The 72,089-nt window shown below is 32.5% G+C and overlaps 2 protein-coding genes across 2 annotated transcripts in view; one reads left to right on the plus strand and one right to left on the minus strand.

The window, feature by feature from the left end:
* Positions 1-19,680: 19,680 nt before the first annotated feature.
* On the minus strand, positions 19,681-39,669 carry LOC106465380 (sorting nexin-3-like). The gene is made up of 4 exons (XM_013925606.2): positions 39,473-39,669; positions 24,255-24,350; positions 21,198-21,322; positions 19,681-20,669 (listed from the first exon to the last, which is right to left on the minus strand). Exons 1-4 carry the CDS (start codon positions 39,644-39,646, stop codon positions 20,564-20,566), a joined length of 501 nt encoding a protein of 166 aa, XP_013781060.1. The 5' UTR covers positions 39,647-39,669; the 3' UTR covers positions 19,681-20,563.
* A 29,349-nt stretch (positions 39,670-69,018) lies between these two features.
* The window catches only part of LOC106465389 (myophilin-like), a 9,394-nt gene continuing 6,323 nt past the window's right edge, over positions 69,019-72,089 (plus strand). Inside the window, exon 1 of the mRNA XM_013925616.2 lies at positions 69,019-69,183. Within this exon, the coding sequence (XP_013781070.1) occupies positions 69,130-69,183 (54 nt within the window). The 5' untranslated portion in view covers positions 69,019-69,129. The remainder of the gene's footprint in view (positions 69,184-72,089) is intronic.

The following is a 72,089-nucleotide window of genomic DNA, read 5'->3' on the forward strand; positions in this document are numbered from 1 at the left end:
AAAATGCGAGCAATATTTTAATTCATCTCATCAAGTGCTTCTACTTCCCCTATGTATTGTTACGACAGCGGAAGTCACGTGACTCTGGTAACACGTGATGAGTTTCTAGAGGGAACATCACGAATAATCCAGTATTTGCTAGGCGCCCTCTATTTTAGTATATAAGTCGGCAAATAAAGTGACGGCAATTAATTGAATTGCAGACAGAGAGATACAGAGACAGATAATTGAGTCAAGCCGTAAGTAAACTGCGTGAAACGTTGTGAATTCTAGCGTGTGTTTAAGTTAAAGTGACTGTGGAAATTAAGTGTATTGCAAAGTTGTATTGAGAAAGAATAAACTAGTTTTATTTAAGAAAGGACTTGTATCGCTGAAGTTTCTCGGGAAGAATTTCTACGGGAAAGTAACAAACGAATAGAGACGTAACAGTATTTTACATAAAAAATGGGTGATTTAACTTTTGTTTGAGCAATTTTTACTAAGTTTTTAATTGAGAATTAATAATTATATTATAGATGTATAAAACTATAGCTTAACATTTTAAATGTGTAAATTATAATATACTAGCGTATAGCCTGTCAAAAATGATGGGGCAAATACTACCACCCCCACCCCATAGTATACCCTAACCTAACATTTCATCGCTAAGTAAAATAAATAAATTTTGCAAAATCAAGCTTAACCAACAAAGAGGCAGAAAAGTGCAGTCGAGGCAGTTACACGTCGGTAAATTCCTTTGTGAGCCAATCAATATTAAGATCATTTATGAATTGAATTCGTGGCGTATTCATAGAATAATTATTGGCAAAAATAAGTTAGATGAACAACTTCTAACATATAGAAAAGCCAGTGCATTTTGGTAACACAACATTTCAACATTGGTTTTTATGTCATGTTGCTTAGCAACAAACGTATAACCTTATATTGTTGTTAGTCTATGTACCGAAAGTATAAAATTAAATGTATAGACAACAAAGGTGGAAAAATGTTTGTTGATTTCTTAATTTAGAGTCTCCATTGATTAAAGAGGTTTGTTTTGTATTAAAAACGTTGGGGATATAACAGAAAATAGCCTAAGTCAGAAACGATTTAAGTTTGAAATTGAATCGATATTTTTACTTTCATGAAAAATTTTATGCACTTGGCTCTAGACTAGGTGATCCCACATTATATCTTTACTTTAGCAACACTCACTACACTTTAAAGGTTTCACGGCATCTCACTCCCCCTAATTGCCCCCTTGCACCCCCGTCACTAGCATCGTAATGGGTAGACAGTAATAGAACTATTCGATCTGGATAAATGCATTTTGGCTTTTATGACTTTTATTTCGAGCCCCCTCCCCCAGTAGCACAGCGGTATGTTTGCGGACTTAAAACGCTAGAAACCGGGTTTCGATACCCGTGGTGGGCATAGCACAGAGAGCTCATTTTGTAGCTTTGTGCTTAACTTCAATACAAACAAACAAACCTATTTCGAGAAATCAAGCGTGACGTGACACACACTGCCTTTCAAATAGGTTAGATTGTAAGGTTAAATAACGAAGAATCGACTGAGTATTTTGGTTTAATCAAAAGCAATCAACTAATATAAACGTAAATAACTTCTCACCGTTTGAACTTCGGACATATTTAACATTAATTAATGCTCACACCTTAATTCAATAACGGAAAAATTAGCTTTCGAGTTGAGGATAACAGTCCACCGGTGGGACTTTCAACACTAAAATGCACGGTGGACACCAATGGCAGATAAGCCAATGTGGGTTTGTTCTAATAGAACAAAAAACATATTGATAATAATCAGTATTAATACATAAATGAATATTTGTATATAGTAATGATAACGTGAAGATATATCCGTTGTTTATGTACAACACATTCAATTTTATAACTTAGGTTTCTGCTTCTTTGAATGTGTAATTTTTATCATTGTGAAGTTTATAAAAGAGTATACTGCGAAACAATGAAAGGTAATTCATTATATACCAGTAAATATTGTTTATCATATCGACGATCTCCATACAAAGAAACAAATATATTTATATATTTTCATTCAATGACTTTGTATATTCATTTAATATGTAATTATATGTTGAAATTGGTCCTTGTTCATAAGATTGAATCTAACTTTGCACATGTGTACATTACTTGGGTTGTGCTATACTTCATACTGCAACTAACTATTAGTGTCTTACTATCTGAAAATTAAATCTATAAGCATTATAATTTGTGCGATACATCAGACATGTTACTGAGTTTTGTTGAAAATGTTTTTTACTTTGTGCTATACGATGTACAAAAGTTTAAGCATTTAGTTTTGGTAATAATTAGGAAGTGCAAAATTTAGTGAATTGATCTTTAGTAACATCATGGGTATCTACAGCAGCTCACTATGACAACACAAAGCTGCTATGACAACAAACACATGGCATCACTGAATATCAAACTTTCACACATTCCTTGTTAATCCCTGAAAAATGAAGGTCTATCTTTATTTTATTTGTTTTGTTATCGGGATTTATTTTTAAGTGAGATTAATTAATTCTTTCTATTCATTTTATGTTATTATTCGCAAAGTACTAAATAAAATATTAAAGTTATAAAGAAAATCCTGCTTATACTAATATATATATATATATATATATATATATTGTTCTCCCTGTTCACTAAATTTGTGATTGGTTATATTCAAACAGTATATGATTCTACTGACACTCTATAGCAGTATATAAGAGAAAAAAAATTCATTTTACAGTAATTTGATTTCAAAAATATTCCACTTTATTGGAATTGCAATTTTTTATTATAACTAATATTTAGTACTTAAAGTAAATTGATGTAAACATTATTTTCATTCTAATAGAATTGATAAATTGAGGCAACACACAGTATAATTCCTCTATGGAGAAAAAAAAACGTATGTTGTAATTAATTTTGTTTTCTGCACATTCCTGGCAAGTCGTTATTTTGATCTCATAAATATCAATTTGTTATTTAATTGTATTGCTAATAATTAGGAATTGTATAGTGCGAAATTTAGTGAATTGCGCACCTTAGCAACATGATGGGTGTATATAAGCAGCTTACCAAGACGACACAAAGCTGCTGTGGCAACAAACGCAGGGTCACATATATGACATCACTCAAGATCACTTCCCTAACTTTCACACTTAATATTTCTTCTCATTCCTTATTAATTCATGAAAAATGGAGGTCTAAATCTTGTTGTTTGCTAAATTATTCCAGGCTAGTAAATATACAAACTGTTATTAAATTTATTAATTATCCAGCATGACACACACACACAAAAGTATAAAATTACATACATATTATAAAACATAATTTGGAATCTGCTTTAGCGTTACACACTTCTACATAATAACGGTAGGAATAACATTTTAAAGTTAATTTTTCAATAGTTACTTATTGTACAAACTACTTATAACATTTTTAGATCGCATATACGTTTTTCAAGATAATCTTTGGGAAGCATTGTTAGATCTCTTGAAGAAGTGGGGAAGAAGATCATTGAACTGATTACCATAATGGTGTTTTGAACATAATTCATAACAATAAAACGAAGTTATAAGCAAATATTTCCAGAATAATGTTTTCTATTTTATTTTATTTTCTTAAGGTATTTATTGTCTGATATTAAATAAAAAGTACATGGATGTCTTTATTCAAAACTGTTTCCTTCAAGTATACAACAACAATCTGTATAATTAATAATAGATTGTTGTAATTATGTATTAAGCAAAAACTCTAAAAAAAGAAATATATATGAAGCAAGTCAGAAACGACATAAAACTGTGTAATTGTTTATATTGACATGTAAAATTAATGTTTATACTTAACGTTGTAAAATGACAAAATTATATATATATATATTCATTTTCACTGGGTTGGAAAGGGTACAAACACTTCAATGATTTCACTTTCAGCGTCTGCGGGAGAGGCCTTACTTTTTTCTGAAGGAATCTGGTTGTTTACATGTTTTGCAATAAGCTTATCTAGAACAAGTTTCCTAAAAATGTTCATCTTCTGAAGTACGTCTTGCGAGGGAAATGGTTTGACGATTGTTTGATCTTGTGGTACCATGAAACGTGAAGGTGATGGATCTTGAAGTCTATATGTTGAAGATTGCTCGGTTCTTTGGTCTTTGTCGCTTTCATCGTATACCAACATGATTCCTTGTCCTTCATCCCTTTGATGGTTGTCATCAGGATATGGGCCTTCATGGTAAAGTAATTGCTTTCGTTCATCTGGCGAAGAAGGCGTGCTTTCCACAACTACTGGAACTGGGACAGGGACAAAAATTGGTACTATTTGCTGTTTTGGTTGATCTTGGGTTGTAGTATACCTATTATATTGTACTGGTTGACCTGCTGTAGGTAATGGTGTGGGTAAATACTGAGATTCAGCAGGGACAAACTGGTGCTTCATCAACATTCGCATTGGTCCTGGTGCACCAAAAAATCGAGACTGTTTATGGTCATAACTATTGTCTTGTATCAAATTAGTATATAAATCTGAGGCTATGGAAGGTTGAGCATGATAAATGGGAGAAATAGGAAGGCTTCTGTAGCCAAGAGACTGTTCATAAACTGACTGAACAACAGGTAACATAGCTGATGAAGGGTATGTTCTTGTCTGAGACATAAAGTCTGGATGAGGTCTTGGAAACTGGTTAACTAAAGAAGAATGCTGAGGGTAGCTCAAAAGTACGACCGTATGTTGAAGAGGTAGCAGTGCTGGTCGACCGTAAGGATGTTGACTATAGTAGGGAACTGAAGAGTAAGCCTGTTGTTTGTGAGAGATAAAAGGGGCTATGGGAGAAAATGGTACAACAGGAAGACCAGTGTTAACAACCTTGGGATGATTTTGTGAACGAGTAAAAACTGGATCTGGTTTTAACTCGACATCTGGTCTTCGGATTGGTCTGGGATAAAACTGAGGCCCGGAAAAGCCTGGGTTTGATGTAATTCTGTTTACAGAACCTCGGAATGGTCTTTGCTGATAAGTTGAGGGGAAAAATTTAGGGTTTAGTTTCCTGTCATTCATCGATTTTAGGAATGGTCTTGGCTGAAATGGTGGATGCGAAATGCCTGGTTTTGAATTCATTTCATTTTCTGGTTTTTGAAATGGCCTTGGCTGAAATGTTGAATAAGGAACGTTTGGATTTGAGTTACTTTCGATATCTGGTCTTCGGTTAGGTCCTATTTGAACAGGAGAGGAGAGTCTATCATTTTTATTTTCCACAGCTTTTTCGTCTGATTCTTCGGCGAGAATTTCCTCTTTGTCGTTCAAGGGTTGTTCCTCCACTTCCTTGTCAATACCATTACCGAGGATCAAAGCACGCCTAATCAGTATAGATTCTGACATTTGTGGAACTGGCAAGGGAAAAAATGGATCTGATCTAGATTCTGGTTTTAGCGAAAAGGGAATGGAAGGTCTATCCTGTTTAGGGCTTGATTTTGGATAAGCAGGTGGAAAACGAAATGGTTCTGGTTTATCTTCTGGAATTGGTTTTGCTTTCCTAAGAAAAGGATGAGACGGAGATTCCAAGTTCAGAATTTTTTGCAAGTCTTCTTGTTTCGGTCGTCGTTCTTCTGGAATTTGAGTCTGGTTTACAGTTTCACTTTCTTCGGGGAGTTGTGGTATATTGTAGGTAATAGCTTTTATATTTTCTACCCCACCAGCTACAATTGCACCTTCTTCTTCAGCTGGTGCAACCTTCTCGGTATCCTCTTCTTTTTCTTCACTTTTCTCTTCAGGGACAATCAGAAGTAAGGTTTGGTCGATTTTGTCATTATCTTCATCTTTGTCGTCATCATCTTGATTCGCTTCTTCTGGTACCTGTTCTTTTTGGTGTTCAGCGGTTCTTGAAGAACCTTCCAACGATTCTGCTGTCACGTACTGGTCCTCTTGTATCTTTTCTGATGCTTCATCTAAAGGATAAGCGATCATGTAACCGGAACTTTGAGTATCTGGAACAAAGGTGGATAAGATGCCTGATTCGCTGGCACTTTTGACCTACGGTAAAATTCATATAAAACATATATTCAATTATTGCGATAACATAACACATGTAGCACACACACGAATACAAGATACACATAAATCACTATCAGTGCGATGTTTTTTAGCTTTCTGGAGTACTTTATAATTAAAATCAATCTATGAGTTGTATCACAGCTTATAATAAGAGGGTTGAAGATTATGTATGAAACTGTAATTATTTAATCAGAAGTAAAAGGATACTACTGATCACAAAACAACAACATAAAACTTGAGAAATATGGAAATATTAAAAAAAAATGTGATTATGAATCCCCGAAATAAATCATAAGCGACGTCATTGGCGAGTTGACCTTACAATAAACAATTATAAAACGTTTGTTGTAAAAACTTCATTACTATTTTGGGCATAATACATGTTATGCATCAAAGTAGGAATTTAAATTATTTTTTGCGTACGTATACAATACAACTGTTCCTTATGTTTAGCATTTGCAGCAAATTTAATTCTAACTTGATTTATAACAGCTTTTAGAAGATATTTATTTGTAGTTTATCTTAAGAAAAAAGTAACTTTATACATCATACACTTGATACCTATTGCATTAAAGCAAGTTCGAGAATGAAGTATTAAACACACAAATGTCAAATTAAGTTATTATTATCATTATCTTACTGACTTCATGGAAAAATACGAACATACCAGTGTTTCCTCAGCGTCATCCTTCTCGTCTGCCTTCACTACTGCTATGGAACCTGGAAGACAATCGTTATATCATTCCTCTAGTTCATTCTCTCTCTCTCTCTCTCTCTCTTTATTTTTTCTATTCATCTCCATGTTTTATTACTCTACTGTCTGTTAATAAAATAATAATTCTTGTATCTAACGGGACTTCACCTCTATGTATTTCCCTGTCTCCTACTTTTAAGGTAGACGAAAACTCAATTTGTGAAAATTATTAGAGGAAAGAAAAAATAATTCATCTCAATGGTATTTTCTATTGTCATATGACTCTATAACCTGCATTTTCCCTAGCTGTGAATTATTGAATTTTATACTTACACCAGCTTTCGTGTTAATGGCTAAATAAACCGTAGGTTATCTATTTATTTATTTATAATCCAGTAATATGCTATGTACGAATTGATACGGTCCTTTACACAAGTTGACTTCTACAAGTGGTATTTTTATCTAGAAGTTCATCACAACTACCGTAATTTGGCCTTTTTCTTTTCTTTTTTTAACTAGATGCCTTTTAGGATATGGATGATACATACATATGTACACTGAAAACACCTGCCTCAAAGCTGATAGGCCAATGCCCTCTGTTAACCTAGAATCACCACATCATTTCGTTTAATGGTAAGAAAGAGAAAAGTAAAAAAGTTTTTGTTGTTGTTGTTGTTGTTAATTCTGTATAGAGGTGACACTGTTGTATTCTTAAAACTGTTCCTCGACCTACCTGTCTATTCATCCGTCCTTTTTCTTCAATTATATGTTTGTTTAGTTGTCTTTACCCGTCATTTTACCCACTAGATAGTCTAATTTACGATAACAATTCATGTAACTTCCGTTAACAATGTTTCAATCTGTTTATCTTGAAAGATCCCAGAATGGCTGTTACTGAGTATATTTTTCCATCATATATTTTTTGCAATAAACATGAATCTTTATTTGACGTACTTAGTTTAATTAATTACATACAATGCGTTTACTTAAAAAATGTAACACACTAAATAGAAGTAAAACATACCAGAAACTAACAATCCAATAAAAACCCACGCTGTCTTCATTTTCGCAGGCTGGAAGCACAAAGGTCGTGCTGTATTTTGCTAGAGAAATTAATTTGTTTTTAATTAGGTAAGTAGAATACAGGAGTATAGAACGTGCTGAAAACAAAGTTAAACTGCATTAAAAGTGAGTAACTTTAACAAAGATAAACGAATTAACTACGAGTAGAATAATACTTCTTTGACAGTAAATCTCAGTTTGTTTTTTTTATTCAGATCATAAACCAACAAAACTAATTAAGAAAAAATACTGATTTTAAACTATTTAGAGCTTGGCTCTAAACTAAATTTTTCTATAATTGATTTTATTGTTAGAAAAAAATAACTTTTAAAGATTGTTAAACAATATCTTTTGACGATTTCACAAATTTACGAACTATTTTTGCATTAGAATAAAACAAACAAAAAAAACCGCCCAATTTTTATTTTAACACTCTTGACAAATTTTTTTGTAGTCTTGTTTCTGAGAAACATACTATAATACGTGATGCGTGTGTGACCAAATAAGATTCAACTTCCTGTGAAGCTATTAAGGTTGCTTGTAACTACTCGTCAGAAAGGAAGCATGGGTAGATAGAATATTATTATAAACCGTTACTGAGTTATTATATGAAGGCATTAAAACAGGAAGACATTATTCTAATCTATGACAACTAAATGAAACCTACAAGAATATTACGCCAAAAGAAGATCAAGACACTTTTTTTCTTCTAAAAACGTGTAAGACAATTTCAGTTCAACTATCACTACGCGAAGTTCTAGTAGTCAGAGACTTTATAGGCAGACAAATCAGAGACATGTAATGTTATAATTTGGCTCAGTGATGGTTAATTTGGTATGTTATATACAAACTCGGGAAAAAAGGTTTACACCTTCGTAGTGAAGGTATGGATTTTGGAACGACCTACTTTTCTTATCATGCATTAAGCTGCTGATACAGAGCGTTAAGTATTATTAAGATTACTCAACCACGTGTAATATTTTCCCTGCATCTTTTACTTACCTTTCTATTTTTTGTAATAACCAACACAAAATTACTCAACGAAATATGATAATTTCTCAGACCCTTGAGTAACTTGCAATTTTCCGTTTGTTGTGCTAACGACTTTGAAAAGTTTATAGTTCCTGTATTCTAAACTGCCTGTTATTAAAGCCCTCATCGATTTAAAAGATTTTGTCTCTAAACCGCTTTCACATCAACTTAAAGACCACACTGGGAAAGGCTTGATGTAACAAAGCAAAATAATTGGTCGAACACACTTATTTCAGCTTCATAATTCACTCTCATTTCTACGCTATTTCAGCCATCATAGTGATGACGAAAAGACTTTTTCACACTTTCAAAGAAAGCAGAGGTGAGAAATGTAGACATAATTTTACTTGTTTATACATTTAGCTCACTTGTGTGAATATTTTCACAGAAATCGTGCCTGAGTTTATTCGTTTTGCACTGTTTGCGTACTCACAAAACCAATGAACAGAGAAACACAAGCCTACATCAAATCGTGTGTGTGCTAATCATAAACAAATCATATTATTTTAAAGTTGGAATTATGTAATGGACTTAACGGAACTCAGTACCGGTTCGTTTTGAAATACCGTTTCTTTTTTTTTTTTAGAAGCCAGTACCTAGTTCAGTTCCGTTATTTTTTTATATTTCTTGACAGTTCAGTTTAACTAGTGCATGAAGAGGTACTGCTAACTTACAGAAAACCTGAAACTCCAGGTCCAAACGAGGGTTAGTACCTATACTTATATACGAAGAATTTCACGACTGAATAAGAATAAGTATTCACGAATTACACGACGAAGTCAAACTTGAGCGAACAAAAAATATATACAATTTCTTCCATCTTTTACAGTGTAATGTTATGTAACTTTATACCTAAAAGTATTTAAATTTTAGATAAAATGGACTGTGGACAACAACTGTATGAATGTGAAATTGTATTCATCTAAAAAGTCCACAACAAGCAGATTGAGGTTCAAAGATTGGATAGCTAGCGCGTATTTTCTTGGACAACAAAATCTGAGTTTTGAACGTTGGGTGATGGAGGTATTTTGCCATGAAATGTATCTGGAAGACATGGTTATATTTTTTTATTATTATTGAAAAGACATTGGATTATTTCGCTGAGTAATAAAGCACTGTAGAAAGACCAAATTGTCTTGAAATATTACAAAAAAAAAGAATTGTATGTGGTTTGACCAGAAATATAACATTCTGCTATATACTTTGAACGTCAACGTAATAACATTGAGTTATCGGTACCCAGTAACAAAGCGGTATATCCACGAACTTACAAACCGAGTTTAAATACCCGTGGTGGGCAGAGCATAAATAGCCCATTGTGTAGCTTGGTGCTTAATAACAAACAAACAAACTAATGTATAGTTGTTTCATCAGGGAAACATTTATTCGCGTTTTAACACGTATTGTTATAGTTTTACCACTTTATAAATGATATCAAAACTGATTGAAAAAGTAAGTAATACAAAATTTTAGCTTCAAAAATGAAAATGTGTGACATATTAGCTAACTATATTTAAAACTTAATATCCAATGAATAGTAATGGTGATGAACATTATAATACAATTCACGTGTATGAAGTTATACATAAGATTATACAAAATACAGAAAAAGAAATGTTCATGTCGAGAGAACTATTTTCTTACCTTTCTTGACAAATCAACAAGTATAAATTAGTTTTGTAGCCGGAGCGAGCAGAGTCTTCTATACTTATTATTCCCAAAAGAAACTTGCTGACGGATCGTATAAAGTATTTCCTTTATATATATAAATAATTTTTAGTTACCTTTTCTTTGTATAATACCGTCTTGTATTCGTCTTCTACGACGGCTGCCTTTAAGGTATATATTCCTTGAAGCTTAGCTCCCAAATGAAGCCAGTTTCAGTAAGACAGGTATAAAACGAGCCCAACTAAACCCAGATCTGTCAATACGGCTTCGCAAGGTCGTTTACACCTCAGCTGAAGCTTGGAATCTAACGGTTAAAAACCGCCACAGTTCAGTATCCCACAACAACCTGGGTGGCTATTCGTGCCTGGCGTGGTGTACCTCAATACTGTTCCAAACTTTGGTATCTCTAGAGACGAATGTGTTACATAGATTCCTTCGTCGACAACGAAATAATGTCTTGGAATATAATACAACCAAACATCACAATTATACTTCTATAAATAAAGCCTCCTTCCTGAAACGGGGAGGTGACAAGTCTACCTGGAGTGCAATACCTGCATTACTAAGTGTGACCTCATTCCAATTGACTGAACTATTTACGTTAAACAACTCGCGTCTTGAGAAAATTCGCTGCTTGGCAATACGTCTCCTACACGAAGCTTAACAGAAGCAACAAAAAATTAAAAAAGGAAACCAGATCAATGTTTATTATTTTAAGAGTTTGTGCTTTATAACTAGGCTCTTTACGTTGGGATTTCCGTTGATTGTCATAAAAATAAAAGTTTTTTACAGTTTATGAATGCTGTGCATGTTTGAAAAACCCGGAAAATGAAAGAAAAACGCGATAAAAGCATTGTTAACGAATTATTCAATTTATTATTTTAAATATAATGATTTAGCTGTATTTTTAGTTTTATTCGTAATTGTAGACCCTAACATGAGATATATATATAGAGTTTTCAAATATAAAAGAGTGAATTTGTTTCCTCTTAAAACGAATGTTTCGAACTCAGTTTAAGATGAATTATTATCTCCATTCTTTAAAAACTTAAGAGCCACAACATGCCTTGATAATATACATAGAAAATGTTAGTGCGTTAGGTAAATAATACATTTCAAAATATGAGCTTTGTTAGAAAAAATATATAGAAGCATACATATATATCAACACAAAAGTGGCACATTGTCTTAAATATTTTTTCCAGTTTCTTTTTTTTTTCAAATATGAATTTAGGGTGTAAATTCGAATAAAAATATACTTGTATGTTTGTACCAATAGTAAAACGTGACATTATCCATGTGCAGTCATTTTGTATGGTTTAATTTACCTATATGAGCATAAAACAGAGTACAGTTTATAATATTTATTAAACTACCCTCTGTGGAGTTGGTTTCGTAAAAGTATAATACTTAGATATAAAAAGTAAGTACATGGGGGGTTGAGGTGGGGGCTATATTAAGTCCAAAGAGTCCTAATTGATACGGCTCTTTCTGAAATGTGCATCGACGCAGTGGAAGAAATTACGTGGCCAAAAAAGCATATAAATGTTTACAATTGTGATTTAACAGAAACAAACCAAAAGCTCTATCACAAAGATCTCGAAAAGACTGCGCGTCTGATGCTGCTTTTACTGTAAGAAAAAGAGAAAAAATAACGCTGAAACGTTTAAATATCAAAAACTGAAGAAACAAAAGCTATAAGCACAAAGAAATGTTGATCATTTTTATCATACTTTAATTTACCTTTAGCTAAAGAACGGCATTTCTGCCAGAATCTTCGTTTTGAATTTAAAAACTTTTTTGTTGTTGTTGTTAAGCCAAGCTGAGCCCCCAGGGGGCTTGTTTTTTTGTTGTTGTTGTTTTTCTATGGTGGTAGTTTCTATTAATTTTGATACATGAAGTAATTGGTTTTAGTGATCTATGATGGCTGATAGCTGTCCAACTCCTTGCTTTTAATTATTTTATAACAGATACCAGAAGAACTGCTAAAAATTCTACAATAATAATCAAAATTATGAATGAATAGTCTGAATTATAAGTAACAGGCAAACTACAAAAACAAGGCTTCTATAACCACTCTGCCCTATTTCATTAATTGAGTATACTTGCTGCTAACGGTGTTTTCGGCCCCCCAAGAACTTCTAAGGAGGTTGGGCTTGCTTAGCACTGAAGCAGAAATGTAATATGTAAACATTCATGTACCATGTCTATCACAGTTGGCGAATATAGTTAATAATGAGAAATCTAATGTTATACATATTAATCTAGCTAATATTATAAACAGCTAAAATGCATATTAAATTGTTTAAATTTAATAATGTAAATTACTATAAATTACAGAAACATACAAACTTACGTCTTATCTAGTACGCGGTAAGTTCCAGCTAGATGCCCATGGAACAATAACACAGCCTCTGTGTTTGTTTTTTTTAATTTCGCGCAAAGCTACACAAGGGCTATTTGCGCTAGCCGTCCCTAATTTAGCAGTGTAAGACTAGAGGTAAGGCAGCTAGTCATCACCACCCACCGCCAACTCTTGGGCTACTCTTTTACTAACGAATAGTGGAATTGACCGTCACATTTGTTATTTTCAGTAAATTTGGTTTGTTTGGAAATTCGCGCAAACTACACGTGGGCTATCTGCGCATTTTCAGAAAGAAGCAGGCCATAATCACTCCTATAAACCCTTGCAAACTTCATTTTGTTTTTCTGTCCTGTCATGAAAGGGAAGACTATGATAGTAAGCATTGTAATGTTTGAAAACTTTTTGTTTCAAAGAAACTGATTCTACCATTACTATAAACAAAAAGTGAATGAGAATGATACTCATGGTGACATTAAGTTTAAAACTAAATAAGTTGTGAAAAAATCCCCAAAGAGATAGTAAAATATAGAAATCTCATTAATTAAAAATTGTTTTGACAAACGTTTAGTATGTTCGTGTGATGAAGTTTATAGGATTGTTTGTAGTTAAGCACAAAGCTATACAAAGGGCAATCTGTGCTCTGCTCATCACAGGTATCGAAACCCGGTTTCTAGCGTTGTATGTCTGCAGACATACCGCTGTGCCACTAGTGAGCGGTTTATAAGATAGGAAAGGTTATGGTCTGTTCTATCGATTAAGGCCCCCAAGTGGCTCAGTGGTAAGTCTGGAAAATTATAATGCTAAAAACTGGGTTTCGATACCCTTAGATGAGCACAGTACAGATAGCTTATTGTGCAGCATTGTGCTTAACACCAAACAATGAAAAGATGTAAGTTTATAAGCGATCACAGTAATAGTTATATGGTTTCTTTCTTTCATAAAAGTAAAAAATTGCGACATTTTATGGGATTGGTTATTGTACAAAAAGAAGAAAATTACAAAAGTTTACAGTAATAATTATAACCTGTGCATTTAATTTCACGAAAAGAAGGAAGTTTATGGGATTGATTGCGGTTTGCTCTTTTCATAAAAAAAATAAGATGTTTACAGTAATGGTTGGAAACTTTTACCCGAGGAAGGGCAACTGCCCGAAACGTTGAATGTCAACTGGATGAAAATATAAGCTTCATCACACAAACATACTAAACTTCTGTCAAAGCACTCTTTTGAATTAATGACATTTTTATTTACATACCACAGAAAAGCCATGTTCAATAAAACAACTGATTTAGGCAACACGATCTAATAAGTGAAAGCTTTATCCAACATTTAAGATGTAAAGAATGCTGAAATGCTATTATAAATTATTTTTAATCTTCAAGATAGGAATATTCAACAAAATAGGTCTGAGCAGGGTAATATCGGATTAGTTAACTCTTTGTGGAAAAATGCATATATTTATAGGATGTAGTTAGTTGCCTGGTGACACCATCCTTTGATCATGTTATTTATTCTTGGCACACCAAGCGTGCAGGTAAACTATGTTATACGCTTGGATTCATATCAGTTTGTTATTCCTAAATAAAAAAGAAAATAACGTTTATGATGCCTGCTCAGGTTTAGAAATCACTCATTTATATAAACGTAACTTTAGACATAGAATTTCATGATTCTTTTATATTTTATAAAACCTGCTTTCGTGAACAGCAAAAATTAGAGCGATTCGTATATATATATATAAACACTGCGGATTGAACAAGCTTTACATAATTATAAACGTATATAATAAAGCAAACTGGAATATCTGCATTCAGCTAAATAGTGCTTAATATAAACATTTGACCTTTAAACATGTTCCATAATAGTGCTTAATGTGTACATAACCTTTACACTTGTTCTATAATATTGCTTACTGTGCACACAACTTTTAAACTTGCTCCATAATAACGCTTAATGTGTACATAACCTTTACACTTGTTCCATAATATTGCTTAATGTGTACATAACTTTTAAACTTACTCCATAATAACGCTTAATATTTGTAAACCATTTAAGCATGTTAAATAGCGACTAGTATGTGAACGAACTTTAAGCATATTAATTATCACTTAATGTTACTACTGTTGTTGTTTAAGCAAACCCACATTGGGCTATCTGCTGTGTCCACCGTGGGGAATCAAACCCCGGTTTTTAGCGTTGTAAGTCTATAGACTTACCGCTGTCCCACCAGGGAACCACTTAAGGCTAACCCATAAAAATTATAAATAGCACTTATGATATATGTAAATTTAGAAACTGGTAAATAGTGCTTACTGCATTTATACCTTTTAAACGTTTCGAATAGTACATATTGCATATCTGGCCTTTAAACATTTTTTGTTGTTGTTATATACACAACATTTAAATATTGGTATTTGTGTGATATTATCTTAAATATTATGAATAACAATCATCTTCTACGTAGCCTCTAAACATCATGGTCTTTTTCAATACAGGGAAATCGTATAAGGAACTCGAGGTTCCTAAAAATAGTTAAAGCTTTACCAGAACATTTATACTTAATCCAACCATTTCATTAACAACATGAATCCTCTTTGTGCAACAAAGTTTAAATTGTGCTGTTTATTTGAATTATATTGTTTTAAATTAGGTATTGTGAATACCAATTGTACAAATAAGTTATTAATGTACTGCTATTTTATATTTTGTGTGTCTTACATACGTGTGCATCTGTCAGCAGGATACGCTTCGTAACCGTACAGTGTGGAAGGTTACGAGAACATTATTTATTTATTTTTTTAAATTCATCCATCTAAGTCCGAACGTTGACTGACGTCCTAAATTAATGAATCGAGTCTTCCTGGTTTAAAAACAGTAGTACTGATAGTAATTTTAATGTTGCTATATAAAATACTATATATATATTTCAAAGGCACGTGTTAGGCTTTTGGGTTAGATCCTTCTTTATGACTCAAGTTTATTGGTTCAATATACTATTGTTATATTTTACCCTTATTTCTTGATATATATATATTGGTTTTATTAGTTTAGTCTTAGAATCAGTGCAGTAACCGATAATATTGATACATGATACCATATTTAACAATTATGGTATAAAATATGCAGTTTAAAAACAATATTCCATATTCTCTATACCTATGACAAAGTTCCGGTAATTATTTATATTGCATACCGTTAAAACAGGTTTACGGCTGCATAGTGGAACAAGTGAACTAACAGACTGTACGATCATCTACTACAACTGACGCCACAGTGACATTCAAGAAGTTTGTAAACAATGACGTTCGATTGTACTGTAATCTCATCACGACAGCATTATCAGATTCAGGGTTATTACAAACATTTCTCCCGACATAAATTATGAAAAAAATATATATATAATTGTTTATAACTTAAATCCAGGGCATTCATATCTTTACTTTTTAAATTTAATTAAGAGACTAGTCCATCTTGTTTGATATTATCCATTATAAAGATAAGTTCGGTTCGATAAAATAATAATAGTAATAATAAACGTTTTTTTCAAACAATTACATATAACTATATTTATTTATATTCGTATATAAGTACACAGTGAACCTCAGGCATACCAAAATTAAAATGATAGGGTTGGAATCATCATCCAAGTATTAATAAATAAAAGTTGATTTAATCTCCACATTTTATAACAAAATAACGCTCGAGACATCTCACATATTTGCCAAAAATTCTTGGAAGATATTTGAAACATCAACTACAATAAATGTTATTATTTCATTCACACAATAAATATTTTGCATACTCCGATTATTGTATTATACAAGTTCTCCAGCTCTTGAAATGTTCTTACACTTTTCGCCATCTATTGTTCACATTTGTAATAACTTTTAAAATGACGTATGGTCAAGATATGTATTTAATGAATGCTATCTGTTAACACTTTTTCTCTGAAAAATAAAAATATTTTAACAATTTTATTCACTTTTTGTTTTTTTATAATTCTATAAGTTTTGGCTTTATGTATACAACTTGGAAAAATGTTTGAGAAACGTATTTTGTGTTATCTTTTTAGAAAATGTTAAGTAATAATAAAGTAATATAATTGTTTGATTATTTTACATAAAAAAAAATCTGCAATGAAAATACAAGAATTGATTATATTGTGGTAGTTTATTTCAAACGAAAAAATTACACACACACACACATATATATATATATGTGTGTGTGTGTGTGTGTGTGTGATAAATGACAAGTCACAAAATTAGTTATCTCATGAAAATATTGAAAAAAAAATACTATTAGAATGAACCACATTTCAACTGTATTATACACTTCTTTGTAGTAACTAAAAATTTATTATTTTGGTATATGATGTGGGTTGGTGAGTATTCTTAACCATTGTTTAAAGTATAATATAAAACACGTATATTTAATACCTGCTATCAAACACAATAAAAATATGTTAAACTCTTGTGAATAACGTTTTTGGCAATGGGCCTGCATCAGATGATGGACTCTTGAAATAGATTAGGTGTGTACCAATGACTGAAGTACAACAGTCCAAAATACAATAGTGCAAGGCACATTTGTCATGCTTGCAGGTGCATAAGTGTTGTCTTAGTTAAGTTGTGAAGCAGTTATTAAATACAGTTTATTTTTCCTACTTTGAATTATGTCATAGGTACATCCTCTGATCAAAACAATCTGCTAAACCTTTTGGGAATTTCACAATAAAGTGCTTATTTTTAAAGATAGTGTTATAATTTCCAGTTTAATGTATACACATTACTGTCATTGTGTCAAGAAAGGCCTAGAAGAAACTTCCATTTAAAAGATGGAAATCCCTTTTCGGATACAACAGCAGTTTCATGAAAGTCTTACTTTATTACAACATTTTTAGACTACTGCATGATATCTCATTTACTGCAGAATTTCACAACTACTCTCATACATCAACTTGGGTACTTTTTGAAACATTCGCATCTCTAAGAGTGCTTCTGGTCCACATACGTTACAGAAAAAAAAAAGTGCAAAAATAACTTATAATAAATAAATTTGGTTACAACTGTAGAAATGTATTCCATGTTGTATGTTTATCAGGATAAAACTGAATTAGATCAGTTGAGATTGATGTATGAAATATCCTGTGAGTTCCATGAAGCAAAAAAGTACTGCCACATTCTACACAGATTTTGTTTTTTGTTAAGTTCAGAACACACCACTATATTTACAACACAACTACACTATCAGATAAAAACATCAGACATACAGAATATGAGATCACCAGAATGTGCAAATAAGAAAGCACATGAAAAAGAATAAAAGAACTGATCAGGTGTGAAATAAAATATAATTCATTTAAAATAGAACTACTGTCTGCAAAAGGGACCTAATGTTCATAAAACATACTGAAATAATAACTAAAATATGTAAAAGTAAGCAGTGACAGAAGAAATATATGAAGTCTAACAGAGGAAATTTGACATTTTAGTATACTAATCTTATAAAATGTTATGTAATACTTAAAAATACTATAATTCATGTTCAGTACGTTTCATGGAAACATAAATGAAACTCAGTAAAAAATTACCTTGTATCAATTTGTTATATTTTCATTTATATATCCAATTTTAAGCCTAACTCAAAACTATAAACTTTAGTAATAACACACAATTTATGCATTTTGTACTTATGTATTTGAAAACAATTTTGGGTAAATGAAAACATAAACCTAGAATTCATCATTAAGGCAAGTTTTTATTAAACTTCTGTAACATCTATCAGCTTTCCATGCCTGTGCCTTAAAAACAATTTAAAGCTATTAAAATTTTCCATTAAAGAACTTGTATTTAAGTAAGAAAGTTATTCTAATAGTTTTTATTAAAACTATCTCCTTGTACATTACAATGCCTTCCGAGTTGAAAGTAAATTTTACTCTTTTATTGTTTTTTGACATTTTTCTATTGCTACTGCAACATTGACCTTACATACCTACCATATGAATGGAAATTTTGTCTGCACCATTTCACATTTTATTCACAAGTCCATCCCAAGTTACATGCTTTATGTCCAGGGAATCTTGTAGTGAAAGTACTGTTTTACTCGGGTATACTTCATTATTGCTTTAACTAGAGAAAACCTCTGTGTACAAGCTCACTGAAATAAGTGTAAAAATCCACTGTTTCAAAACCTGATACTATAAATATAACTTATAAGACTACAGAAAAGAGAAGATATGGTTAGAATTTCACTCAATAAATCCCCATTAAGTCTCGGGTGAAGATCAAAGTTATTCTGCAGATTCTTATATTTTAGCCACAATCCTTTTGTCAATCAGTTTACCTATCTCGGTTTTATTAATCATTCTACTACTTGGACACTAACCTCTAATGAACATCATCTCTTAGTACAGTGTGTGAATGCAATTTCATTTGAACAGTTAGTTAAAAAATATATGCAAGAAAAATTAATAGTGTGAGAAATAAGATGTTTAGATACAGTTAAAGTATCTTATCCACCTCTATATCAGTTGAATTTTATCAATACTAATTTTCTAGTTTCCCAAAAAATAAAATTATGGACAGTAAGTCTGATTATTTAAGTACTTACATAGTGTGCCTGCCCATTTCTCATTGCTTCTGATTTTCAGCCTTTAAGTAATGATCTTTAACCATTAACTTGCAACTTTCTTTATTGAAGTAATATTTAATCACTGGTCTTGACCTTACCTCCAGGTAATGACCATGGAATTTGGTAGTTGTCAAATTAACAGGTTGTAAAAAAGAAACCATATTTCAATATAGTATAAGCAAAACTCATGTATAATTTATTTATCTTAGATATTTTGGGTGCAAATGTACACTTTTTTAAGACAATGAGATAAATTCTACCAAACAAATTTCTATTACCTGATACACAGCATTAAAATTCAATTTATTATGCTTTGAGAGCAGGAAAAAAAAGTAAAATATTAAAACTATACTTTACTTTTCTAAAACATACTAACAGCTTCTGTCTTTTCTTCTAAATAAATCCTTCCAAATAAATTTCTATTACCTGACACACAGCATTAAAATCCAACTTATTATGATTTGAGAGAAGAAAAATAAAAGTAAAAATATTAGAAGTATAGTTTTCTAAAAATTACTAACAGCTTCTGTCTTTTCTTCTAAATACAGACTATGCACATGGTTTTATTATACAATAATGGAAATAAATGGGAGGAATATATTAAAGGTCACAGATACAAAACATAACCATAAAATTATATAAACTTTTGTTTGTTGTGAGGACTTGCATTTATTTGTAAACTTTTGTTGTTGTTTTTTAATCCAATTATAAAACTTTAAACAAAATTTACAAAAAAAGCAAGACTAAGAACACGCATGCAAATTATAAACTTTCTAATTCATAGGATCTATTGCCACTGGGCAACCTGTATATATAAATATATATACGTGTGTGAATATGAATAATTCTTGACTTGCACGTTAAGAATTCAAATATTTCTTCAACATTACTTTTGACAGTTGCAAACAATGTTAACAACAACAACTGTAAAGTTAGAAAGCACAGGATGATGAACCAAAGAGGAATTTCCTAACAAGTCATGGATTTGTCCACTTCAGACAAATATGGTGTTATGATTAAATAGACCAGCTAGTTCAATAAGCTGGCTTCCCCTCATGAGTTTCTTATCTTGCCTGGCACGTAATTCCTGTCAATCTCTGGATCCTGAAGAAACATATGTAGACAGCGCTCGTTCTGTGCCAATGGATGACCAGCAACTCTAAAAAAGGACAAAATAAAATAAGCATCCTCTATAAGAGTTCATTTCAAATTCATTTACAGTTTAAATGATGACAATTATAAAACTTGTTAGATATAACAAAAAGAAATTCATTTAAAAGTATTACCATAGTTTTTGCTTCTGCTAATGACAACAAAGAGGTTTTAGCCAAAACATTTGGTTCATGATGATAATTGTATAGATTTGTTAGTTTGACAAATAAAGAAATATTAGCTGATGATATATTATCATAATATTTGGCACAGATGGCAGTGGTACAGCTATTAAAATGTCCTTTCTGGTACTAAACAATAAAGATATATTGCTAAGTGATCTTATCAGATTATTTGTTTAGTAGATGCTGGAACATCCTCATTGTTCTTGTTTAAAAGACAGAAATTTCACTAATGATCTTACTATTTAATTCACTTGAAACTAGGCTGCATCATCATCATTTTTAGCAATGCCATTTTAAAGCAAACTATGCACTTTTCTGCTTAAGGATTTAAAGTTCTTTATAAATCTTACTTGTTTATAAACATTTCAAGTCCTTTTTTCCTTTCTTCAATGAATTCTTCATCAAAGATCCCTTCATCGCCTCTGAATGGAAGTTGCCTTTTCCAAGCTTTGCCTGGTAAAGGTGGAACTACAATCTATATAAGGAATAACATTATTTATCATTTGTTGATATTTACTAAAACTGTCCTAAGCAGTATCTGACTTATCCCACTATTACTCATACACAAATCTACAGTACTTATTCACCATAGTTTGCTATTTACAAACAAAACATGAAAAAAGGATGGTAAACATATGTGCAAGCAAGCAGGTGATGTTGTATTTTAAAGCACATTTTCTAAATCAATTAAAATATTTATTTAAATATTTTACATGTAGAAAGTGGTTTTCCATATCAATGGTTGAAAATTGGGAATACACAAAGTTACTGAGCGATACACTGTTTTTTCTGTTTGTTGACTAGCCTCATATATGTTACTGTTAGAAGGCTTCCATAACAAATGAATAATTCTTTCAAAAACTATTTTCTACAGAACTTTTTTTACTACTCAAGTGTACAGTTTAATTATCATAACACATGGTACTGTGCATATAAGTCTGTTTGATACTAATTCAGGTCTGCCTATGCTAGGATTATGTACCTAATCAAACAAGTCTTTTCATCAATAAAAAAATGTTACATTTTCAGAATTAAAATGAATTTCAAGCAGGTGCTTACCTCTGAAATACTAAAGCCTTTCTTTTTTGAGTTTGAATTCATACTGTTATCAAAACTTGTAACTAAAAATTTCCAAATGTCCTTTATGCATTCATTGCAGAGCATGTTTTGTTGAAAGAATGAGTTCAAACTCAACAAGGAAAGTCTACCTTATCTGAATAGTTCCTTATAAAATTATTTTCTATATCACCTTTGACCATGCACAACATACTAAACATCCATTTTTACAAAAAGATGCTGATATCACACTACATGCTTACTGTTAGTTTTTACTTCCACAAACATCAATTTCGTAACAATACCTTATATTATGAATTCATTTGACACAATTGTTTAGAAGACCATGAGGGAACACAGAAAAAAAAAAGTTGTCAAAAGCAAATCAAATATAAAACTTTCAAATTACTAAACTATATGCAGTATTTTTTACACTCGAGAATTAGCCTGTTACAAATTCATGTCAAGGTAATGAATAAAATATTCCAAAATGTAACTAACACTAAACGAAGTGATAAATGAAAAGAAAGGACACAGAAAATAATCTAACAACAAAAACTTTTGGTTACTGTAATACGGTATTTTCCTGAGAAAGAATATTCACAAAATTTGATATTTCCTGTATGCATGCTTTGCTAGTAAATAGCAAAATATTGTTAATAAGTATTGGGGGTTTGTCTATGAATAATTGTGGGATAGGTCAGATACTGTTAGAGAAGCATATTTTTTGTTAAGCTTTAAATTTTAAATTCTATATTTTTCCTAACAGCATTATATGAATTTTTTTTTATATGTAACTAAATATTATAACTCATATTACTCTAAAAACAAAACACGTTACAGTTTCAGTCTTTAAGAATACATATAATCCCTTTCATTATTTTACTAAATTTAGGTCCAACACATTCACAAAATCCTTCTTAGAAGCAAGTGCAGTACTTGTATTTTACACATTACAAGTATGTAGATAAAATAAGACCAGTTGATTCATCAGGATCACTCATCAGCTATAAAATATTAAAATCCCACTGACCTAACAAGTAGCATTTTTGAAAAAGTCTTCTAACATGTATGTACTGTAGCTTTGAAATTAACATCGCACATCATTTCTGCCAATGAAATATTCCACTTTTATGGATTAAGTTATTATAGTTTAAATAAAATTCAAGAATTAGCTGTTTTTTAAAATATGATTAAGGTGTAGTATACCAATATCAACAAAAATATTCATGATTATATACATGCATCACTTTAAAGTGCCCTCACTCATCAGTCCATTCTCCTCGTAAATGAACATGCTTTACAGAGAGGAAAGTATTAGTTCATGTACATAATGTTAATTATGGCATAAATGCCTTTTGCTAGTGAAGCATGATTATAACAGATTATACTTGTCACAAGACAAAAGAATTTTTAAGCACCACATTCTTTATTTGGTCTCTCAAAATAACAACTAGAATATAAGATTTTTTCTTACTCTTCTCTTCTACATTGTGTTAAAATAAATTTAGAGCCTCATCATATTGTTGCAGTCCATGTCGCCATATCTGGTCATGCTTTATCTAATGACAGTGCATTTTCTAATAACCCTGCTGTGTAGTTTCCATTGTAAAAAAACTCCCTTAAATGGCTTCATGACCAAAGCACACTAGTCTTCCTTGTAGACTTTCAATAATCCATCTAGAATGATGATTTATGAGCACTGATTTCAACAGTCTAATCACACACAAATCCATAGGTGCTGCATCCAGAAAACTGAATGGTATATTTGTATGAATTACCACAAATACCCATTTCATTCTCCAGCTGCCTGAGGTGTGATAGTTGAATGGGAAATAAGACTAGAAGCCTTACCTTCATGAAAGCCAGTAACCTGTTACAAGATACTGCACTTTGTTTACCTCGGCTGGGGTTCAACTTTTGCAGATCTATTTCTGGATGTTCCTAGTGCCCCAAGTTGATACACATTCCTTCGTTTTCCAATGCCATTAAGTATAATGGATATTCCCATCCTGGGAAATTCTAAATCCCCGATATTAACACACATTTATGATCTGAGTTGATGAATATTTTGTTTTAGAAAGGACTGTTACATACACTATGCAAAAGCATTAAATTTTTTGTGGCACCAGACTGCCTTAGAAATGCCAAACAATGTCAAAATGTAGTTTTGATACATTCTGTTCTACTATGATTTTATATTAAATATGGCTGTCACATGACTTGCTGATTTTTATATTCAAATCTGTTTTAATCTAAAGTACTCCTATATAAATATGAATTTAACAAAGCAGAACTTCCATGTATATAGAATTATAAAAGTAAAAACATGAAATTTTATGCATTTTTACCTTGCTGTCTCTCTCTAGTTCATTCCTCAGCCACTCAAAGTCACTATAGCGTCTTCTTACACTTGATTCCTTCATTTTAAAGACAGGCAAATTTGTCTGTGTAACAAAAAGATTCCATAATAAATAATTTTCTTCAACACATTTTGTTAAACATTTATTTTAATCACTCTTAAATCAGTTAAAAATAACAGAAACAAGAAGTTGTTCTACACGTAGTGATATAAATTCACACTTGTTTACCACTGTAAGAAAGATATCTGTAAAAAAAAATAATGATGAATACCATACAGAAGAATTTAGAATAAACCTTACTCTAACTGCGGTTAAACCTTATTCTGTTTGTTTTTCTTTTCTTTTTTATACTACTGAATCAACATTTCTGATACCTTCTTAATACTTTTTTTTAGATGTATTTTTTTTTCTCGAGAAGAGCTAATCCCCCAGGAAAACTTTAGCATCAAAGTAAGCCAATTTTTAATTTCTAACCAAATACTTAATGATGACTTACTACTTTAAAATTATGAAATATAAAAAAAACAACTCAAATCTGATTTGTAAGTACTGTTAAAAATTACTATTAAGTACTGTAAATGATACACATGAAAAAATGAGCTGTTACATCAAACTTCATTCACATTCTTCAGATCTAGTATCTGTTTATAAAGTCAAAAGACAATACACTATATTAATATTTTTACATATCCTTGTTTTCCCCCACCATGTGTGCTTGGCATTAAAAGCATACAATTTTTATTTTAATGAATGTTAGTAATAATTCAAATTTCAATCAATTTTTAAAATTTCTGAAGAAATAAATTATGTGAACTTTGAAACAACACTGATGGCAACGAAAGAAATTAGATCCAGTACAAATACAGATATAAAGTAGTGATATTTTTAAAGTAATAGGATACTAGTAACTTTATATCAGTTGATTCATACTGCAATACAACCTACAAAGAATGAAAAACTGGAGAAGTAGTGTGATACACACTACATTTCTGACCTTGATACTCTTATCACAGGAAAACATCATATTTATTCAAATCTCACTTTGAAAAATAGTTTAAAAGTCTTTCCATAAGTTACAGATTGTGTATGTTGTCATGGTTTTCAGCACAGTGCCCTTAGGTTTTTAACGATCGAAAGCTCTGTGATCTTGTACATTCAAAACACCTTAGTATGGTAGCACATTTTCAGTTCTCAAACCATTTTAATAAGGTGACAAATATCTAATTTCTCAAGTACCTTGATAAAGTGATACATTTAGTTGTTAAGGCACCTTGGTTAAGTGACACATTCAGATCTCATGACATCTTCGATAGGTGATAAATATTCAGTTTTCAAGTGATCTTGTTCAGGTAAAACATTTAAATTCCAAAACACATTAGAAAGACAACAATTTCTGAGCAATAATACTAACTCAATTCCCATAATATTTTGACAAGAAAAATACAGAATCAGGTGTGAAATAATACAAGTTTTCAAACTACTTCGTATGTAAGTTATGATAGCAGATTATTGTAGCAAAACAATGGGCTTGTCTACATAATAATTTTTACAAGTCCATATAAAAGGCTCTAATTGTCTCTAAAAAAGTATATACAGTATATACAAACAATTTCATAAATCTGACAAGTTAATAGATAATGTTGAAAAATATATGACAAGACAAAGTAAAAAATGGTTATATGCTAAGTAAAATCTCATGTCTTCAACAATAATACACATACCACTCTGTAAGAACAAAACTGTTATTACTTTAATTAATTCTATTAAGTACCAAAAATATATGTTAAATCTGCTTTATATTCATAAGGGATAGCTTTGAGGTTTGATTTTTATTTAATAGTTTTAGTTTGATTTAGAGAAGGGGAAAGCCTAGATGGACCAATAGGTCCCTTGTTGTCCCTAAAAATTATATTATATTATGAAATGTTAATTTATACTCTCAACATACAGAAACTTGGGGAGAACTTTTTGTGTACAATGAACAATTAGTTTGTGAAAAGGATGAAGTATCTATATATGTAAGTAGAAAAAACCTTGAATCTTCAATTAAATATATAGTTGTACTGGCTATAATTAACTGTGTATTATATTCTCTTCACTCACCCTATATGTATATAAGCTTGATCAGGGTCAAATTGCATGTCACAACCTACTTTTGAGTTACCCTCAAAATTTAATTAAACTACTTTATTACCAATGTATGTCAATCAGCTTAGCATCAAAAATGTAGTTTTTATTAACTAAGTTTTAATTTCTTAGCTTCACAAGGAAATATTCAAATAAGTCCTCAATCTTCACTTCTATGTCACCCAATGCACTTGACATTTGACTTTTTGTTTATAGACTTTCTTTCCTTATTTGGATTTCAATGTTCAACTTATCACAAACACACATACACATATTATAGAGCCAGAATATAACATTTTAATAGCTGATCTTCTTGTTTTATTGAGATATCACTATTTGTTCCACCCATATGACATGTCCTTCCCATCCATTTCTATCACTCAAGACATGTCTATAATTCTCTCCAAAGTTGCTATTGGACATGTTTATAGCCAACAGAAAGAACATTATTTCTTTAAAGATTCACTATAAGTTTAGTTCATTTAAGTGGCCAAGTAGACAGTTAAGCTTGAGATTCACTGTGTGCAATCATTGTCATTTAGCTCCAAGTAGCTAACAGAAATTTTTAACCTATATATAGTTTAGTTAGAAAGCCAGTTAAATTATAGTAGTTATGACTGATATATTTTTGGGCTCTAAAATGCATATTTGAAAGCAACATGAATTATTTTGTAAACAACCAACACAGTATGAAAAAAGTACTTTTCAAAACCTGTTCCCATGTAAAAATAGGGCCACAACACTGAAATAAGTCCAAAAGTTCTTGTTTTTTTATTTATATTTTTATTTATTGTTATATTTTTTAAATAAACTAGTTGAAATGTAAAAATTAAAAACTTATTAGATTAGATAACAAAAGTTAAATGTGGAATTCATGTGATTTGAGGTCAAATGGTGCTAACTTGATCCATTTGTTTACCCTAAACTTTATTGCTATGGTCTATTGTCTATTTTCACATACTGTGAGAGACTAAAGGCACTGCAAAGCAATAAAAATAAAATGAAGCAGATGTGTAAAGGTTAGAAGCTGAGGCCATTAAGATACATAATTGTAATTGTCTGTTATAATTTCCAGTCATTCTAGAAGAAAAAAAAAAGAGAGAGGTATTTTTGATTTTATTTCATATTCTTAAACTTTTCATTTCACTATATATTGATGATTTTAATATAGTTAGTGTTAAGGTAGAGAAATACAAGAGAAAGTTTTACTGAAAAAGTCTTTTGATATTCACTTAGGAAGTTCTAGAGGTTATACAATTGAAATAGGGAAACTGTAAGATGAAATTTAACATTTTCCCACACTGAAAATGTATTTTCAGCAGATACTTACCTCCTCTCACAAATAGCTTTTCTTGATTTATACTACCTTCTATATGCACAAATATTTTCTCAACACTAGCCTTGATACTCTCACCTACCCTCACATGTATTCATGTGAAGCATGTGCATGCTCTCATGCAAACGATCATGCCACAACCCTCCACCAATAGGAGTGCGACACAATTCCTATCGTCACTAGCACCCTCTCTTCCGTGTGGCCTGTAATCACTTTGAAACTGGGCAGTACATTCAAAACCTACACCAGAAGTGGGAAGGTCAGAGAGTAAGTGTGAGTAAAAATGTGTGTGTATATATATATATATATATATATACGCACGCACACACACACACACACACATACATAGTAATATCGTTATTGGTCCCGGTTGTCAACTTATTGTCATAACAGATAATGTCTGTAGTGATAGCACCTAAATGCATTGGGGATATCCCATCTATCAGACAAAATCCAAACATCGATGTCAATCTAGTAAGCCATCATGGAAAATAAAAAATAAATAAAACAAATAAGGGTACGAAGCTGAGTGCTTACACCCACAACATCTCAACTTCTACTGCCTTTCACTGTCTAAAGCCAGTGGTGAGAAGGCAGTTACACTTAAATTTCTTAAAGTAGAAATGAATTGAAATAAAGCCACCCTAATATTTCTACTAATTAAACTCCCAACCTTCAACTTTACAAAAAGATATTAAATAGGACTATAAAATATTGAATAGAACTATATAGAACTATACACCCTACATTAAAAGTTCTTATATAGTTCTAACTCCCAACCACCTCCCTTTCTCCTGAAGATTTATTCAAGTAAAAACACGGAAATGCCGAGACAAGCCCAGCTACTTGAAGTTAGTCTTTTCATCCCAGTTATACAGAATAAAATTACTTGAAAAATTACTATTAGCTACTTATAAGCTAAAGTAACTAACTCCCTCTTTATTTTATTTATTTTTTATAAGATATTTTCCTGAATTGATAGTTTAGTTTCTAAAGTATTTTTGTATTTATTAAAAGATAAAGTAAGGTATTTCTTTAATTGTCTGTCTTTATAACCATTATCTTTCAGTTTATTTTTGAATAATAAATTATTATCCATAAAAAATTAGTTACTATAGACTATGAAAAACTGTTTGAGTTGAGATATAATAATACCTTTCAACTTCATACACAGAATAACACTATTAGTTGTGGGTAGACCAAGAACTGGAAAATACAAGTTCCCTTCTTTTATCAAAAATAGCCAACCTCATTGTACCTTCTATAAAAGTAATGTCCAAATCTAAATAATTAGCATGGACCTCAGTATTATCATTACTTTTTTCTATTGTAAGTTCTGTTGTATATATTAGGTTTGGTGCAAAATTCATATTATTTATAGATATTAAACCATCTTTGTAACAGAGAGTGTAAATGTATAAGTTAGGATTTAAAGTCTGCTTCATAAATGAGCTTTCATAAAAGAACAGATACAGATTGGTCATATTTGAAAGGAAGTTTGTTCCCATTGGAATACCCACCGTTTGCTTATATACTTGTTCTTTAAAAACAATATAACTCTTATAAATACAGAAATGGAGTACAATTTTACATTGAATTCTAGTAAATTTAAATTTGGGTATAGTTATTTCATTATATAAAGTTATCAAACAAATAACTGAAAACCATGATTAAATCTTTTAGGTGTATTTTAGTATACAATATAGTAAGGTCCTATGTAAAAATAGAGCTGGTAGTTTTTGAAGAATTTAAATTATTTAAACATTCAAAAACTGGAACATTATTTTTAATAATCCAAAAATAAATATTCTGATTATTTGAAAATGTATTTTTATTTTTTCAAACAAGACATCTAGAATATTGTTAAGTACTACGGAAACAGATTTAATGACTGTATTTAAAGATTTAGTAATAAATCTGAATTTCACAGGATTTTTATATAATTTTGGAATTGCATATAAAAATTGTAAATTTGCATAAGAATAATCTGCATGGATATTCCATTTTTAATTGCCTTAAATTAGTAATAACATTATTTTTCTTTAAAGTACTTTTAGTAAAATATACAGAAAATACATTTCAGTATAAGAAAATGTTAGCTTCCAATACAATATCTTACCTCCACTCACAAATAGCTAAAACCTCACAGTGCGTTGGTGGAGGGCACAGTGAAAAAATGATACCCATTTAGAAAGCATCCAAAGACCATGTGAAAATTTTGTCGCAATAAAGCAGAAACAATGGTAGGACCTCCCCATCTTAATGATGTGTTCACATCCAATCTGACCATCACCACATCCACTGATAACTGATATCCAGGATATGGTAGGAAGGTGAACAGCAAAGTGGAAGTGCATCTCTAGTCCATCATCAAACAGCATTGGGAATATATTGTCCCATTCACAGTATGGGGAGGGTACCTGGCCACACATGTGTGAAGTTAAGGGACCCCAAGGCATAGGGTTGCTAGGGCATGTCGAAATATAAATGGGAGATTGACCTCAACCAACACTAGGCAAACCGTAATAGTGATATCCAGCCCATGGTAGAAAGCAGGTCCTCTACCTCTCACATCTGATACTGGAACTGGTAAAGAAGATGAACCTCCATACCATGGATTCGCATCATCATGTGTGCAAATCCACCATAACCACCACTATATTTGCCAGGAACCAACATCTGGGTCACAGTAGGCAGGAGGGTGCCTCAGTCATATGGAAAACTGCATGTTAGCAGAATCCATCATCCAACACCCGGTGGAATCTGAATTGTACATCAGGTCTGCAGTAGGATGTGCATCAATGCCATCTACACTGGCAGAACACCACTGCCCTACTCTCCACTCAAGATGAAGCCCCCCATGATCCACCATCCCAGTGGCTAGGAACTGGTAAGTGGCAAGGACTTCCACACTCTACTAGATGAATCAGATAAACAGCATGTTGGAGAGTCCAGAGGAATGATGCACTGGAGGCAGTGAAATGGGTGAACATGATACCATAATTTAAAAAGCAGGCCAATCCTATGACCCACAATACATGGACCATCTGGGATGGGCAGTAATACCTGTATGCTTTACTTATGTTAATCCATGAGTGTACAGTACAGGACGAACATCTTTCTGAAGCAAATTACTGCTATGCATACTTACAAGTGGTCTTGTGAAACACCTCACCTCAACTGTGGGCATATATGACACACAGTGCAGATTTAAAAATAACTATACCTGGTCAGGCAACATTCACCACAAAGCGGTATCCTAAGACATGAAAAAGGCCCCTGCATACAAAAACAAGCACTTACCTACACATAGAGAAATCATGGAGCTCAAAATGGCAATGAGAGAAAGATAAAAATCAGTAGAACAGGAAAAGGCCAGGTGGTTAAGATAATGAAGAGTGGCTGTATGACGAGTGGTCCATATACTGTCATGAATGACGTCCTCCAACGGATGATGGTAATGAGCAGCCAAGGAAAAGGAAAGGTGACATATATGATATGAAGAGTATAAAAAAAAAAGATGACAAACATCTGATGAAAGGGAAAAATACACAAGGCAAATCTAACACATAAAGGTAGTAGGAGAAATGTAAATGGGACAAGAAAGGATACGAAGGAATAAACAAGTGGGTATGAGAAAACAGAAGAAATCAGTGCACACCACGTAACAGCAGAGAACCCTAACCATGCAGAGGAAATGACTAAGGTCAGACAGTCATAAAGGTGTGATAAGGAAGGAAGGGAGATGGAAGAGTTGGAAAAACAGACAATATATAAAAACAGCAAAATAACGTGTAGTGGACTAGTAAACACAACAATGGACCACGCCCATATGCCAACAGGAGGAGGAAAAAAAGTCTTGAAGGAGAGGTGATAGAAGTAACAGGTGGACAATGGTTTAAAGGGAGGAAGGGTATGAGCATGGAGGGCTACATTGAGGTTCCAATCTGAGAGAGAGGCAGGGTGAGGGGGATGGGTGGGGTGGAGAAAAAGAAACAAAAAGGAATTTACAGGTGAATGAAAGACACGGGCATATCGCTGAAAACTCAACATGGCTGACAAGGCAGTGAGATAGCCCAAGACTGAGGAGATTGAGAGGCTCCTGCTGAAAAGCCAGTTAAGAAATGGGAAAACAAGAATGCCACGCATTGAAAAAATCCAGCCCACCTGGCCAGGACCAGACAAAAGTCACGCATGAAGTCGGAGTGTGGGAATGAAAATATGATGCATGCAGGAGTAGGGCTGATATAAAAGGGTTGGGAAAAGAGGGAGCAGAAGAGAAGGTGACTCCACTTACAGGTCCAATCCTGACTGAGGGCACCCCGAAAATAACAAGCTATCAAAAGAATATGAAAACTGTTGGCCCAGTGTCAAAAAACATGGATATCTCAAGCAACAGTACCTTTGCCTGGAGATGTATCAGATCACAGTCGAGATGATGGAAAGAACCCTCACCAACAGGCCCTGAAGAGCCAGAGGAAATTGAACTAATGTCCTTCAAACTGTGAGGATAAGGAGAGAGGACTCTGATAGAGTCCACCACCCTGAGACCTTCCAATTATTCAGATAAGCATTCCAAACAGAAAGAGGGTCATCTGTAAAGAGGTAACATTCCAGATGAGGAGAAAAAGAACACCCATAGTGGTGTTAGCTCAATTCAACTACCAGGTGAAGTTGGTCTTTAAGGAAGGAGGAGAGGGGCATCCAAAGGATCCCAAACAAGGCTCCACTGGTCTAGCAAAGCCAACTGAAGAGGATGCATGTGAGCACGACAAAGAAGGATGAAGGCTTCCATTAAAGCCCATATCCCCAAAAGAGATAGAACCTCTAGTGCAATGGGAGAAGGAGAGGAGGATAGGTTGAGAACCAGTAGCTCCATAAACCAGAAATGAAGGGGAGAAGGTTGGGCCCAATGATGAGAGAATTGAACAATACACCACAAAGAATGAAGTATTGCATGGGGGTGAGGAAAGATTTCTCCACCCCACCAACCAACCAAGTCGAGCAGCTTCTCATAGGAGAAACTGAGTATAAAGGGCAAAAGTAGCCTGCAAGGGAGCTTGAATTAGCCATTAATCCATGTAACAGAGGAAACAAATGTCACAGGAAGGATGAAGATGGGCAAATGCACTTATCACCTGATAAAAAACATAGGGTGCCAAGGCAATCCCGAATGGAAAGGCCTGAAACTGAAAAACATAAAACAATGGTAAAATCAGGATACAGGGCAGATGAGAAAGTAAAGGGAGACCACCTAACCATCTATCATCATATTCCGTAGACCAAGAAGTGGTTCAGAGCTGATAGCTCTATGAAAGGGCCCCAATTCACAGACTTCTTGTGGACAACAAACAGATGAGAATAAAAACCCAGACAAGAGGAAATCCCTGGTTAATGGTACACTCGTGAAGCAGGTCCATTACCACCACTGAAAGACACTGGCAGTAAACAGGATCCCAAGTAGGAGGGAAGAAAATTGGAATGTGGGACAACATAGGAGGAGAACCGAAACAGAGGACCAGTCCCTCTCAGGCAACCTGCAAAATCAAAGGGTCCATGGTGAAGGGCTACCAGATATGGGCAAAGTGGAGGGGCCCAGCTTCCATAGATTCTAAACCTACTACATAGTCTCAGAGACCGTCAGGTTGCCCCCAGAAGGGTGCCACAAGCATTGACAGTGTACCACAGGAATTCAAGAGGTTGGAACCTGAAAGGAGAGGAAGTAGGAGGGTGAGATACAGGAACAGGAGGGAGTTGGGACAAACAGGAGGCATAAGAGGAAAGGAAGGTATGTAACCATGCCAACTCAACTCTGGTAACTAAAACTCTGAGAATGCCCCCAAAAAAACCCTGGTACAGAAAAGGGGCCATGCTTAAATCACACAATGAGAAGGGAGGCAAACATACCAGTGACAAAAAGGGGACCCAGACCCCAAAAAAGGTCCAATCCACAGAGGAGCCATGTCACCAAGAAAAGGTTGGACGAGGAGAGGCATGCCACAGTGGAAAACAGGAACACTAAGGCTCAGAAAAAAAGTGATTGAAGTATTGGAGTCCACACCCCAAAAGGGATAAGCAAGAGGAAAAGGTGTGAGTCTGAGTAGAGAAATTTAGAATGGTAATATGCCAAAGCATGGTCTACCAGAGTACAAAGGCATACTGACCCACTGAACGTAACTAGTCACTAAAATGATTTGCATGAATCCCAAAATCCAGTGAGGAAGTTAAAACACTAAATACTAGCCCATTGGCCCAACACTGAGATGGGCAGGTAAAGAATCAAAGGGTAAAATACAACATACCTGAATTATTAAGCCGACAAAGGGAGAAGAAGCCTGGGCACCTCCATCAATATGCAAAAGCAACAGTGAGGCATAAGCAGGGGGAGGGAATAAGCTGTCCAAATACACATCCTTATGTTCCGGCATACTGTAACATGGTAATAGAGGACAATCATCTGGTAACTCAGAAGACTGCATAAAGGTAGCCAACACCTTTTAAGCAACTTCATAGAACTCATAATCACTCAATTCTCAGGGTGAATACCCTCCACTACAGTCATCTTTTTAATTTATGTATATAAGCAAACAATAAACCTTAATTCTTCTTCCTAAACAAATGCTCAAATTCTTTATCTCCATATTGAACAATAAAAAATTCAAGATTAATATGAGACTACTTAATTACTATTAGTAGCATTACACAGGTATATTTTAGTATCAAGATAATTCTAGGGATTTATTCCACGAAACAAATAAATGGACCTTTCAATTTCTCAAGCTTGTTACTTTGAGAAGCACAATGCTTGTAACAGTTAAGCAGGGTAAAAGTACAATAAACTGTAACACAGTCACCAATTAACAAGTATCAACAATTAGAATGACTTCTAACAAATTTCATATTCAATAATAATAACAATATATATACACACACACACATCATGATAATATAAACATCACAACAATCAACCTCTGCCACAATCAGCACTGTCTGATCCCAAGCAAGAAATTACCATCATATAACAGTAACTAGGAAACAGCTCCACTTACCAAAGATGAGGAAAAATTGATGAAGAAAAGCATCAAAAAGAATACAAGCAAGTTACCATCAGAGTCCACAATGTGCATACCTATTCAAATCCTGCATAACATTTGAAGGGTTTGAGTCTTGAGGAGTTTAATTTAGTATGTGACATCACTATAGTCTACATCAATTTCATATGTCATAATGATCATCAAAGTGTTCTTGCATGTTTGATTAAAGCATGAAACAGATCATGTGATTGAAAAGTTATGTGAGCTTCAACTGATGCAAAAATCCCAAAGGTAGCCCTACCAAAGTATTCATCCAATAAAGGTAGTTACTGAAAGTAATAAACCAAGAAGGTTAGGAACAGTGTCAAGAAAGAGGGCAGTGAGAAACAAATACGAACATTATGATGAAGAAGCAGTCTTAGAATCCATTTGACTGAACTAAGATGTTGTTTTATCAAGTACTAACTTTTTACAGATAATTCAAAGTTTTAGTATAAGAAGAAAAAAGAACATCTAAAAATCTAGTTGTTTTATTGTGTTTATTATTGAACTTAAAAGTACACTATATTATCTAACCTATATAAAAGCCAATGTGTATCACGCTGGATTTCTCAAAATAGGAGGAGTCATAAAAGCTAAAATACATTTATCCAGATAGAATAGTTTGATCACTCTCTGCTCATTAGGATTTTAGGGATGAGGTGCAAGGGGAGGAGGTGCCATTAAATCTTAAACGTGTAGTGAGTGTTGATATAATAAGCCTAAAGTAAAGATGTTGTGTGGGATCACCTAGCCTAGAGCCCAGTGCATAAAATTTATCATGAAAGTAAAAATTAAGAAATCAACAAATGTTTTTCCAAGTTTAGTTACCTATACATTTCATTTTTTATTTTTAGTACATAGACTGACAACATATTAGGTTATACTTTTGTTGTTAAGCAACATCACAGAAAAACCAATGTTGGAATGTAGTGTTATCAAAATGCACTGGCTATTCTATATATTAGAAGCTGTTAATCTAACTGATTTTTACCAATAACTACTCTATGAATATGCCACAAATTCATTTCATAAATGATCTTAATTTTGATTGGCTCACAAAGGAATTTACCAATATTTGACTGCCTTGACTGCACTTTTCTGCCTCATTGTTGGTCAAGGTTAGAGTATACTATGGGTTGGGGGTGGTAGTACTTGCCCTGTTATTTTTGATGGGCTATATGCTAGTAAGTACATACAAAGATACTTATTTTAATGAATTAGGAAATTTTAAGATATCTACTGCACCTTGACCCAGGACTTTCACTTCTAAGGCCAGTGTTCTATCAATTAAGTTACTATAACTCAAGATGAAAACAAATAACCCCAAACCTGATCATTACAATATCCCCATCCAACTCAAACAAGGCCAAGTATTGAGCACCCTTCAATCACAAACAAACAACAACATAAAACAGTAGTACTAAAGTCAGTAGTAGTATGGGCAAATTTAAGACACCATTGTATTTATGTCTATATAATTGAATACAAACTAACTCTGCACTGATAAACTGTACGAAACCTACATTCTTGATAACTCTGCAATGTACCTAAACACATGGCACATTATTGATGTTTATTATCAAAAGGATTGGCAAGCGATGCTCAGAGAATTAAAATCCAGTTAGTCTTACTCTCTAGTGGTAGAGTTTCTAAAAAGCCTGACTAAAGAAGCTTTACAAAATAATTTCATGAAATAAGATACACAGAAGAGAAAACCAATACGTATTCACTAAAGGTAAACCTTGCCTTACTAATCTGTTAAATGTTTTTGAAGCTACTTTTACCTAAATAATAGAAAGGGTTCAACTTGGTAAAATTAGCATGTTAAAGGTTATTGATAAGGTGACAGACAGAAAGTTAGCTAAAAAAATAAAGTCAGTAGTAGTATGGGCAAATTTAAGACACCATTGTATTTATGTCTATATATCTGAATACAAACTAACTCTGCACTGATAAAATGTATGAAACCTACATTCTTGATAACTCTGCAATGTACCTAAACACATGGCACATTTGTATTTATGGATATAACTTAGCAGTTTATAACTATGTAATTAAATCCATATCTAATGATGTGTCAGATTAGTTCTTATTAATAGTACCAAGAAAATTTCTCACAACAACTTGTAGATTATAAGATACTTAACTTTTTCCTTTTTTTTCTTCTCTTATCTTTCCTTCTTTCTCCACCTTTTTTCCTTTTATTATTCTTCTGTTTATGTTAATACATCTGCTCTTGTACATATATTTTGTATCATCAACTATTCCAATTAACTCATTACTATGATTTCCTACTGTAGTTCAGTATTTATTCTAGAAAAGACTTAGGCCTAGTTTAAACTTAAAGTAGGCCTAATGATCATTTAGTTTTACTAACCTGTGTGGGAAAATTACAATTTTTGATAAGAGTTTGTAGACTATCGTGAAGAAATTGCAGTTACATCTTTTTTCTATCCTTTTTTTATAATGTAAGGAAGAGAAGATTATAGATTTAACATAAAGAACTGGAGATAAACAACTACTACTCATCGCTACTCGACATTAAAAGTAAAGATGCAACTATAGTAGCAATAAAAAAATTAACTAAGCTTAGCCTAGTAATAGTATTTTAGTACAAAATTATACATATGCAAAAAGCAAATTAATCCAAGTTATCTATTTTATTCTTGAAATTAATTGAAATATTTATCAGGAATCATGAGAATATTAACTTGAGCCCTAAAACATCAAGAAATTCTAAGAGCATATTTTTCACATGTCTACCAATAAAACTGGATCACCATCAATACTGGTCTGCCTGAAGAATCATCACTAGAGCTAAGTGATAAAATTGGATATAATCCATTACCTATTATTATTGATTACATCAAATAGTATCACATAAAATAATCAATTAATCAAAATTATGATTAAGTTAATTAATGTAACTGAAATAATCAACTAGTTTTTGATTATTCCAACTATCCATTAATCAAAATTATGATTAAATTGATTAATATTATAAAAATAATCAAAATAAGTGTTTCCAATTATCTAGTAATCAAAATATTATCATTGTGATTTTTCCTTATTATTTTTTATCAATAGAAATGGCAAAAGAAAAATTCACTCTCCAAAAGTACTTGAATAATTGAGTCTTTTCTAATACCAACTTTTTTCCCTGTTTGGCCCTCGGTGCTTTAGAATATCATGAGAGAATTAAATAGCAATAGTACTAAATTGTCTTTTTAAGTGGTTATGTTCTATTGCATTTGAATGTATTAACACTGGGATATTTTATTTCAAAACTAAACAGAATTTGGAATTGAAAACTTTTGTGACACCTAAACAATGCTAAGACAAGTTGTGAAGCTGTGTAATTTGTAACACAAGTTTACTGTGTAAAGACATTGTAGTGGCACTGCTTCAGTATTATTACAGTTTAGTCTATTATCGTATTTTTCGGAACATAAGACACACACTTATCTTGATGACAAAGTTTTTGGGAAAAAAAAGCTACAGTTGCACTTGAAAGATTTTTATTGAACAAAAATTCAATTTGATACTTTAAAAATTAGTATATATTGTTCTAAACACAAAAGAGCTCAAACCATCAAAATAAGAAAATACTGCAAAATACTGTTTACTGTTATTTAGTTTGGTTTAAAACCAACAAAATCTTCATTGCTTTCACTGTAATTTTTTTTTTATTATTATTTAGGGAGCATTATAAATAGTTATGTTTTTAAAAGAAAAAAAAATACTATTGTTATAAATAACACATTCAATTGAACTAAACTATGCATGCCTATTTAAATATATTTACACATGGCTTGTGTATATCGTATATGTACATATATATTATTCATACCTTTGGTGTGTAGGACACAAACAGATTTTGACATTAAATTTTGGGGTAAAAATTGTGTCATATACACCGAAAAATACGGTAGTATATATTAGAAAAATTGTTTTGGAGCATTTTATGAAAATAAACGTTCTAAGATTGTGCAATTCTGCTAAAATTCTGCTTTACAGTGAGTATTCATTTAATACCCCAGGCAAAAAAAAATTTGGAAAACTATTATGAATGATTTTGTAAAATTTAAAAAAATCCTGAAACTAAAGCAAGACATAAAAATGAGACTTAACCCTCCTCCACTACCATAATACCCAAATGATTTTATTGCAAATTGATTTATTTTGTAGCTATTCATTGTGTCTTTCAGAAAAAAGAAATACCATTTGTATAAATCTACAAACTTTCTTTGGATTTTTGGTGTTAGAAGAGAAATGGATATTTTTCAGACGAGTTGGGATATGACAGTACCCTACTTCAACGTCGAATTTGAAGCCTTTTCGAAAACCCATCTTAAGACTTACAGATTTGATATCAGCTGGCAATTTTACGTAAGAAAAATACAGTCAAGCTTTTGGTCAGAGTCGGTAGATTAAATCTCGGTATCTCCGGGTCTATTACACTCATACTACAATTTGTATAAACAGCAAAAATACTAATGTTAGACAAACCTTACCGCTAAAACCCACCTAAACAAACAGCAGGAAGGGTGGGCGCCCTACAACTGGACTAGCATTGTTACTATATTACTATTAGGCCTAAAGGCATAATATTAAATTAACGGTTAACTTGAGCAAGAGGTAAAAACACACGGTATTGAAAAACTTACCCTCATTCTAACTTCGTAGTCAGTATACCGTTTCCGTGCAACACCATGTGTAATTGGATTGAGAACATCAATTTCTAAAAAATTTGCCGGAGCGGCGTATGCATCATCTAATGTTTGTTTCTTAGGTTGAAGTCGACGAGTTGCATCTTGCGGAGGTTTCTCTTCCGTTGCCATGTTTGTATATAACAGACTTATCACCTACCGGTTGAGTAACCTTAAAGATTGTAAAGTAAATATTGCTGGGAACTTTATGGCCTATATTTCTTGCACAAAGAGCTTGATGTTTACATAATTAGTGTGATTTTTTTAATACGTTATAAATTATGTGATTTTGCCTGTAGTTGTTTCCGATGTTAAATTATCACCCAGTATATTTCTAATGATATAAATCTAATCCGCAACCTTATTTGTATATTAAATCTGTTGAGTCGCAACAACTAAAACATTTTTCTTAGATTTCTGTACGATTTCTCAAAGTGAAATAAAATGACATCGAATCTCATTTAAGAAAAATAATATAAATTGGAGGACATATTTTGTCGTTGCAAATCACACAGTTTTCTATCAGCCTAATGTTACTGGTAATTAAAAAACGAATTAAAAACTATCAAATATGTAAAATTCAATGTAGTGCTATTGCCATCTACTGACAATTTTGTGAAAGTTTAACATGTTACTCATTAACAACCCCCCCCCAACCCCCCGGTGGTTCAGTGGCAAGTCTGAGAGCTTATGACGCTAAATATCGGGATTCGATATTTGCAGTTGGCAGAGCACAAATAACCCTTTGAGTAGTTTTGTGCTTAAAAATAAATAAACAAACCAAAATACCGAGAAAAAAAAAGAATAATGAAACATAAATTAATTCGAGTTGAATCGTATCAAAGTTGTTTCGTTTGTTACACATTAATATTTGAGAGAAACAAATTTCCACATAATCTCCACGTGAACAGACGATCTGAATGTTTTATATTAGGTTCACGAAAAACACCTCTGACCGTTTATTATAGTGACTAGTGGAGTGACCAAAGTATCATCCATAATAATATAAGAAGAAGAACAACAAAAATTCTTTAATAGTGTTGTTTTGGATAAAAGTGAAGAAAGAAATATTTTTTTATAGAAGGCATATTTGTGACTTAATATCTGATAATTTTATAGACAGCCATCAAAACCTGTTAGCGAGCTTAAGAAATATTAATTTCACACAGTATGATTTTCAAAGGCAATTATATTTTAAGTAAATATTTTTAAATTAAATTATTATGCAACAGAGCCGGTTAAATGCACCAGTTTTACGGGGCTACCAAATGGCTGTTACATTTTTGATCTTGCAAGCGTATGAAAATTGTTACGGAAGGTTTTCGTTATAAACATTTAAAACGAAAGTGACGTCATCATTCCTCATCAGTCTGTGTGCTTAACTGCAAGATTCGTGTTTTTCTATATGTATTTCAAATGATATAATCTATCAGCAATTCGCGAATGGAATTTTTCCATACCGTTATAATATAATTAATTCTTACGTTAACAAAGTAATTACTTAATCTGCCAGTTTATCCCAACCTGTTTTCTGTTTACCTTATTTCAGGATTGAGTAATAACTCAGATGGCGATAAAGGATCCTTGTTGATTTGAGTTTCACGAAATAGTTTAGTCCGGTTTATTATATTGTTGAATAAATGGTAGAATTTGTAGTTGCTTGAAGTGTATTAGGATTAGTAAGAACTAGACGTATACTAACAAGTATCTCAAGTTTCAAGTTATAGTGCTCACCAGGTGTTCAGAACAGGGAGAAAAACATGGAAAGAAAGAAGAACTTAAGGGTTTTACGATAATCAATATCAAAGCATGTTAAGAGTTGATACATTGAAAATGTTGTAATTGAAAGAACTGCTAATTTCACTTTCACATAATTAGAAAGAGTACATTTTTATCTTGTATATTCAAATATATTTTCAACACTGTTTTGTGCATGTGCTGTGCATGTAGTTAACAGGACATCGAAAGGTCGTTAACTTGAGGTAATACCCAAGCTTAGATAAAGGACACATACCACAGCAGATGTTCAGTAAGGTCTTCTCTTGCTTGACTCTATTCTTTATCAAATCCTTCTGGAATAAAGTCATTTTCCCTTCAAGAGGTGGTACGGAGACTTGTACAAGTTTGAATAAGTTGTTATTGATCTCCCTTGGAAATAATTGTTTAAGTAGGTAATCTAGGATTATATTTTGTTACACAAGGAGCTTTCATTCTGACTGAATACTCTGATATATCACGATTCTTATCCCATCTTCATCTTGAATATATGTACTTCTGACCTGCTCCAATAGCCAAATGCAGAAAATAATGAGTGTAAAAGATGATCAGTTCAAAATAAATCTCAACATTAATTTACTTGTGAATAAATATTTTGTTTGTATATTCATTTTTGTTTACTCCTTGTTCTTTTAGCGGTTCTCTAAAGTTTATAAACTATGATCATGTTATGGTACTTTCTGTTACCTTGAAGCTAGAATACGATCTGAGACTTTAGCAAGCAGTAATGTAGGCTTTTCCTGGTTCAATAGATCTCACCAACCAAGAATAGAGCTATATCTGTGTTCTTGTTGCATCCTTGGGACCAAGATGATGGGAGGTTACTGAAAAATCATGGTTGTTGAGGCTAAACCTCTTATGGTTATTTTCTACAGAAAGCAAAGATGGGTCACATTGCAATGATCAGTCTGGGCATCCAAAGTTTCATTGGAATGGTTTATATGGGACTCTTAGGTGTTTGAGCTAGGTCAGGTATCATAAGATACTGATTTGAGCCACCAAGAGATGCATGTGCCAGATGAAGTTCATCGTGAAAAGCCATGCCGCCACCTGACAGAACAGCCAACGTCTCATCTATAACCTTTTGGAACATAGGGGCAGTTAAGATTCTTTTTGGCCAGCAATGTATACAATTGATGCTCTTCAACTGCATCCAGTGGCTGAGGTTGATGCAGAATGTACTGATAAAATAAAATACTTTTTTTTTTCAGAACAGTTTGAGACATGAAAAATTGCTTTGCAAATGTTTACAGACAAGACTAATACCATACAGTAAGTTATAACATACAACCAGACTAACCACAAGTTTACACTTAGCATCTTGGCATCTCATCATAACACAACTTTGTTCCACTGGTCCCTGTGAGGGTGTGGTCTTCTGCAATGGAGAACAATATCTATTTTTTCCTGCTTTTCATGTTGCCTCCATTGTCATACAGTTGGATTCATAAGTACTGTAGGGGAGTGTCATTTTCTTAAGCATGGTCAGAATAAATATGGTTATATGGGTGCTACGCGTGTCTTCCAGAAGCAAAAGTTCGAGGTAATTTGCATTGATACTTACTTCACAATCTTCAGTTGAAGATGTTTCAGTGGCTGTGACAAACCAAATGATCATTGTTATCTGTTCTGTGAAACTCATGTATGGACAAATGATAAACACAGTCAAGATATAAATGGCACTTTTAGAAGTAGTCAACAGTATAAGTACGGATCAGCCCGGCATGGCTCACAATCTGAGGGTGAGGGGTTCGAATCCCCGTTACACCAAACATGCCCGCCCTTTCAGCCTTGGGGGCGTTATAATGTGACGGTCAATCCCACTATTCGTTGGTAAAAGAGTAGCCCAAGAATTGGCAATGGGTGGTGATGACTAGCTGCCTTCCCACTAGTCTTACACTGCTAAATTAGGGACGGTTAGAGCAGATAGCCCTCGTGTAGCTTTGCGCGAAATTCATAACAAATAAACAAACAAGTACGGATCTTGTTCAACAGCAATCTGATAAGCTCAATATTAATGTTCTTTTGTAAATAGTGCTTATGAATTTCGGCATGTAATTATTCTAAGGTTTTCATTACTTACAGGATCAATCATGGCCAAATATTCAAAGAGTTTAAGGATTATTTTTTTTTGGGGGGGGGGTGTATAGACATTTTCATGTCTTCAACAAATAGCAGTATTTGGAGTTCCATGTCATTCTATTAAGCTTATTAGTCTTTCAAGTGCAGCTTGCAGTGCTCTAGCTCTTGTTTAATTAGGGGCAAATTTTCTGTACCTGTTGTATGGTTAAGTTTCGATTTTACTAAGGCCCACAGCTGAAATGCCTTCAGATGATCTGCTGTCTTTTTTATGATAACTTACCAGTAAAGACGAAATATTAAATTGTGTGTGTCTGAATACTGAATACATTGTCTTGCATCTTCTTCACTGACATGTTATTGAGTGTAATAATTTACGAGTTTACTTTCTTTGAGAAAGACGAATATTTGCAGATGTTACTGCACCCGTTTCAACAATTTCACACAAATCAACTACACGCATATTTTTGCTTTCTGTCTTTAGAACTCTATTTGTTATGAAAAAGTTATGTTTTTTTTCAATTTATTAGAGGATGTAACACTGAGGTTTTTACTAGTTTTAGCAGCATTAGTGTAATGGCTCATTCTAAAGTTAGTCTCTTTGCTTTCTTTTAGTCTATTGCATGGTTATAGATAAGAGGAGTGCCCTTTTGTTTTTCTATACCTACATACTGCTCACACTAAGCATTAAACCACTTTTGAGTTATCACTGTTTAAGTTGTTGTTTTCTATACATTATAACTAATGTTATGAAAATTTTTATATTTTAGTTTTCTTGAAAAAATGTTTATTAAGCTTCAGTCCCACTTATGTATTACAATAGTCTAGTTTTCCTATTTGTTTTTAGAAATATCTAGTTATAAATTTTTGAAATCTATGTATATTCTGTACACTTCCAAGGAAAACGAGAAATTCCTATTGTAATGGAAACTAGGTGGCATGCTTCCACTTTTATATTGGTTACCCGCAGCAGACATGTTCGGAGATATTATAAGTGTACATCAAACTTAGCAGATTAATTCATTGGTATAATTATTTGTATTTTGTAGTTTGTTTGTGCCACCCGAAGTGATTGTCTGTCTCATAATGTGGGCTCTGTCCCTTACATGAATACAAGGTGCCATGACTTACCTGTGGGACAAACAAACGAGAACTTTATTAACATGAAAGCAATAGCAAAACAGATCCATGTACAAAATAAACAGAACAAAAAAATAACTCAAAATAGCTAATTTTAAATTATACTTAGCATAAAGTGAATGCAACACTTTAACTGGAATGTTTGTTTGGAATTAAGCACAAATCTACACAATGGGCTATCTGTGCTCTGCCCACCACGGATATCGAAACCCGGTTTCTAGCGTTGTAAGTCCGCAGACCTACCACTGTGCCACTGGGGCGCTAAATGGAATGTGATGTAACATAAAATTGGGTGGATCATAAAGTAACTTCTAAAGATATTGGACAAAGGGTAACATAATGTTGTCTCACAGAGCACAGCACAAATGCAATCTAATCACAATTAAATAGAATTCAGTATAAATTGGGCTCATAATAAACTAGATATCAGTATATTGAAGTAAAATGAAATAACTCAAATATGCATAACAAAATAAAATGCATCACTAACTACAACACGGGATAAACCAAACAAAATATATTGTGCACAAAACTCAAAAATACAGAACTGAAACATTGTAGTGATGAAGAAGTGTAAGTAAAACTCAAAAGTACAACCCAAAATTAATATTGTAGAAACGAAAAAGACTTAGTATTGTATAAATACATTTTCAAAATAAAATTTGGTTAATTCCAAAATAATCAAAACATCAAAGCAAAATCATGTTAAACATAAAATAAACCTAACAGAATACAACTCAAAATAATAATGAAAAATTCAGGTTGAAAAACAAAATAAAGAATCAGGTGTAACTTATGTAATTGTACAAAATAGTTAGTTACAAAACTCAAAAATGATTAAAGTTAGATTAAATCAAAGAACAAAACAAACAACCCATAGCTAATACACCCAAAATACAAACAAAAGCGCATATTAAATGCACTAAATGCAACTAGAGATAGACATAATCCCATTAAATTGAATGTCAGATTCCACAGTGAAGTTGCAAATAAACAAAAATTGGCCAAATAAAAAAAGAGATGGACAATAATGTGATACAAGACAAATAAATTTAAATTTGAATATAAAATATACTAACAACAGAATAGATGAATCAGGATTAAATCAAACACAATTCAAAATGAGGACTAATGTAAAAGGCAAACAAAGAACGAACATAGTAGAACTGTTTCATAGCTGTCACATACAACTGAGGAGATGCACCTTACCCAAAAGAGAAAGAAGGAAACTGTGGGGCTTTTATTGAACTCCAACACTCTAATAACACTTTTTTAGCATATGTTTTGTACTTTGGTTAGTTTAAAACATTGACCATCAACTTGATCCTTCAAGCTTCTCGCCACTGGTCATCAGCTTTCTGGAAAATAGTGTAAACTTCTGTTTTTTATTGCTTTGGTTTTGGCATGTTTCTTCCATCGTACAATAAGAAGGTGGTCTATTATGAACTAAAAGTTTCCTTTTTGGTGAAATTAGGGGTAACCTCCAACCTGTATATATATAGAGAGGATATTGCTACAATCCACTCATGTCTTTCAGTGCACCAAAAGAGTTTGTAACTATCCTCTGTTTGAAGTGATGCAATCATGGAAAGAAGTCTTTGTGGGCTTAATGTTTCATGTTTCTCTCAAGCACCTTACAAAGTGGTGGTAGAACATCCGATGACAGAAACCAATAGGATCTTATTTTTTGCACTCTATGTGATTTCTTAATTGTAGATATCAGTGGAATTTGAGGTGGATAGCATAGTTACTGCCAATCTGGTAACCCTGGAAGAGTTGGAGACAATTTCTTGACTTCTAAATATGCACGTTCAAGTACCCTCTGGACTTGCTGGTGTAAAGCCGAGTCATCTAGGTCTCCCAGTAGGAAATCTTCTTTCTTGCAGGGAGAACCATAAGGCAAGCTGACACTGGTCAGGAACATGGCTTTCTATAGCAAAATCTACGATAGGAAACTCCACTTTAATTGAAATTCTGATAGGTCAGAAGTCCTGTTGCCAATGTAGGGTTGCTGTCAAAGCTAATCAGGCCATGCTCTGACCTATTCCAGGAAAATACACTAACCTGGATATAGGAATTGGAAAATATACTAATCTTTTTGTTACAAGACTGTATTGCGAAAAACATACTCGAAACTACAATCTACTAAGCTTGTATGTGAAACTTGCTCATATAACTAAGTTAATCAATCCCCTCACTACTAAACCATCCAAGCCCCTGATATAGTTTTCCTGGTTAATGAATACAGTCATCACACATAAACATACCCATACATGAAATTCTTCCATCATTGTCTAGTAGCTAAAGCAGAGCACCAACTGTAATTGGGAAGGGAGTAAGAACTATATAATGTTTTTAGACATTGGTTACTACAGTTGAAACCCAAATCACAAGCAGTGACCAGTGGAATATTTTTTCACAAAACACACTTGTCTTCTGAGTAAATAAGTAAAATCATACCTTATTTCACACATTCAAAGCTACTTCATGCAACTAATATACAAATCGTGTTTAATACAACAAGTAAATGTAACAACGGTTTCATAGATGATCCTACTTCATTAATAAATCAAATATATTTGGTGTGAAGTTTTCTTTATTGTTACTTCTTATCATAATCCTGAACTGATCATTCCTTACAAGAAGTAGGATTACTTGTGAAATAGTTTGTAAAATTGTGATTTATCCGTCCAAAAGGTTTTCAACAAGTAAATGTAGTTAACACGGATTTCCTACAATCAGTTATTATTTGAAAATAGTTTATACCTATAAATCGAACTTTCTTTCATTTCTGAGTGAAAGAGTAATCGTAATTTCACTTTATAACAATAAAGCCATAAAATCTATGAATATTCCAATTGTCACGATCGCAAATATTCCTAGGCATATACTATAGAAATACCCACTCACTTTTGTTCCACTTTCATCTTGGCATAAAACTTGTTTTGATAAACAGCTGTCTTATACAACTGTTGATATGCGAAGTCATATATATATCAATTAGTATTAATACAAAATGCAACTACTCCCTGTATTCCTGTAGACATAACGGAACGTTTGCACTGAACAGGAGGCCATAAGTCAGGTCCACTGAAAACAATACTTCCTGTTCAAATATCAGATAGTTCAAGAAACAAGCAGTTGAATCAGAATATTCAGAGAGCAATCAGTTGATTGTTGCTAAGTTGTACAGTACACCATCATGACATACAGTAAATGTTCACCCCTGCTGATTTATTCGTAGATTCACTTAATGATCTTTTTTGTCCACTCAGCCAAACTGTCAGATTAAGGATGACAGTTTGAGGTATAAATGCTCACCAAACCTAAAAGTTAACACAAATTTGCAGACAAATGACTGTTAGATTCTGCAATTTGCTTTATGTTGATTTATTCAGATACATCAGTTGGTGTTATATTCTCTTCATCTAACATATCACTGATGTATTTTGCTATAATATTACTAAGTGGATAATCTTCAGTCCATTTGGTAATAATTAATAATGACCAACACGTATGAATTACTTTTCTGAGATTTAGACAGACCAGTTATGCAAAGGAAAACCTATAACACCCTGCCTGAGTTTTGTCTAATGTAATACGTTTTTACTTTGGGCAGCACAGTGGTGTTCATACCATCTCTCAACATCTTTACATGAATGCAATAAAAACAAACATTCCACATTTTACTGATAGTGCATAACATTCACTGGTTCACTCTAGTCCTTGCGTTAAGTGAAATATCTCCTACCAAAAACTCTGATAGCCATTAACTGCATCATAATTCAGTCACTTTGTGTCTTTGGCTCATAATGTAGTAAATAACAAAATGAATTAAAGTTGGTGCTACAGCTAGGCTCTTTCTCAGTCTATGGTTTCTTCTCAGATGCAACTCTTTCCTTTTCACCCTAAGTTTTTTGTAACCTAAAGAAATAGTTTTATATAATCATTGTTTACAAACTTAAAATCAAACACATAGTTAATTCAAACAAAGAAACAAATTAGAGATACACACCACATAACAATTCCTTGGTCACAGCATTAGAGTGTTTCATTATAAATTCGGTTCCAGTATTCACGACATACAAGAAAAACTGCAATCGAAAGCTACAAGATAAGATAAAATTTTGCAGGAGAATAACTTAAGCATGATCAGTAGGAACTTCGGAAGAAACACTGGCATATCCCAAAAAATATTTATCAACACACAACAAAGAACTGGTGTGATATTCTCAGGTACACTGATTACCTTCAGGTAAGATTAGTAACCACTATAATAGGAGGTTTTTTGTGAAATAAATATTATGAGACTAAATTATTAAATTTCGGATATGACAAAGTAGAAGGGAAAGACTGGACTCACGTTTCACAGGAAAATAAAACCACTTTATTTATCTATTTAAAACACAGGACAAACAAATATAACTCAGTCAAAAAATGTAACAATTAAAGGAAAGATGCCTGCACTTCTTTCTAAGTTGTTTAGAGATCTTGGCGAAAGGTTGATACGAATACTAATGAGAGAAATAACCACTATGTCCATGGTGAATAAGATCAAATCTCTCACAATGCCTTTTTGACGCACATTAGTTGGTTATATCACAAGTAAAAATAGGAAGAACATATGCTTTAATTATTTGAAATTTCCATCAAAACAATACTACTAGAGAACACCTTAGTACAAGTCTAAAGTATTTGCCAATGACACCTTCTATGGGAAGTTTCAGAAACACCAAAAGGGAAAAAAATAGCCATTATTACTGTGTAACTAGCTCAAGAATAAAATTATTGCAATCCAAAGCAAGGATTTTAGTGCACATTACTTGTATTAAATGTATGGTTTTAATGTAAGTATATGTAAAAAAATTGAAAATTTTGGTAAACAAAAATGTTCACCAGTTTAAACAAAAACAATCATAACCAACACCTTTTATGTTTCACGTGCTACACTGGAATTTCGCTCTCACAATACTAGCAAATTGTATTCCATTGTTCTGAATTAGTCTTGGTACTGTTGAAGTGGGAAGAAAGCTCAATGAAGACAGAATGAATTGCGTTGATATCATACTTTTGGTCAGACCAGGGTCTTAGTGTGATATTTAATAATACTAGATATCCTATTCAGTGATCATTAACATAACATATTTTAGAATTGTGATGTCAGTGTATAACTATTGGAGTTGCTGATACTGGTCTTACAGGAAAATCATGGATGTAATTATGTTCTAACTGTACTGTTATTACCACGCTTATTTAGAGTTTGCACAGGGAAATATAAAGTAGCTAGGTTGTGCAGTATTCTGTATATTCCTTAGCATGTAAAGCATTATTCTATCAGTGTAACCAGTCACAGTAGATCTGTTAAATTATCCAACATTACTCCATTTCGATCGAGAAGAATTTCTGTTTTTTTATGTTTATAACATTATTGTGGTTGTTGAACCAATCGTTAACAGTTAACATGTTCAATTTCAACATAGTTTTGTAGGGTTGGCCTACGTGGTTTATTTCATGTACTTTTGATACAACGTACTCTCTTATTTAATTTTAATTTTATAATATTTCTTGATATGTTTCACAATATACCAAACATGGTCTGGAAACGTGTACAATTTTATAATGTTTCTTGATATGTTTCACAATATACCAAACATGGTCTGGAGACGTGTACAATTTTATAATATTTCTTGCTATGTTTCACAATATACCAAACATGGTCTGGAAACGTGTACAATTTTATAATGTTTCTTGATATGTTTCACAATATACCAAACATGGTCTGGAGACGTGTACAATTTTATAATATTTCTTGCTATGTTTCACAATATACCAAACATGGTCTGGAGACATATAAAATTTTATAATATTTGTTGCTATGTTTCACAATATGCCAAACATGGTCTGGAGACGTGTACAATTTTATAATGTTTCTTGATATGTTTCACAATATACCAAACATGGTCTGGAGATGTGTACATATGTTACCATTGAAATAACTATTTTATCCTTCGTTAACTACTATGGAATATATCTTTAGTAAGATATATTCGGGATTTTTATTATTTTTGTGCAAGCGTTCCATACATAGTTAATTCTGTCCTTGTAAATTGAATGTTAAAAGTTCGTAAGCGTATATTAATCCTTTTAGCTTCTGAATAAGTAACGGTTATGCACGACAAAGACTATTTAATAGAAGCTTGAACCAGTTTGGCTTTTTGTATGTGTCACCTCCCTACATATCTCAAGGTGTAACACAGATACTTATACAGGTTATTATAAGTTGTGGGTTATCTCCTATTAACATGTCATTTGGTGTAATAGTTAACGTAGGTAATCTATGGATTATGTGTTGCAACACTACTTTGTCTGAGAGGGGTCAGTCCTATAGAACGATCCTCTCCCCTAAACATCCTATGGTGATGTTCCCACAGGCATACTTGATGAGACGTACATAATAAGACATACTTGAATGTATATCTGAGTTTTTGAACAAACCCCTACAAGTAATGATCCATCAGGTACCTAAATAAATGTTTTGTAATCTTGTATTTCACGAAATTGCGCTTGTAATTTGATATTCAGGTAGATAAATTGGTCATAATTGTCCGTTTCTTTTAGCGTAAAGTTATACAACAGTCTATCTGTGCTCTGTTCATCACGGGGAATCGAACTCATTGTAAGTCCGTAAACTAACCGCTAACACACGGGCAATTTGGCATACTCAAGCGCTGTCGTTGTAAAGTTGTTCAACAGATGGTGCCACTAATAGCTTTAATACTTCACCAATAGCCTCCCTCACACACACAAACTGATTTAGGGCTTACAACGCTAAAAACCAGGTATTGATACACGCGAGGGGGAAGGCACAGAAGAGATAATCCATTGCGTAGCTTTGTGCCTAACAACGAACAAAAAGACAAACTTCTTTAAAAATATAAACATATGAAAAGATGATCATTACTGATATGTAACAAATACTCTCGAAATTATTATCCCAAGTAAAACAAATACTCAAAATTATTATCCCAAGTAAGACAAATACTCGAAATTACTATCCCAAAAACCTTCCACTGGTAGATACTTTTACAAATAAAATTTTCAAATGGAAGGATGAACTTTAGAACGTTGAATAAGTCTCAAATTCTTTCCGAGTTATAATAATCTCGGAATAATAATGTCTTTAAATTTTGTACCAAAAAACAAAATATTTTTTAAGCAACTAAAAAATTCGATTGCCAGAGAAGCTTTTTTAAAGTGTTGCAGTTTTGAGTATAAAGCGTGACTTTTAGGTTCTTTTTTAAATACTTAAACGATGTTGGGGTGTTTTTTCTTCTTTTGTTTTACTGAGGTTTGAGAACATTTTGAACTGACGTGAGCTAGGTGTGGCCTAATAGTTAGTGTGCCATGATGCAGATCGGAAGGTCTAAGACTGGCGTCACGATGCATATTAACACGCTCCGCACTTTGAGCTGTGGGTGATTTATAAGAGTAACAATCAATCCCGTTATTCAGTTCTTAGTCGAGCAAAGCTATGATGACTGGTGGCAATGACTGGCCTTCTTTCCTCTTTTCATTATTTTAAAATCATAGACACCTAGCTATACCTTACCCCTAGGGGTCTCTGATATGTCCGTTTAGCTCATGCGCATAAGTTGCCGTTCAGGGTGAAAGATTCCGATGCCTATCGAACTTTAGTACACTGTAGCATGTGAATGCAGTTGCAAGCCCAAAAAGAAATTTAACATATATATATATATATATTGACATTTACACTTAATTATTGTTGACACGATAAGAAAACACTCAAATATCATTTAGAATGTTTAATAGGTTTGTTATTTGTTGTTGTTGTTGTTGTTTTTTTGTAGTCTCCAAACTGCTAACCAGCATGCTTTAGAATTATTTTTTTGTTTGTTTCAGAACTCGGAGATGCAATTCAAACCTATAACTCCTTATGCATAACGAAAACAACTGTTTGTATTGAAATGGAATTATTATGTTTATTTAGGATTTTTAATGTTCTTATCACCATTTATTCAAAACAAACATGATAGAAGGAACTCTGTTAGAAGTTAAAGACCCTTTTTCTACCAACTCCATCAGAAATGGGAGGGTTCACATTCTTGAGACTCGATTAATGTCAGTCATTATCGTTAATTATACGGATACTCTTTGACTTTGTATGTATATGCATAATGGCCAAACGCTTACCGTTTAGCTTACCGGACTGTGAATTTGAGCTTCTATCGTTCGCGACCTGTTAATACAAATAGAATAAAATTTCGCTCAGCAATTTGGGATCGTGGGTGTGTTTCAAGATCGACGATCAAATCCCACTATTTGATTAATATATCCAAAGAGTTGGCGGTGAGTAGTGTTGACTAGCTGATTTCCCTCTAGTCTACACTTCAAAGGTAGGGACAGCTAGCACAGATAGCCCTCGAGTAACTTTACGCGAAATTCAACATACAAAGTATGTGTATAAATATATACATTAACGTCCAATAATGAAGGTAACACTAGGCAAATGTAATAACTTTAGCACTGTTTATATTGTCAAAGCCTCAATAATGCAGAAATAGTTTCGCGAATAACTATTATCTTGATTTATTTGTAGACTCTCTTTTAACAGTTTAAATATGGACAGTCCCTTTTAGCATATTAAGGGTTCGGTGTTTTTACTTTTTATTACCAAGTCTGTTTAAAATGTTCATGTTTTACGATTGTAGTACATATTAAGTAAAGTAATTTTCAAAATAATTTAAAATGTTTATATGTTGTGTCGCTTTTTTAATGAAAAAGCAAAAAAGTTATGGTTAAACTTTCCATAGAGATTTACAGTGTGTTGCAAGTAACACAATAATCATTTGGGGTTTATTCTTGTGTAAGTAAAATGAAAACCAAAAACAACTTATTATTAAATTTCTAATATATATCTACAATTTCCTACCAGTACTGCAGCAATAATCTACAGTTTATCGGCAATTTATAGACTAGAATCTAATGAAAAAAATATGTTTTAAATCACAACACATTTTCTTTATCTATATGCCCTTATTTTTATTTATTTCTTAGACTATTGGTGCGCCATTTTTTTCATCATCTCGTAAGAATGTAGGTTAAGTCTTTTGATTGATAAATCTGTTAATTATTTTACACGAGAAAGAATGCTTATATCAGCTTCAATGTTTAACTTCACTTACTTATTTAATATGCTTCTTTTGGATATCCTTGTAAAAAAAAAGTATTTATTCATCTTTGATGAAATACGAATTATTTTAACGTTCCATTTATAAAGACCGATAACTGGATTATTTACAGATATTTCTCAATAAGCTAACTGTAGAGGGTTACTTTTTAAGTAAATATGGCTTTAAGTGGGAGTGTTTCTATAATTTCGAGCTGACAAATAGATTATAAAGTATATTGCTTGTATAGTTCTAATTGTTTTTGTTGCTAAGTGCAGTGCAACACAATGGACTATCTGTGGTTTTTCTGCGCATGGCAGATATCAAAACCCGAATTTTAATGTTATAAGTCCTCAGACTTACCGCTGAGTCAACGGGAGGCAGTTTAATTGACTAATATTTTGTGTGTTAAACAATTACGTAAAATTTATAATCTATACACATAATAGATTCAACAAATACTAACAAATAAAAGAAGAAACAGGTCAATAAGTGTCAGAAATAAAAAAACAACAAAAAAAGGTTTATCTGGTTCCATCTTGCCGGCACGAAAAGGCACACAAATTATAAAAAAAAAAAACTCAACGCGTAGCCAGCCAATGGCCAGCTAGCCTCATTCTCGTGTACGTTCATTGCTTCTTTTGCCTTTTATGGAAGTCTTGGCTTCTGACGTCAAACGGCGATAAAAACGGTCAAATTTAGAAAGTCAGCAGGAAACTGTGAGAACGTAACATGTCAACAGTATCAGAGTCACCCAACTTCTTAGACATTCCGTGAATTTACGTCTAGCACGATGTTTATGCTATGTGGTAGAGTTTTTGAAAAGATAAGTTTGAGAGTGTTGTATGACTAAAACATTCCATTATTGCGTTTTCACATGCTTATCATTCCAAATAAAGAGCTTTCTGTACTTTAGGTGTATATGAATAAGACACAAAGAATTTCATTTTATATATAGGTGCCTTATGTAGTATAAGGGGAATTTTATATGAAAACATTTGTTCAGTACGGATAGAATAATATTTATTTACGGCATTGAAATAACACTAAATAAACGGTTATATAAAAGTTCGTAAATTCATATACATAATAATGTTTATATAAGTGGAGCTAACTCTGGATTATTTGCTTGTTTTTAACTTTGTTGTATGAATGGCACGTAATTTATTTTTCCAAATCAGTAAAATGCACTTGTAGGACAGGATAATAGTTACGTAAGGTTGGCTTAGGATTTTGTGTCTGAACTCGTTTATGAAAGAAAAAATATTCGCATTTTTTATTACGTACTTGGTTTGTATTGAATTTTATTTCTTATTATTTCTAAGACAAATGAATAAATTGTAGCAGCACTCGGACATAGTAGAAAGTACTTTAACCAAACGGTAGTGCTTTTTCATCGTACATGTTTTCATGCTTATATAGCAAACTTGAGTACCTCATGTTTAAGAGCAACCTCGATAAGTTCCTAAAAAAGAAAGTAACTAAAGTGTCGTCCTCAGATTTGTTCTGTTCCCCCCAGTAGTTCAGCAGTAAGTCTGAGGGCTTATAACGCTAAAATCCAGGTTTCGATACCTATGGTAGGCAAAAAAGTATATATAGTCCATTGTGTAGCTTCGTGCTTAACAACAAACAAAACAGACCTGCCCTACACAGAGACGGCTTTGGACTTGAAAATCTATGCCCGAGTCAATTCAGGTCCGGTTCAAACCGAATCCGAGCATATTCATAATTTAAGGTCCGATCGGATTAGGACCTGTCCAACTATTACAGTAGTAAGAAATATCTGTTTAAAGAATGGCAACAAATTAAGTTCTACGAGAGAGAAATAAAAGAAAAAAGTACACAAAGTATCGGAAAAAAAATTCGAAAATGTTACAACATAATAACGCATAGAATTACATATACAATATCGCGTGTATTACTATGTACATAATAATTTCCTGGATGTACGATTGATAATAGCATGAAAAATAAATAAATCTAAACATGCCAAATATAAGGGAAATCAAATAAAAATCACGAACTAGTTTTTCCAACTATATATTTTGCTTTACACATATCAAGTAATTACTCTAGCCATGAGTAGTATGTCTCGTTTGCCCAAAAAAGGAAAGTGGGATAAACAATTGTGTCATGCCCTAGTCTTTGGTTCACTGCGAATGTATATACGACTCACGAGCAGAAAACATCTTGTGGCATTATAATTATGTAACCGTCTAGTTACGTGACCCCTTTCTTCTTAGCTTTAGTTTTTGAATGAATAATCCTCTCTCGCTATCCTTTCGTTAGACTATACCGAATTTGATTTTTATAATATTAAATACTTATTTGCAACGTTCTTTTTCACGTTTCATTGAAATATTTTATCGTATACAGGCTGTCTTTTTCTTTTTTCTCTTTTGTTTATAATATATATTACAGTCATATTTTATTTATCATGAACCACAATTGTGGTTCATAATAGGAATCGCAAGGAACTGCACAAATTCCTAATAGAACGTTCGAGCAAAAAGCGCCTTAAACAGTTTCGATACCCGTGGTGGGCAGAGCACAGATAGCCCATTGTGTAGCTTTGTGCTTAATTTCAAACAAAACGAAAAACATAAGCTGAAAAATATCACAATTCTGGAGTAAACGGTGTTCTCATTACCCATTGAAGTTAGTTATTTACAAATATCTGGTGTCCTTTTAAAAAAGCTTAAGTACAGGGTGAAACAGGAATTACCAGCCAATAACAGATGAATATTAGATGACTGTAAAATGTAGATACTCAATGCTTTGTGCACTATACAATCGGTGTCTTTAGAGAGTCAACCCCTATATTATGTATGAAGTGAAGAAGTAAAAAAGATCAATACACTTAATGTTAAACTTTTTTACACACATTCGCAGAATACTTACTTTAAAAGACACAAAGGTTTATTTAAAGCGATGTTTTAGACGTATATGGTTTATTGAAATTTGAAAAGGCTGCTTTTCTACTGGTAAAATTTTATACACGCTTAGTGGGGTTATTTCTTAGTCTAGGCATATATTTGTCCATTGCAAGGTATTATACATAGAAAATTTAGCTACCCAGAAACTATAAATGCTCATTATATTCTCAAACAAATCTCCATGATAATCTTCAGCTGCAGCTTAACATTTTATATCTCAAACTAATGCGATCAAATAGTCAATAGTTACAGTAAATCAGTAAATAGCTATCATATTGTTACGACAGTGGAAGTCACGTGACGCTGGTGACACGTAGTGAGTATCTAGAAGGTTCCTGAAGGCTCGAGACGCCCTCTATTTTGTACATATAGGACTGGCAAATAAGGCGGGGGAAATAACTGAATAGCAGACAGGGAGATAGAGACAGATAATCGAGTCAAGCCGTAAGTATAGTGTGTAAATCGTTGTGAATTATAGCGTGTGTTTAAGTTAAAGTGACTGTGGAAATTAAGTGTATTGCAAAGTTGTATTGAGAAAGAATAAAGTAGTTTTATTTAAGAAAGGACTTGTATCGCTAAAGTTTCATCCGAAAGAAATTATACGGGAAATTAACAAACGACCAGAGACGGGAAATTAACAAACGAACACAGACGTAACAATATCAATTAATTCTTTGCCAACAGTTGAGCATAAAAAAGCCAAAGAATAAGAAAAATAAAAAATTGGGAAATTAAAAACCCACAAATAGGGATCGTAAAAAAAGTAATTTAAGAGGGATGAAGACACTGTAGACATTACTTACTCAAACTACAAATCCCTATTTTGACTCCATCATATGTAATTCTTGGTAACAGCATGGATCCAAAATAGGGGTTTGTCGATTGAGTAAATAATATCTACAGTATCTCCAACCTTGTTTATTTACGTTTTTACGATCCCGATTTTAAATTCCCAATATTTTATTTATCTTATATTATGTTAGTTAATGATTTAGATAATGGTTATGATTTGATTTATTCTAGAGAATATTGATTAGTTGATTAGGATTTATAAAAAACAGATATACAGACAATTTTCTTTTTCTTTTTTTGAGTAGTCTAAAACTCAATTTTTTTTTCGTTTTAAAATCACTAGTATTATTCACAATTACGTTTATATCGATCTCTTGCATAAGCTGCGAAACAACTCTAAGAAAACGTTACCTCAACCTCACTGTGTGAATGATTAAACATGGAAGCCGAAGCGTTCACCTAATAATAACTTTTACTTAAATAAACGTATTTTAAAACATCACAGTCAGCATTCCAGTTATAGTTTTAGTAGTTTTTAATGCAAAGAATACTCCAAATTGTTCTTTTTCCAGCTATTACTATGAAGAATCCTTTCTTTAGCATAATTTAAATAACACACTAAATGAAATGATAAATTATTAGTTTGTTGTATTATTCAAGTTAAATATAATATACATCGATCCTCACGTTATGAAAAATCCTCAACTTCCTGAGAGCATCATGTATTTGTTATTCTAGTACAGTTAGAATTTATTGGTCGGTACGAAGTGCACAAGTGTCTTTAGGACGGCGCACGAGGCCACGAGGCCATCGTGCTAACTACACGACTTGTGAGCAATCATTTATAGAGGAACAAGAAAAATCAGTTAACAAGAAACACATTTTGTTCCGACAGGAAACTGTCGTCAAGTTTATTTAATAAATCACACAGTTCCAAAAGACGAGGACAAATCCCAGCACTTGTAATGTGCGTAAAGTGTTTGTGTTGCAGATTTAGTATTCTAAAAATATTTTTTTTTACAGTTTTAACATAGTTTTAAAGCTAAGTCTGAACAATCCTGTTCGCAACTTTTAGGTAAGTTCGTGATATAATGCAACTTTTGTTTTTAAGGGAGAAATTTAAAGAAGATAACTTATCACAAACGGTACTAAAAAACATAAACTTTAATAATTAAAAAGAGAATATTTAATATAGCAGGTTACGCTTAAGGTTTTGGTTTATTCCCATGAGCATGAAACCTGGTTCATCTTTTCTCACATTTTCTTTCTTATTAAAGCATCACCGAACTGTAACTCATCCGCTAACAACTGGTATATAGCACATAGAGATGCTTTCCAGTGTTTGTTCAGTGTTGGCTGACCATATATACCACCACCTGAAAAATTATTAACCTAACAAAAATATATTCTATACTCTACAGGTAAATAAAAAAAAAGTCGGAGCTTATTTGTTGTTGTTTTTTTCATTCACAACTAACATTATTTCTTCACACATAGTCATTCATGAAATGAGAAAAATGCAGAAGAGATCTCTGCATTTCTCTTGTGAGAACTGATTCGTTAGTCCAAGCAAATATACTACCATTACTGTTCATCAAAGAAAAACATCAACAAAAAGCTTCATATTCAGCTTCATATTCCCTTAATATTATTTAACATAACTTCAAGTGAGCTGTGAACGTCAAAGCTGGAATCTGCCATGGAATTGGAACTTTCAACCTGAGTGGTAACTTCTGCGTACATGGGTTAAAGCCAGATTAGAAACAGGAACCTCTGCAGTTCAGGTATAGCCTTCGCCACAATATCAGCTGACACTGAATTGACTTCCTTTCCAGTATGTCTGCTGATATAAAATGCAAATCGTATTTAAGCTTGAGTTTGTCAAAAATTATATATATATATTATCAACGTGCCTATCAAAATACAAATAGGGATGCTTAGCCTAAATAGTAGTATTCATGTCAGTCGGTGAAGTATATTTTATTGTAACAGAAGGTGACGATTCCTCCAAGTTAGAGTCTGTCGTTGTTTCATCAACTATATGAACAATAACTATACCAGACAAGGTTCCTCAACTAACGACATTCAAATGATTACTGAGTGAAATTCCATATTTACCATCTAGCTGGGCTGATGAAATTTTGTATTGCTCGAAAATTCGACCCTATATCATTTTTCTCTATTTACACATTGAAGGGACCAGCTATAAAAACCTTCCTCAGTCCAAGATATTTCACTTACAAAACAGTTCTCCAACCCTCAGAGCACATTTCTCTATCTATTCACTACTTTTATTTTTGTCGGGGTTGTTGGCCCGGAGTAGACTAGTGATTAGTGTGCTGGGATGTTTATCGAAGGTCTAAGGTTTAAGCTACTGAACACAATCTACACTTTCAGGTGTGAGGACGTTACAGCTATGGCGGTCACTTTGTTTATTCAGTAAAGAGTAGCCGTGTAGGCGTCGGATGCTGCTGATTGATTGTCTTTCCTCTGGCTAATAGTTCTAAATTATCTTTGTCTTTGTCTGTGCCTTGGAATCTTAGACATGACTGTTTGTTCCATATAGTACTTAGGTGTCGTTCTGGAAATATCAAACAGCAGTTCATACTTTTTTCTGTTTACACTCACCGATAAAATTAAAGTTTCATAGATGGCTTAATAAAAACTAGTATTTCGTACAAGAGGTTGATAATTTCACTAGGTAGAATCTTTTATACGAGTAATGGAGAACTGACACGAGATAAAATTGGTAGAAACAAATCATTTCATTAAATTAGTAATGTTGACAAGTATTGCGGAATATTGATAAAAGTTATAAAATAAAACCCTATTACGTATGTATCGGTTCTAAATTACCTATTATAATAGCAGTATAATAAACACAAAATAAAACACGATAAGACGTAATACTAAGAGAATCTCAAGATCGTAACTGCAAAGACTTATCACTAAATCACACACACCTTGAGACATAATCAACAGCACCATTTTGACGGTTACACACCCTAACCTATATATTAGAATGTAAAGTAGGCAATGAAATGGGCAAATAGAACAGTATATCTACTTAATCTCTTCTAGACCTTTCAATGAAAACAATGAGTCACCTTGTCAAAAAAAATGATGAATTTAGGCATTCAGGTTATACCTGCCGGCATTACAAAGAAGATTTTTATTCGGGTAAGAAATATCCGTTTGTAGAAAAGTACATAAGAAAATCAACACTTCATTTAACAAAATAAACTGAATCGAGCATATCTTAATTCATAAATTAAAGTCCTCCGTTGAAAGTTTACGGACTTAACAACGCTAAATTTCTGGATTCGCTCCCGTCTGTGAACAGAGCGCAGATAGCCCAATGTGTGGCTTTTCGCTAACAACATAATCAATTAATTAAACACTATTTATATTTATGTTCTGTAATTTCTTGTGAATAATTTCACTATAAATTCATTCTCATTATAAATCTATCCAACATATTCTAATAAACTAATAACTAATAAACACGAGAAAATTTAAAATATCTACTTGAAAGCATATTGCAGAAAGTTACGTAATATTAAAACGATTTTCAATATGTAAATCAGTAAAACACAGCACAAAGTACATATAAAGTAACAGTTGAAAAGATTGTACCAGAACTTCATTTTGGCATTACTTGGCGTTACGTAGGTAGTGTGGGAAAGGTGTAAAACAACTCTTTCCTACTCAAGATACTCATGCACTAAAATCATCGGGAATTTAGAATTTTCAAGGCGGGAATGCTCCTTGTACTTATTGGCATTGTACAACAAAGGAATATGGATCAACTTGGTAAAGTGGGACCATCTTGAAAGAGACTTTTAACAAGTCGTGCACCAGCTGTGGCAAGCAAAGTGCGACTTTTTGTAACAGATGAGAATCCACAAACACAAAGGACAATGGCAAAAGTCCCACACATGGCCCAGGCAACAATATGCAACGCAATAAAGAAAGATCCCCATTTGGAAATGCGACACAAGACATGTGCTGCTTTCATGACATATTTCTCAATCATTGCATACCTAAAACAACTGGAGAATGAAACAAATATTCATGATATTCTGTACAAAGGCATACCGGACGCAGTGCCTAAAGATTTATTTGTGATCATGAATTCATGATGTTGAAACAAGTGTTGAGAAAAACTGTTGTCTCTACACTCTTACAATGGAGCCTTTTGCAATGGAACTACATTGTATGTCTATTGCACGATCATCAGATAGAGCACGGCAGGACGTGGCGACAAAGACTGTAAGGACGTGGTGAGGCTTCGAAATAGTTTTGATACAACGTACTCAACCTCTGTTTATGTTTTTCCCTTTCGTTCTCTATCTAAAACTTTAAACCATAGCACAGAAAGAAGAAATCATATTATCTAGTTGACATTTTAGACGATAGAGAGAAAAAAACAGAAAATATATCATTTTGTAATATTTTGGATATTAAAGGCATTTTTGTAGTTCGTAAAGTTACTAAGGATATCCGCCACTATCGCTAATTTTGAACAACTGACCAGAGGGAATGCAGCCGGTAAACAATATCCTACCATCAACCATCCATGCTAGTGTATTAATTGTCACTCTTATAACGCACACATAGCTCAGTGTTCGGGAATAGTTTGAGGTATCGCATGGATTCAAACCCGACTTACCAGTTCCAAAATGCAAAGCTCTACTATAGGACCAACCCGCCTCCAAATGTTCGAGGGAAATAAATAAATGTATATATAACTATGTTTGGCACTTTGGATCGTATAAGAGAATGATTAACTTCTGTACGACGGTTTTTAAGAGATTGAGAATAAGAAGAAACTTCTACAACTTTAACTTAAATTTAAGATCATAAAGGAAAAATTAGAAATTCTCTAGCTTTGGTTAATATCTTATATGTTAGAGGAAAAGGGGCCTTATAACTTTTTTTTTCAAAGGGAGATATTCTAACTCTAATTGGTATTTTAAGAGATTGTAAGAGAGAGGAAAAATATTTCATAAATTTATCAGATAATATACAATTTTATAATCTAGAATTATATTTTAAATGTAAGAAGAAAAAGAAGAAATTGTGATTTTTATGGATAGTTTAAAAGATACAGAAGGTTGTCTTAAACGGCTGATATTGTTAGTGATTAACGTAAAGGAAGAAATCCTACAACTCTGAATGGTATTTTAAAAGAAAAATAGAAAGAAAAAAACAATTCGATAACTTTGTTAATATATTAAATGATAAAGGAAAAGAATTAAACCCTATAACCTTGTTTGATGTTTAAAATGGTAGAAAATAAGGAAGTAGTGGTATATTTTGGCTCATATTTTAAGAAATTGAGGAAGACGAAAAACTGTATAACAATGATATTTTGAAATAAAAAAACGACAAAGAAATCTTATAATTTAAACTTTAAATTATAGGAAAAGAAAGAAATTATAAAATCTTATATTTCTAAGGGATAGGAAAGAAATGAGAAAAATTATATATTTGTAGAGATAGGGGAAAAGTAAAGATTTAATAATTTTAAAAGACAAGCTATTTGGAAGAGAAAAAATATCATATAACTTTTGATCATATTTCAAATTTTAGAGTAAAAAGAAGAATTATTGTAGCTTTAATTAAGGTTTTAGATGATAGAAACAAATAAATTTTACAACTTGATATTTTATTTTAAACTTAAGAAAGAAGGAAGAAATCCTAAAATTTCGAGTGATGTTCGAAAAGTAAAAGAAAGGAACAATATAATTTTAGCTGGTATTTAAGACTGTAGAATAAAAAAAACGAAGTCTTATGACAATGGTTAACATTATTAAAGCTAGAGGAAAAGTAATAATCCATATGACTTTGTTTTGTATTGTTGATAACAGAAGAGAAGTAAGAAATATTATACTTTGATTTGTTAGAAGATATCCTATAACCTTGGTTGGCATTTTAGATGATAGAAAAAGAGACAAGTCTTATTTTGGAAATGAAATAAAAAAAATGATCGTTACTTAAGATAAAAAAAGAAAAAATATATGACAATGATTGGTGAAAAAGTACAAAGAATAAGTTTGTGACTTTGGCTGGTATATAATATAACAGGAGATAAATAAGAAGTCATATAGTTTAGTCAGTATAAAAGGTTGATGAAACTGAAATAATTGTACAATTGATATTTTACAAAATTAGAAGATAAAGTAACAGCATGATGTTGGCAAATATTTTAAAAGAAGATCCCATAATATTTACTAAAATTCGAGATGATAGAGAAAAATTTAATTAATTCTCTAATTTTATTGATATCTAAGGTGACAGAGGAAAAAAACAAAATCCCATAACCTTGGCTGATAATTAAGATAAAAGATGAAAAAAAAGTAAACCTATATTTTCATTTGTATCGTAAGAGACTGAGTAGAGGGATGAAATTCCGTAACTTTGGCTAATATATTAGCAGATAAGACACAAAAGGAGAAATCGTATAACTATCATTGATATTTTAGATGTCAGAAGAGAAGGAAGAATTCATACAACTTTGACCATTATATTCCAAGGAAAAAAATGCATACATTTGTTTGGCATTTAACATGCAAAATAAAGACGAAAGCCTAACAATTTGGTTGGCATTTTAGTTAATAGAAGAGAAGAATCAAATAACCTATTTTTGCTGATATTTCAAAAGATATAAGAGAAGAGAAAGAAAATCTTATAACTTCAATTTAAAAATTAAAAGACAGGAGAAAAAGAAATCCTATAAATTTAACTGGTATTTTAGAAGAGATGGAAAAATGAGAATAAAAATCCTACAAAATTATAAATAGATTACATGATAGGGAGGAAATAAGAAATCACATAACTTCTATTGTTATTTTGATGTTATAGGAGAAGAAAATAACCTTAAATCTTCAACTGATGCTTTAAGTAAATAAAGGAAATGCTAAAAATGACTAATCATCTCGTATAGATTACCATGGCCAGCAACTACCGATTCTGTAACTTCTATTTCAGTTGCTGGTCGAAAGTAAATTTACTCCTATGTATAAAGGTGTTTTGAGAACAACAATAAAATGGATTATTTTAACCACTTTATAGTTAATGTATGTTAAATAGCGTTAATCTATAAAAAATAATCCGAAGAGCATGGTTTAAGAACCAATTCAGATATTTCATTTCATTTCTCGTTTTAATGTACATCATTTCTTGTTACCAAAAGATGATATAGTTTAAATGTAAATCATCTCTTGTTACCAAAATATGATGTAGTTTTAATGTACACCATTTCTTGTTAGCAAAAGATGATGTAGTTTTAATGTACACCATTTCTTGTTAGCAAAAGATGATGTAATTTTAATGTAAATCATCTCTTGTTACCAAAAGATGATGTAGTTTTAATGTACACCATTTCTTGTTACCAAAAGATGATGTAGTTTTAATGTACACCATTTCTTGTTACCAAAAGACGATGTAGTTTTAATGTACATCATTTCTTATTACCAAGTTTCGTTTTTTAAGTAGAAAGTGTCCCGATAGTGCTATATACCCTTTTTCTGCACAGTGTTCCTGGCCTTCTTTTTACTACCTACATACTTTTCTACCTTTCGGGAGATTTAAGTATAGAGACAATAGATAGGGAGCGAATGAGAGCTCGTATATTAATATTACCATATCATCATACTTCCTCTTGCTACATGTGCATGGTTTCCTGCTTCTAAATAAATACTAGACAGGTGTGGTCGAGCTTAAACTATTACCAGACTCGAGTTGTCCAGTTTCGACACTATAGGGTAGGATTAGTAAAGCTACAACTACTATCAGACAGATGTAGTCGCAATTCAGCGACTACTTGACAGGTGTACTTGAATTTACCCCATTATCAAGTAGAGGAAGTTCAAAATCAACGAGTATTAGGCAATTATAGTTGAGCTTCAGAGACTACTTGGCAGGTGTAGTTGAACCTTAACGACTATCAAGCAGAAGATGTTGGGCTTCAAGGACTACCTGGCAAATCTAATCAAGCTTCAGAGACTACTTGGCAGATGTAGTTGAACCTTAAGGACTATCAAGCAGAAGAAGTTGGCCTTCAAGGACTATCTGGTAAATCTAATCAAGCTTCAGAGACTGCCTGGCAGGTTTATTTGATTTTGCATTAGGCAACAATCAGGTTTTATTTATAATGAAATTAATTAGTCTAGGTGTTATACGACAAATTTATATGTACATAATTTTCATTGTTATGTAAATATGATATCACTGGAAGCATCTAGCTGCCTGCTACACTTTGACCAACCCGAGAAACAAATGTCACTTTTCTCTTTTCTGAAACTCTTGCAAAGAAATTCCGAGATTCAGCATTCCATGGTCAATACAACAGATTGATTGTTTTCGTATATCGATGTAGTTACTTTAACCCATTGTCCTTCAGTGTATGGTGTGCCTTACAGTATATATATATAAAAACACTCTAGTTACACTGCTCATATACTAAATATGTCTCACATAATAAACAAACGTTTTGAATTACAACTGCTAAACAAAAAACACATTCTTCTACTAATGTTTAGATATAAATAAATCATTAAAGAATACGAATTTATTATATAAACACATGTTTAAACGACAGCCCCATCACTCAATTAAAAACATTCAATAACATAAAATGAATTAAACAACTGTGAAATGAACGATTTTTAAGCATTTATATATATATATATATATATCCATCCTTTTAAAGCAATTTTAAAACTTCAACCGATGGTCATATTAATTTTCATCATGGAAAGGAAAGCTTACTTAGAAATCAGACTTTACTAACAATATTTACCAACTATGACGTCTTCTTTGACATATGAACTGACACACTCTCATTCTCCTGACTATTTTAATATTCAGGTCGATGGTTCTCATGCTGATAGTTTATTTATGGTTAATTTATTTGGTAACATAATTAAGAACAAGGCAGATATGTATAAAATTTTGGCTTTTGGCTTTGGTAAAGTATAATAACACCCCCCCAGTGGCACAACGGTATGTCTGCGGACGTTAAACGCTAGAAACCGGGTTTCGATACCCGTGGTGGGCAGAGCACTGATAGCCCATTGTGTAGCTTTGTGCTTAACTACAAACAAACAAAAGTATAATAAATCGAAATTTTATCATGTTGTCTGACTGAGCAGAATACGTAATATTTCGTTTTGGAGTATGTAGTTTATTTGTTTGTAGTTTAAGCACAAAGCTACATTTGTCAATGGTAAAAGGTTAGTAACGGTCGACTGCTTTACGTCACTAACAAGAAGGGTAATCTAAATTACAAGATCTCATGGAAGTTTATAAATCATTAACACTTTCCTGTTGTGCTTCTCCTTCATTTTGTGTTTCGTTTTTCATTCAAACAATACAAAATAGAATAAAAAAGCAGGTACGTACGTGTATCTTACTGGTGTTACCCCTTGTTCTTATGATTTCACTTGATTTCAACGTTGACTGTTGTTAAGCGCAAAGCTACACAACGGGCTATCTGTGCTCTGCCCAACACGAGTAGCGAAACCTGGTTTCTAGTGTTGTAAGTCCGCAGATATACCGTTGTGTCACTGGGTGCAGTATAGAGTTTTAGACTAGTAAAGATTTTCAGCCTTATCGCACTATATTTTGTCATTACACGTCACACTTCTGCCTATTAATTAGACAAACATAAATTAGTGGACATATTTAACTTAGTAGTTCACAGTGGTTACAGTCAAAATAAAAATTACTTATCAAATGTATCCTTACTTATGACCCCCCCCCCCCCAGTGGCTCAGCGGCAAGTCTGCAGGCTTACAACGTTAAAAACCGCGTTTCGATACTCGTGGTGGCTTTGCGCTTAACAACAGCCAACGTTATTTAAAACAATGGTATCATCATCCTCAGTGAAATCATAAGAACAAGGGGTAACACAGGTAAGATACATGTACGTACCTGCGTTTTTATTTTATTTTGTATTGTTTGAAGGCAAAACGAAACACAAAATGAAGGAGAAGCACAACAGGAAAATTTTAATGGTTTATAACTTCATGAGATCTTGTAATTTAGATTACCCTTCTTGTTAGTGACGTAAAGCAGTCGGCCGTTACTAACCTTTTACCCTTGACAGAGTCCCGGATGTTGCCTGGTAGGAGGTGGAGCTCATCACGAAATGTTTAGCATTCTTTGTAGGAATGATATCAACAAAATTCACTGGATAACCAGATGACTGTCCATAAACACAAGCAAAGAGATATTTCTAGACAGGTTTTTTAAAGTGAGGTATAGACAGATAAATATATATATGATAAAATGAGAGGTATACATACTTAAGTACATCTAGACTAATAGACTAATGTATAAACTAGCAGATGAAGATGTATACAGACGTTTATATCTGTAGCTAGATAAACAATAAAATAGGAATACATATAAGTGATATAACATACTAAATGTAGCCTAGTATGGTTTTGGAGAGCGATTGAGCAAGTTGACAGAACAATAACTTAGGAAATGTAGGAACGACTATTCAGTTGAGGATGTGGCCCTTATTTTTAACTTCTTTGTAAGTGAATCTGAAACAGTAAACTCATTTTTAACTTCTTTGTAAGTGCATCTGAGACAGTAAACTCATTTTTACCCTAATCATTTAATGAAACTTTTCACATTTGATGACAAGAATAAATTTTGATTATAGATATTTATATTAGTTAGTTCACGAAAATTTAGCCTTACGCATAAGCAGTTTGGTAATAAACAATCTATATTCATCTGCAGGTTTATATTTCAATATAGTGTATCCTCTTCATTACTTTAAATACTCAGTACTAACTACAGACACTGTTTATGATTTTTACAGACAAATAACAGGAACTTGTCCTTCGGTATCTCGATGGCAAGATTCAGGGTGTATAATGTTAGAATTCAGAGTTCGATTCACTTGGTGGACAACTATCAGATAATTTGTTGCGTAGCTTTGTGCTAAACAAACTTTATGAAACTTCAAACTAACAGCTACTTCATAAAGAGTCACAATACACAAATATGATCAGTGTTTTCTTCACTCAGCTTCTACTATAACCATTTTATTAAAATGCTTTGCGCACATCTTGCATTTTTTGAAACATGAATTGTTAATTTACAGTAGGTGTAAAAATAACCACATTTTTAATGAGATGAAGTAGTACAGGTTAATTAAGTAAGAAAATAACTTTCAATATTGTTACATATTGAAACATCTGGACGACCAAATGAGCTTCTTATAAATATTAAACTTGTCTAGTTGTAACTGAAACTGACTTCGAAATAATTATTGAACGAAATAGGTCACTATTATGTATAAACTAAATATCTCTGATACTGTTGGAAAAGGCCACCTTCCCTAGCCAATTTGCTGGATTACTGACACAGAAATAGTATAATGTAATAGCAATAATGAACAATAGATAGTAACTATATGTTACTAGACCATACACATGGCTTTCAGGAAGACTTAGGGTCACTATGACTCATTTTTAGGTGTTATCCAATTGGTTTTCCGACAGAGTCACGTGACAACTCTATCTTTCTGTTGATATTGGGGCAGTATTAAGTGGCACACGAACCGGTGTTTGACTAGTTTCTTCAGAGCCTTTTCTACTGTATAGAATACGTTTGGCCGCCTTGCGCACAAGATGGACCTGACTAAAACTTACATCTTATTGAACTGACATTTGAAAGAATGGCCCAAAACAGAGCAATGAAATCCGGTTTAGCTGCTGAAGCTCATGAGAGGGTAAGCATTAAATTTTGAATTATGTTTATAACACAGGCTAAGTTACAAAAGGATTTGTAATAAAACTTTAATTAATATTTATTACAAAGAAAAAAATATTTTACTTAGGATGCTGAATATAATAAATGCTGATACATTCTATGAACGCTAAAGATACATTTCTTGAGACATCTCAAACCGTGATAGAGAGTTTTATTGTTATCAGCGGTGATCAGGATTACCACTACCAGCTAAAACAGCGTTATAATAAAACATTTGCTTTGTTAAACACTTAGAAGAGGCATCAGATATTTCACAACCTTTAATTTCTATGTTTCTAAACTTGTAAAAGTTTATTATTGCTCACAAAAGTAGGAAATGAATATTTTAAAAATCTGTTTCCATTTAACATGTAATAAATATATAGAAAGAAATTGCCTATTAATATTTTTTTGTACAAAATTTCGATATCCATGCTGAAACACTTACATTATTGAAACCTTGAATCAAACAAATTATACAAGTTTGTTTTTGAGTTTGCAATAAGAATTGCCTACCACGGATACTGCAGTGAAAGCTCCCAACAGGGTTGACTATTGTCCTCAAGTTTGTTATGTATAAGACTTTTTTAGCCAAAACTGTTTTAGCATTTTAAAGTTATTATATAATTTCATTATGCAGCTTTATGTTTGATAACAAAAAGAATTGTGCACTGAGGATGCAAGAGGGTGTTCTTTAACATCGCTCATTATGCATATACAGGTTCTTTAACATCCACTCACTATGTATATACAGGTTCTTTAACATCACTCACTATGTATATGCAGATTCTTTAACATCACTCACTATGTATATACAGGTTCTTTAACATCGCTCACTATGTATATGCAGATTCTTTAACATCGCTCACAATGTATGTACAGGTTCTTTAACATCACTCACTTGTGCTGTGTATAATATATGTTTGAAATATTTTAAAGAAGAAAATAATAGTAAACATATAACATTTCTTCTCATGTGGATAAATTTTCGTGTGATTTCTTTAAAAATAATATTATCTATATTAGTATAATTAGAAAAATCTACTTCACAGTCTGCGTATGCAATGAATTACCTATAGGAATTGGACCTAAATTTATACGTGGAATGACTGTATAGAAGAACGAACGTGAAATGGATGTACATAATAAGAAACGTTAAAATGCTCTATCTTTAAAGTTTTCATACACAAGGAAATAAAATATCATCTATAAATAAATATAATATTTGTGATTAATAACCGTTTGACTAAATTGTTGAATGCCGGTAGGGGAGATTGAATAACAATTAGCTTTACTGCTTATTTTAGTTAATGTTCTTATACAAATTTCGGGTTTTCACAAAATTGTGTTACTAAAACTTTCTACCAATTCTTCCAATAAATCCGTTTCGTAACTGAACTATGGCGATTACAACTATGTTTGTTAACAATATACTTGAAACAGCCTATCAGGCAGTTTATATAATTAAAACAAAATTTTGAAGCAAATCATCATCTTTCATTCACAAAAAGCAGCAGTTTAGTTATAATTCCTCTTAAAGTTACATGAAAATAACCGTGACAAGTTTTATGAATTTAACTAGTGTTATTTGAGACAAATAGGGTCAGTATGTTCAAGATGTAGGTTAATGAACATTTCCCTAGATAGAGTTCAAATATTAAATCAAGTGTTCATATTACACCCGAATGATTAATGTCTGAGCTGCATCATGGTCTGCATCATGTCACTATTGATTGATTGATGAGGTGTTTAATTAAACCACTTGATATGAAGAAAAAAAATTTCATTTACACCTTAACTTATTTTGTTCTTGTCTATAATGAGCACATAGTGTAATTAAAAATGTACATAAAAATATCTGAAAATGGATGAAGTAGTTATAATATTAATCGTACTATACTTATCATAGATAGCTCATATGTAGTAATGGTTGGAGACGGCTTGAATTGGTAATGAAGAAAAACAAATTGCTGTTATGTTAAACTTATATTAAAGTTTTTCATCATTACCCATTCAAGCCGTCTCCAACCATTATTAGTCTCAAAGTGGGTTCCTCGTCATCGAATTTGAGCTCATTTGTAGCTTTGAAGGTTTTTCTCAAACAAACCAAACAATTTGACTTACCTTCCTGCCATCTAGTGGGAAATTTGTAAACTACCGTGATCACTTTACTTTTATTGGTTAATGAATTAATTGTAAAGAACTGTGTTTAAAAACTTTAAGCTGATCTATAATTTTCTTGACAGTTCATTATTTTTCTTTTTTTTAATTGTATAGAACGTTAACTAATTTTGCAAAGTTTAATCGACCAGCTTCTAACAACAAAAAAAGAAAAACAAGTAATTTACCTGATTTTACCAACGAACGTAGAATTACTTATTATTTCTTATTTTCTTTCTTAGAACTAGTATTCATATCCTATATATTTCGTGACTTTTAAGATTTGTGGGTAGAACACATCAATGACAGAATATTTACTCAAAGATGTCTGACCATTAAAGAACGAACTCTCCATATAAGATAGAATTAAGGCAACTTGTGCATTAAATTTTAAAATTAAAATAGAATCAATGTTTAAAATGCACATCTTTGGACTTTGATCCTATTTTTAAGTTTGAAACTCTCTCCATAGATTAAATTGTAAAAGACTAAACTCACTGAGTCCAGTCCACTCATCGTCTGGAGTCTGTTTTATATTTGTTATAAGCGAATGAAGTCACAAGAAGTGTTTTCTGGTGTCATGATGATGCAAACAAAACTACTGTAAAAGGATGGTTCCTGGGGTATGGCAAGTTGTTGTCCTATTTGGTGCTGGTGATTTATTATCCGGGGAATGACGTTTTTAAGGAATATATATATATGTGTTGAAGAAGAGAAGACAGTTAA

This window comes from Limulus polyphemus, unplaced genomic scaffold (genome assembly GCF_000517525.1).
Source record: "Limulus polyphemus unplaced genomic scaffold, Limulus_polyphemus-2.1.2 Scaffold67, whole genome shotgun sequence".
Taxonomy (NCBI): Eukaryota; Metazoa; Arthropoda; class Merostomata; order Xiphosura; family Limulidae; genus Limulus; species Limulus polyphemus.

What these genes read in the sequence shown, in the direction of transcription:
- LOC106465380 (XM_013925606.2), bottom strand. Translation starts at nt 39,646, where the DNA reads ATGGCAACGGAAGAGAAACCTCCGCAAGATGCAACTCGTCGACTTCAA. An exon ending in ACTACGAAGTTAGAATGAGG is followed by an intron (nt 24,351 to 39,472) that starts GTAAGTTTTTCA and finishes TTTGTTACACAG; the next exon opens with ACAAATTTGCCTGTCTTTAA. An exon ending in CTTGAAATGTTTATAAACAA is followed by an intron (nt 20,670 to 21,197) that starts GTAAGATTTATA and finishes GTCCTTTTTTAG; the next exon opens with AGTTGCTGGTCATCCATTGG.